Source organism: Orcinus orca, chromosome X, assembly GCF_937001465.1.
Source record: "Orcinus orca chromosome X, mOrcOrc1.1, whole genome shotgun sequence".
NCBI classification, from domain to species: domain Eukaryota; kingdom Metazoa; phylum Chordata; class Mammalia; order Artiodactyla; family Delphinidae; genus Orcinus; species Orcinus orca.
In genome coordinates, this window is record NC_064580.1 from 55,047,153 (window position 1) to 55,119,241 (window position 72,089).

Here is a 72,089-nt window from a genome sequence, read left to right on the forward strand (position 1 = left end):
TTTACTGTTCCATCGTCAGCAACAAGCACAGAGTTTGGCACAAAGTAGTTACTTGACAATGTCTGTTGATTGACAGACTGAACTGTAATAAAATTGTGGGAGTGTTTATCTAACTACTCTTAGCACAGTGTCTGACACTTAGTAGGTGCCCATGTAATATTTATTGAATGGATGAGAGACTGAATGAATGAACTTGCCCAAGGATGATCAGCTACTAAGAGGAAGAGTTAGAATTCTTTGGAGTCTTATAAACCTTGGACTCTTTCCATTCTATCTCCTCCTCTCCAACTCCTCAACCTCTAGTACCATCTTTGCCTATAGAATTGAAGTAAACTGTCCTTCTGCCAGCTGTGGAGACCCAAACTTACTTCTCAGTCCTCTGTTTTCTTATTAATCATTATGTGATTAGTATCACTAATCAGCAGTTACAATTATCTGTGTTGATCATTGAAGATAGCAAAGACCACTCTCCACCCTAGGAGACAGATTGTAATGCATTCCCCATCACCTTCTCTCTCAACACACAAAAGTGGGAAAGCAGGTTATGATCTCAAAACTGGGGGCTATGTTGATAAAGAGGCCAGACCCAGAGAGCCACCTCTTTTGTTTTCTAATTTGTAAGATCTCCACTAACACAGGGAGACTTCAAAAAACGCCACACCCTCATTCAGTGTTACCAAGACTCTGGCTGTTTCTTTGGGAAGTTGAAAAACAACTGGTTAATGGGCTCTTGTTCACTTTCATCCAGTTGTTTGGTCTTAATCAGTGAGCACTCAGAATGGACAATATTAATAACAACCTTTCAAATCCACCTGCAGCCTCTTCCAGAGATCTGACAAATGTTTAAGTGATGACACTCCTATTATGTCAATTAAAAACCTCTGAATGTTGTCTATTTCCCTACCCAACTGCAACTACTGCTGGGGAAAGGATTAACTTCTTTGATGGAGAAATCCTACCTGTGGTTACCAATATGCTGACAAAAGTCTTACTGGCATGTATTTTGATACTTGCAAAATTTTAATCTACCAATCTAAATACCTCCTTTCCCCTACCTGGAAATAATTTTGATTGTGGTGGATACGTTCAGGAAGATGATGCATTTTTACCCCTGCCTCCACTCCACTCTCCAACTTGCCAACAGCTACAGCTATTTTGCTCACCACGAGGATGCCCAGCCTCTGAGGATTTCCCGGCCACTCAGATAGAGACCAACTTTTATTCCTTCTCAAGAGTTTTCAAAAACAGTTTTTCCACTCAAATGCAATCAAGTGGAACCAAAAACAATGATTAAAAAACAGAATTACTTGGCTGAAATGATTGACAGCCTTGGGTACAACCCTCTTAGCCATCACCTTGATTGCTGTACTTGAGGACACTCAATGGAACCATTTGGGGATTCTCAGAGCAGTTTACAAACCACCACCTGATGTTGAATGTTCACCTGCTAACAGGACTGAGTCAATTCATCTTATTGCTGCAGAATGTGTAACAGATCACTGAGACTATTTATTGAGCACTTAGCATGTGCCAGACCCTGTGTTGAGTGTTCTAGATATCTTTTCATTCAATCCTTACCACAACCATATAAGGTAGGTAGCACTACTATTCGCAGTGCACAGATGAGAAAACTGAGGCTTGCCATGTCTCCATCAAGCTCATATGGCAATCCTTTGCATTGCTATTACCCCTAGTAAGACAGTGTTTTTTCAAACAGCAGGTTACAGTCTCTTAGAGGATCATGCAATCAATTTAGTGGAACTTAACCAGGTTTCTTGAATAGAATAGAAAATATACGAGTGCATTAAACTGTTGTGTTTTTTTTTGGTAAAACATTGCTTTCAAGTCATAAATATGCGTGCATGTGTGTGGGGTGGGTGGGTGGGTGCGTGTAGGAGGATATGTAGCTGGTTGTCAGGTAAAAGTTTTTTCTTACTGTGGGACATTCAGCTTCTGTCTTTATTTTAAAGTCTATTTTGCCTGATATAAGAATTGCAACTCTGGCTTTATTTTGATTTCCATTTGCCTTTTTCCAACCCTTCACTTTCAGTCTGTATGTGTCTCTAGATCTGAATTGAGTCTCTTGTAGGCAGCATATATACAGGTCTTGTTTTTGTATCCATTCAGCCAGTCCATGTCTTTTGGTCGGAGCATTTAATCCACTTACATTTAAGGTGATTATCAATATGTATGTTTCTATTGCCATTTTGTTAATGTTTTGGATTTGTTTTTGTAGGCCTTTTTTGTTTCTTTCTCCTTTTGTTCTCTTCTCTGTGATTTGATGACCATCTTTAGTGTTATGTTTGAATTCCTTTTTATTTTTTTGTATATATCTATTATAGATTTTTGTTTTGCAGTTACCATGAGGTTTTCGTATGAGTCTATATTTATACGTGCTTGTTTTAAGTTGCTGATCTCTTAATTTCAAAAGCATTTTAGATATCCTGCAACTGTACTCTCTTCCCTCACGATTACTATGTTTGATTTTATATTTTCCATCTAACTGTTTTGTGTATCCATTAACTGCTTATTGTGAATACAAATGATTTTACTATTTTGTTTTTTAACCTCCCTACTAGCTTTGCACATAGATGATTTCCTACCTTTGTTGTAGGTTTGCCTTTACCAGTGAGCATTTCCATTTTGTAATTTTCTTGTTTCTAGTTGTGGCCGTTTCTTTTCCACCTAGAGAAGTTCCTTCAGCATTTGTTGTAAAGCTGGTTTGGTGATGCTGAATTTTTTTAGCTTTTGCTTGTCTGTAAACTTTTGATTTATCAATAAAATCTTTTTTTAAAAATTGGAGTATAGTTGATATACAATGTTGTATTAGTTTCATGTGTACAGCGAAGTGAATCAGTTATACATATACATATATCAACTCTTTTTTGATTCTTTTCCCATATAGGTCATTACAGATTATTGAGTAGAGCTCCCTGTGGATACAGTAGGTCCTTATTAGTTATTTTATATATAGTACTGTGTACATGTCAATACCAATCTCTCAATTTATCCCTCCCCCTCTTCCTCCTGGTAACCATAACTTTGTTTTCTACATGTGTGAGTCTATTTATGTTTTGTAAAGAAGTTCATTTGTACCATTTTTCAAGATTCCACATATAAGCAATATCATATGATATTTGTCCTTCTCTGTCAGACTTACTTCACTCAGTATGACAATCTCTAGGTCCATCCATGTTGTTGCAAATGGTATTATTTCATTCTTTTTTATGGCTGAGTAATATTCCGTTGTGTATATTTACCACATCTTCTTTATTCATTCCTCTGTCGATGGACATTAGGTCCACGTCCTGGCTAATGTATTTTGTTTGTTTGTTTGTTTTTACTTAGAGCAATCAATCTTTTTAATTTTTTGAAATTTTTGTATTTCTTTTTTTTTGGTTTTGTTTTAACTTTTTATTTTATATTGGAGTATAGTTGATTAACAATGTTGTGTTAGTTTCAGTTGTACAACAAAATGATTCAGTTATACAAATACATGTACCTTTCTTTTTCAAATTCTTTTCCCAATTAGGTGGTTACGAAATATTGATCAGAGTTCCCTGTACTGTACAGTAGTTCCTTGTTGGTTATCCATTTAAATATAGCAGTGTGTACATGACAATCCCCAAATTCCTAACTATCCTTTCCCCCCACATTCCCCCCGGTAACCATAAGTTCATTCTCTAAATCTGGTTCTGTTTTGTAAATATGTTCATTTGTATCATTTTTTAAAATAGATTTCTCATGTAATCTATATCATACAATATTTCTCTGTCACTGTCTGACTTACTTCACTCAGTATGACAATCTCTAGGTCCATCCATGCTGTTGCATATGGCATTATTTCATTCTTTTTTTGTGGCTGAGTATTATTCCTTTGTATGTATGTACCACATCTTTTTTATCCATTCTTCTGTCAATGGACATTTAGCCTGCTTCCATGTCCTGGCTATTGTAAACAGAACTGAAATGAACATTAGAGTGCATGTATCCTTTCAGATATTTTTCTCCAGGTATATGCCTAGGAGTGGGATTGCAGGATCATATGGTAGGTGTATTTTTAGTTTCTTAAGGAATGTTCATATTGCTTTCCATAGAGGCTGCACCAATATACATTCACACCAACAGTGTAGGAGGATTCCCTTCTCTCCACACCCCCTCCAGCATTTATTATTTGTGGATTTTTTGATGATAGCCATTATGACTGATGTGAGGTGATATCTCATTGCAGTTTTGATTTGCATTTCTCTAATAATTAGCAATGTTGAGTATCTTTTCACGTGCCTCTTGGATATTTATATATCTTCTTTGGGGAAATGTCTATTTAGGTCTTCTGCCCATTTTTTGATTGGGTTTTTTGTTTTGATGATATTAAGGTGCATGATCTGTTCATAAATTTTGGAAACTAATACTTTGTTAGTCACATCATTTGCAAATATTGATATTTTCTCCCATTCTGTGGGTTGTCTTTTAATTTTGTTTATGGTATCCTTTGCTGTGCAAAAGCTTTTGAGCTTCATTAGGTCCCATCTGTTTATTTTTGTTTTTATTTCCATTACTCTGGGAGATGGATCAAAAAAGTTATTGCTGTGATTTATGTCAGAGAGTGTTCTGCCTAAGTTTTCCTCTAAGAGTTTTATAGTGTCCAGTATCACATTGAGGTCTTTAGTCCATTTTGAGTTTATTTCTGTGCATAGTGTTAAAGAATGTCCTAATTTTATTTTTTTACATTTAGCTCTCCAGTTTTCCTAGCACCATTTGTTGAAGAGACTGTCTTTCCACCATTGTATAGTCTTGCCTCTTTGTCATAGATTAATTGACCATAAGTGTATGGGTTTATTTCTGGACTTTCTATTTGTTCCATTGAGCAATATTTATATTTTTGTGCCAGTACCAGGCTCTCTTGGTGACTATAGTTTTGTAGTATAGTCTGAAGTCAAGGAGCCTGATTCCTCTAGCTCCGTTTTTGTTTCTCAATATTGTTTTGGCTATTTGGGGTCTTTTTTGTCTCCATACCAATTTAAAGATTTTTTGCTCTAGTTCTGTGCCGCTGGTAATTTATAGGGATTGCATTGAATCTGTAGATTGCTTTGGGTAGTATAGTCATTTTCACAATATTGATTCTTCCAATCCAAGAAAATTGTATATCTTTCCATCTGGTTGTGCCATCTTTGATTTCTTTCATCAGTATCTTATAGATTTCTGCATAGAGGTCTTTTGCCTCCTTAGGTAGGCTTATTCCTAGGTATTTTATTCTTTCTGATGCAAGGTTAAATGGGCTTGTTTCCTCAATTTCCCTTTCTGATCTCTCATTGTTAGTGTACAGGAATGTAAATGGTTTTCTGTGTATTAATTTTGTATCTGTAACTTTACCAAATTCATTGGCTCCAGTAGTTTCTGGTAGCAACTTTAGGATTTTCTATGTAGAGTATCATGTCATCTGCATACAGTGACTGTTTTACTTCTTTTCCAGTTTTGATGTATTTTATTTCTTTTTCTTCTGTGATTGTTTTGGCTAGGACTTCCAAATCTATATTGAATATTAATGGTGAAAGCAGACATCCTTGTCTTGTTCCTGATTTTAGAGGAAGTGCTTTTAGCTTTTCACCATTGAATATGATGTTAGCAGTATGTTTGTTGTATATGGCCTTTATGATGTTGAGGTAGGTTCCCTCTATGCCCACCTTCTGGAGAGTTTTTTTTAATCATAAATGGCTGTTAAATTTTGTCAAAAGCTTTCTCTGCATCTATTGAGATGATCATATGGTTTTTATTCTTCAATTTGTTGATGTGGTATACTGCACTGATTGATTTGCAGATACTGAAAAATCCTTGCATCCCTGGGATAGATCCTTGATCATGGTGTATGATCCTTTTAATGTATTGTTGAATTCAGATTGATAGTATTTTGTTGAGGATTTTTGGTCTATGTTCATCAGTAATATTGGCCTGTAATTTTCTTTTTTTGTGGTATCACTGTCTGGTTTTGGTATCAGGGTGATGGTGGCCTCATAGAATGAGTTTGGGAGTTTTCCTTCCCCTTCAATTTTTTCTGGAAGAGTTTCAGAAGGGTAGGTGTTAACTCTTCTTTAAATGTTTGGTAGAATTTACCTGTGAAGCCATCTGGTCCCGGACTTTTGCTTGTTTTTGTTTTTTTTTTTAATTTAAATATATATATATTTTTTGACTCTGTCAGCTCTTAGTTGTGGCACATGGGATCTTTCATTGTGGCATGCAGGCTTCTCTCTAGTTGTGGTGAACAGGCTTTTTCTAGTTCTTGCACGCGGGCTCCAGAGCACGTGGGCTCAGTAGGTGTGGCACACAGGCTCTCTACTTGTGGTATGTGGGCTCCAGAGTGAGCGGGCTAAGTACTTGCAGTTTGCAGGCTCTCTAGTTGTGGCGCATGTGTTCCAGAGCATGTGGGTTAAGTAGTTACAGCACGTGGCAATCAGCTTTAGTTTCTTTGCTACTGTTTTCTTCATCTCTATTTCATTTATTTCTGCTCTGATCTTTATGGGTTCTTTCCTTCTACTAACTAGGTTTTGTTCATTCTTCTTTCTCTAGTTGCTTTAGATGTAATGTTAGGTTGTTTATTTGAGATTTTACTTGTTTCCTCAGGTAAGATTGTATTGCTATAAGCTTCCCTGTTAGACTGCTTTTGCTGCATCCCATAGGTTTCAGATCATGATGCTTTCATTGCCATTTGTCTCTAGGTATTTTTTGATTTATTCTTTTATTTCTTTAGTGATCCATTGGCTTCTTAGTAACATATCATTTAGTCTCCACGTGTTTCTGTTTTTTAAATTTTTTCCTGTAATTTATTTCTAATCTCATGGTGTTGTGGTTGAAAAAGAAGCTTGATATGATTTCAATATTCTTAAATTTACTGAGGTTTGAATTGTGGCCATATAGGTGATCTGTCCTGGAGAATGTACCATGTGCACTAGAGAAGAAAATGTATTCTGCTGTTTTTGGCTGGAACACCTATAAATATCAATTAAGTCCATCTGGTCTAATGTGCCATTTAAGGCCTGGGTTTCCTTATTGATTTTCTTTTTTTAAAATTTTTATTCAATGTTGATTTAGTTTCAGACATAGAGCAAAGTTATTCAGTTATACATATACATATATTCACTCCTATTTAGATTCTTTTCCCATATAGGTCATTACAGAGTATTGAGTAGAATTCCCTGTGCAATGTGGTAGCTCTTGATTACTTATCTTTTTCATATATAGTAGTGTGTATATGTCAATTCCAATCTCCCAATTTATCCCTTCCCTGCTTTCCCCATTTTTAAGCAAAATATTGTTTTTTTTCACACATGTAAGTCTACTTCTGTTTGGTAAATAAGTACATTTACACCATTTGTCAAAATTTCACATGTAAGCAATATCATATTTTTGTCCTTCTCTGTCTGACTTACTTCACCCAATATGACAATCTGTAGGTCCATCTGTGTTGATGCAAAGGCATTATTTCATTCTTTTCTTAAGGCAGAGTAGTTTTCCTTTGTGTACATGTACCATATCATCATTATCCATTCCTCTGTCGATGGACATTTAGGTTGCTTCCATATGCTGCAATGAACTCCTTATTGATTTTCTGTCTGGCTGATCTGTCCACTGGTGTAAATGGGGTGTTAAAGTCCCACACTATCATTGTGTTACTGTCAGTTTCCCCTTTTATGGCTGTTAGCATTTGGCTTATATATTGAGCTGCTCCTATGTTGGGTGCATGTATATTTACAATTGTTATATCTTCTTCTTGGATTGATCCCTTGATCATTATATAGTGTCCTTCCTTGTCTCTTGCAACAGTCTTTATTTTAATGTCTATTTCCTCTGATATGAGTATTGTTACTCCAGCTTTCTTTTGATTTCCATTTGCATGGAATACTTCTTTCCATCCCCTCATTTTCAGTCTGTACATGCCCCTAGATCTGAGGTGAGTCTCTTGTAGACAGCATACACACGGGTCTCGTTTTCGTATCCATTCAGCCAGTCTATGTCTTTTGGTTGGAGCATTTAATCCATTTACCTTAAAGTACTTATCATTATGCATGCTCCTATTGACATTTTCTTAATTGTTTTGGATTTTTTTGGTGGGTCTTTTTTCTTCCCTTCCTCTTTTGTTCTCTTCTCTTGTGATTTGATGACTATCTCTGGTGTTGTGTTTGGGTTGCTTTTTCTTTTGTGTGTGTGTGTCTATTGTAGTTTTGGGGTTTGCTGTTCCCATGAGGTTTCGATATAGCAGTGTGTATAGGTACGATGTTGTTTTAAGTTGCTGGTCTCTTTCCCGCCTAGAGAAGTTCCTTTAGCATTTGTTGTAAAGATGGTTAGGTGGTGCTGAATTCTCTTAGATTTTGCTTGTCTGTGAAGCTTTTGATTTCTCTGTTGAATCTGAATGAGAGCCTAGCTGGATAGAGTATTCTTGGTTGTAGGTTCCTCCCTTTCATCACTTTAAATACATCATGCCACTCTTCCCTTCTGACTGGCAGAGTTTTGCTAAAAAAATCAGCTGAAAACCTTATGGGGATTTCCTTGTATGTTATTTGTTGCTTTTCCTTGGTTGCTTTTAATATTTTTTCTTTGTCTTTAATTTTTGTCGGTTTGATTAATATGTGTCTCGGCGTGTTCCTCCTTGGGTTCGTCCCGTATGGGACTCTGTGCTTCCTGCACTCGAGTGAGTGTTTCCTTTCTCATGTTAGGGATGTTTTTGGCTATAATATCTTCAAATATTTTCTCAGGCCCTTTCTCTTTCTCTTCTCCTTCTGGGACCCTATAATGTGAATGCTGGTGTGTTTAATGTTGTCCCAGAGGTCTCTGAGACTGTCCTCATTTATTTTCATTCTTTTTTCTTTATTCTATTCTGTGGCAATGATTTCCACCTCTCTGTCTTCCACCTCACTTTTTCGTTTTTCTATCTCAGTTATTCTGCTCTTGATTCCTTCTAGTGTATTTTTCATGCCAGTTATTGTATTGCTCATTTCTGTTTGTTTGTTCTTTAAATCTTCTAGCTCCTTGTTAAACATTTCCTGTATCTTCTCAATCTGTGTCTCCGTTCTTTTCCCGAGATTTTGGATCATCTTTACTATCATTACACTGAATTCATTTTCAGGTAGATTGCCTATCTCCTCTTCATTTAGTTGTTCTTGAGGGTTTTTATCTTGTTCCTTCGTTTGTGACATATTTCTCTGTCATCTCATTTTGTCTAACTTTCTGTGTTTGTGGTCTCCTTTCCACAAGCTGCAGGATCATAGTTCCTCTTGCTTCTTGTGTCCACCCCTGGTGCATGAAGTTGTTGCAAGGGCTTGTGCAGGCTTCCTGGTGGCAGGGACTGGTGCCTGCCCTCTGGTGGGTGGAGCTGGGTCTTGTCCCTCTGATGGGTAGGGCCGTGTCAAGGGGTGTGTTTTGAGGTAGCTGTGAGCTCAGTACAACTTTAGGCAGCCTGTCTGCTGATGGGTGGGGCTGCATTCCTGTCTTGCTGGTTGTTTGGTCTGAGGCATTCCAGCTCTGGAGCCTGTAGGCTGTTGGGTGGGATCGGGTCTTGGTGCCAAGATGGGGACCTCTGGGAGAGCTCACGCTGATCAATATTCTCTGGAGCCTCTGCCACCAGTGTCCTTGCCCCCAGAGAACCTATCCCAGAACAACGATTTAAAAGATGGCTGCTGCCTTTTCAGCAGACTCCATGGAGGACCAGAGAAAATGGAGAATCTTTCCAAAGCTCCCCAGGAACGACAGTTTAAAAGATGGCTGCCTTCTCAACAGAATCCATAGACAACTGGGGATAATGGAACAGAATCTTTCTGATATAGATCATCAGTGTGTTATAAAAGGATATAACTCAGGAACAGCCATATAGATGAGATGCATAAGACAAGGTATGTGGGAATGGCGTGGATCTTCCATGCTCTCTCCAGGCCTGCCTCTCTCCCCTCTCTCCATCAAATCTGAATGAGAGCCTTGCTGGGTAGAGTATTCTTGGTTGTAGGATTTTCTCTTTCATCATTTAAAATATATTGTGCCACTCCTTTCTGGCCTGCAGAGTTTCTGGGGAAAAATCAGCTGATAGCCTTATGGGAGTTCCCTTTTATGTTATTTGTTGCTTTTCCCTCATTGCTTTTAATACTCTCTCTTTGTCTTTATTTTTTGTCATTTTGATTACAATGTGTTGCGGTTTATTCCTCTGTGGGTTAATCCTGTATGGGACTGTCTGTGCTTCCTGGACTTGGGTGACCGTTTCTTTCCCCAGGTTAAAACGGTTTTCAGCTATTATCCCTTCAAATACTTTCTCCGGGCCTTTCTCTCTCTCTTCTCCTGCTGGGACCCCTATAATGAGAATATTAGTGCCCTTGGTGTCGTCCCTGTGGTCTCTTAAACTGTTCTCATTCTTTTCATTCTTTTTTCTTGTTTCTGTTTGGCAGCAGTGATTTCCACTACTCTGTCTTCCAGCTCACTGATCCGTCCTTCTGCCTCACTTAGTCTACGATTGATTTCTTCTAGTGTATTTTTCATTTCAGTTATTGCATTCTTTAATTCTGTTTGATTTTTCTTTGTATTTCCTAATTATTTGTTAAAAACGTCAAGTTTCTCACTCTGTGCATTCATTCTCCTCCCAAGTTCTTTGATCGTCTTTACAATCAGTACTCTGAACCCTTTCCCGAGTAGATTGCCTGTCTCCACCTCACCTAGTTCTTCTTCTGGGGTTTTATCTTGTTCCTTCGTCTGAAACATTTTCCTCTGTCACCTCATTTTGCCTAAATTGATACTTGTATTTTTATGTATGTGGTAGTTTGGTTACATTTCTCGATCTTGGAGAAGTGGCCCTCTGTAGGAGACATCCTATCTGTCCCTGCAGTGCACTCCCCTCCCATCCCCCCAAGGGCCAGGGGCCAGCTGGTCCCAGGGTAGTATCTGGCCTGTGTTTGCAGACTTGATCTGCAGGCTGTGAGACAGTAGTTTTCTTGCTGCTTGTGTCTGCCTCCTGCTGGGTGAGGCTGGTCTAGAGGTTTGTGTAGGCTTCCTGGTGGGAGGGGCTGGTCCCTGCCCCTGGTGGGTGGAGCTGGGTCTTGGTCCTCTGGTGGGCAGGGGCTGTGTCTAGGGGTATGTCTAGAGGCGGCTGTGGGATCAGGAAGTCTTTAGGCAGCCTGTCTGCTGATGGGTGGGGCTGTGTCCCCACCCGGTTGGCTGCTTGGCCTGAGGCATCCCAGCACTGGAGCCTTCAGGCTGTTGGATGGAGCCAGGTCTTGGTGCCAAAATGTCAGCCTCTAGGAGAGTTCACACACATGAATGCTCTCCGATATACCTGCCACCAGTGTCTGTGTCCCCAGGGTGGGCCACAGCCACCCCCTGCCTCCCCAGGAGGCCCTCCAAAACCAGCAGTTAGGTCTGGTTTGGGGTCCTATCAAAGTACTGCTTTTGCTCTTGGTCCCAGTGCACATGAGAATTTGTGTGTGCCCTTTAAGAGTGAAGTCTCTATTTCCCCCAGTCCTGTGGAGCTCCTGCAATCAAGCCCTGGTGGCCTTCAAAGCCAAATGCTCCGGGGGCTCCTCTTCCTGGTGCCGGACACCTGGGATGGGGGGGCCTGACACGGGGCTCAGAACTCTCACTCCTGTGGGAGAACCTCTGTAATGTAATTATTCTCTAGTTTGTGGGTCACCCACCCTTGAGGGTATGGGATTTGCTTATATCATGAGTCTTCCCCTCCTACTAGTCTCGTTGTGGTTCCGTCTTTATGTCTTTAGTTGTGGACGATCTTTCCTGGTAGGTTTCAGTCTTTTCCAACGATGGCTGTTCTGCAGATTGTTGTGATTTTGGTGTGCTCATGATAGGAGGTGAGCTTAGGGTCTTTCTACTCTGCCATCTTGGCTGCTCTCCCCTGCTCAGGGTGCATGGGGTGGCCTCATCCAGGGGCACCTGCGGCCGGGCAGGAGTCTGCCTGCCCATCGGTCCCATTCTGTTTCCTCCTACTGCCCGAGCAAGCATAGTCTCGCTTCCTCCGGACGGCACTAATATTGTGACTTTAGGCAAATTACTTAACCTCTGAGCTTTAGTTCCTTCATCAGTAATGTGGATCTATTAATGCCTAGTTAGAATGATGGTTTGGAGTATAACAGACATTCCAACTATGTTCACTTCAGAAGTCAGATAGAACTGAAATGCCAATAGGATGGCCCCTTCAACTCCACAGGAGTATGTTTGCATATGAAACCAAGGAGCCTTCTGGGGAAACAGTTACCCTAAAGGGTGGGAGAGTCAAGAATAATGGCTCAGTGTTCAGTGGAAAGATTCTGAGTACAGTATAGGGTCTGCCACTAACATTTGCCCGGTCTCTGAGAACCCATTCCTAAGTCTCATGAAAGTAGGACTTAGAGATTTCACTGGCAACTTTGCCTGTGTTACATGGAACTAGTTAAAGTAGAGTCTGCTTTTCCTCATAAAACAGACCAAGTGGCTCAGGAATCAAGCAGAGAAAGGGGGCATCACACCAGGGAGCAAAAGGAAAATGAAGTGAAATGACTGACACCAGGTAGTAATCAGAAGGAATATATTAGCAGAATACATGAGAACCTCCTGAGGATTCCCAGGTTTCCTTAGGAGGCGTTTCAATGTCCTTGACTTCCCACTGAGGGAGTCTGGGTAGAGCTAGAAAAAAAAATGTTACTATTAATTTGTGGCCCATTTTTTCCCCAGATTATTTTATAATGAAAAATTTCAAGCGTATACACAAACAGAGCATAGTGTGATCAAACCTCAAGCACCCACCTCCCAGTTTTAACATTTGTCTGCACATGGCCACTCTATATCCCTCTTTACTCTCTCACCTCCTTATTGGAGTAGTCTGTAGCAAATCCCAAACATCATTTCATTTCATCCTAAAATACATCAGTATGTATTTCTAAAAGATAAGGACCCATTTTTTCCTCCCAATATTACTGCTGTATCATTATCACAGCTTAAAGACTTCACAATTCCTAATGTCATCAAATAGTCCATCAGTGCTCAAATTTCCCTGACTTTTCTTATACTTTACAGTTAGTTTGTTTGAATTGGGATCCAATCCAAGATCTAGAAATTGTATTCTGTTGATTCATATCTTAATTCTCTTTTAACTTACAAATTATCAGTGATAGGCAGATTAATGCCCCCCCAACATGTCCACATCCTAAATGCTGAAAGTAATGAATGCATTAGGTTACATGGCAAAGGGAAATTAAGGTTGCAGGTAGAATTAAGTTTGCTAATTAGCTGATCTTACAATAAGGCGATTATCCCGTATTATCTGGGTGGTTCCAGTGTAATCACAAGGGCCCTGAAAAGTGGAAGAGGTAGACAGGAGAGAAGAATCAGAGGGAGATGCGAGTACAGAAGAATGTCAGAGAGATTCAACATTGCTGGCTTTGATGATGGAGGAAGGCGGCCATGAGCCGAGAAATGTGGGCAGTCTCTAGAAGCTGGAAAGCACAAGGAAATGGATTATACCCTAGAGCCTCCAGAAAGGAAAAGAGCTCTGTGAACACTTTGGTTTTGTCCCAGTGATACCCGTGTTGGACCTTTGACTTACAGAACTGTAAGATAATAAGTTTGTGTTGTTTTAACCCACCAAGTTTGTGGTAATTTGTTAAAACATCACATTGAAAACTAATTCATTCTCTTACCCTCTTTTCTCTCTCTCCATTTATTTCTTGGTGAAACCACATTTGTCCTACAGAATCTCCTACATTCTGAATTTAGTTGATTGCATTCCCGTGGTGTCATTCAACATGTTCCTCTGTCCCTTGTATATCCTGTAATATGGTAATTACATCTAGAGACTTGATCAGATTCATGTCAACTCATCAACATAGCTACTTCATAGGCATTGAGTGGTCTTCCTTTCCCAGGTGATTCTGAGGCATCCAGTCCATGGATCAGCATTCGGAAACCACCGATCTTGTCTGACTCCTAGGAATATTGAAGCCCAGAGAGAAGATGGGACACACACAAGATCACACAGGAAGTTAGTGGCAGGGATGAGACTATAATTCTGATTTGAAATTCATAATACCACCAGATCCTGGGGCTAGATGGATCCTCAAAAGGTCATTGAGGCAGAGCTCACATAATCAGTTTTTTAGATGATTCAACATTTAGCTCATAGGGTAGCCTCAATCTTAGAAAAAGATTTCAAGTCTTTCACCCTAAACTGCTGCCAGAATGGAAAAAAGAAGAGTCAAGTTAACTGGACCCTGGCTAACCTTGCGGTTTGTTCTTCTGGGGAAGCTCTTCCTCAGAGTGACACCCTAGGGTGGCCACCCCAATGTTGCTTCTTGCCACCTTCTGAGTCAGGGTTCAAGAACATAGATAGCCCTTGTGAGAGAATACGCTCACAAACACGCACGCGCGTGTGCACACACACACACACGCATGCGTGTGTGCAACTAACATGAGGAGAGTTTGTTTGTTATAATTCGTAAAATCACTTTATCATCCATTATGCCATTTGATCCTCCCCAAAGTCCTGGGAGGTGTTCTGAGCAATAACTATTACCCCCATTTTACACATGAGCAAACTGAGGCTCAGAAAGGTAAAGTGACTTACTCCAGGTCACAAAGATTTCAGATCTGTCTGACCCCAGCCTCTACATCCTTGGGTCCCCCACCCATGTCTTCTTCCCAAACTAAGCCCCTCATGTGTCCACCTGCAGGCTCAGGCCCATCACAGACCCTGATCCAGTCCCCATCAGAGTAACAACTTGGTCAGCACCTTCTTTGTACTAAGCAATAAGACTTGGAATTAAGATGTATTGCTACCCAGGTCACTAGGGAATAACAGCCACCATTTATTGAGTACCTACCACCTGCTAAGTATTCTTCTAAGCCCTTAGATGGATTCCCCACCACACTATTTTCCACACTTTATGGGAGAGGAAAATGAGGCTTAAGAGAGATTATTGACTTGCCCAAGATCACACAGCCAATAAGTGGAAGATACAAGATTCAAATTCGAACCAGTCTAACTGTAGACTGCCCTTCTCCCCTACCCATGCTGCCGTAACACATGCAATTCTGAGCACCCATGTGGCCTCTGGGTGGCAGCCCTCACTCCTCTTCACTGAAGGAACAGGAAAGGATCGTGATCAGGGTCTAACTGCACGGTGCTAAAGGCTCAGATGAGGTTAGGGACCATGAATGCTAAGCAGGGCCAAGCTACCCAGGACTGGGAGGTGTTCCCAGCAGCACTTGGCTGCCCGGGAGAACATCAGCAATGATCTTTGATTTGAGGTTCTCCGGGTAAGATGGAGGAAGGATGGGGACAAGGAGAGCTGAAGGTATTGGCAAATGAAACGCTGAAGCAATGGACCAGGTGGTCCAGGCTGGAGGAGAAAGGCAGGTTGGATCCCAGGCCTGAGGTCTCTGTGGGGTCCAAGATTAGGTAGGCATAAGGAACTGACAGAAAGGGGAAGGAGACTGGGAAACATGGTAGGGGTGTGAGGGGCAGAAAGGGGACATGGTGTCATAACATTTTAGAGGTTATGAGGTTATCCCTTTTGGATGTGGACAGATCTTGGAATTGGGAGTTGAGAAGGAGCAGAGATGAAGGTCCAACAAGCTTTGATCTGTAACTGGAGGGAACAAATGCCTTCTCTTGAGATGAGCCTCAGGCAGTAAAGACCATCCTGTCCCTGGAAGGGGTTCAGCCTCAGTCTTCCTAGATGGTATATGGAGCTGGATTTTTCCCCAAACACAGTTGGCTTGTCCCATTGGACTGAGCTCCTTTATGCCCCTTCCCCTCCATCACAGCTCACTGCCATGCAGCAACAATGGCCAGAGGCTACCTTTGGTCACGTTGAAGACAACGTCACTTAGGGATGCCTCAGAGAAGAGGGTATCCAGTAGAAGGACATCTAGCTACTTTGATGAATCAGGGCAAAGGTGGCATCAGGAACCTAGAATAGGCTGGAACTCAGAAGGAGACCTCGGTTCTAGCTCTTCCTCCGCAGTAGACTGATTTGTGACCTTGTGCCAGTCCCTTCCTTTCTCTGGGCTTAATGTACCCGTTAGCATGAGGACGAGTTGGACTAAATGACTCTACGTACCTTTCCAGCTCTAAATTCCTAGGCTCAAATCTAACAAGGGATCAGCTGTGTAAGGAATGGGAACTAATGTATGGCAAGTTATTGAAGGGATTTTAATGGGATCACACAGGGATTATTGAATTTATTTTTGAAGCTTTAAGGTGTGCTGCCGTTTACTCCTCTGCTTGTCTAGGGACAATTGCTGAGTTTCTTCATACCGAAGTTGATCAAGCTGGTTGCATAACAGAGTAGAGGCTGCTAAGAGCCATAGGCTGGTTGAATACCTATCATATTATTGGGCTCTGAGGCAAAACTGAAACTGGGTTTTCTCCTTCCTTCCCTCCTCCAATCCTGAACTTAAGGAAGAGAAGGAGTGTGTCTAAATTAACATTTAGAAGATGGACTAAATAGACACATCAGGAAACCTCATTAATCTTCCAGTAGTCACCCATCAGCTGGCATTGCAGCATAGCCTTAGGTCATCCCATCTCACTCAACACCTTCTCCATGCTGTGGTTGATCATGACCCATCCTGCAGAATGCTTTGGGGGAAACTAAAAAGGGAGTTTAGAAGGCTTCTAGAGTTGCCTACAGGAAACAATATGGATGTCTACCAGCATCTATCCCCCTGTCACTAATTGCCACGAAAGAGAGAGTCAGAGAGGGGAAGGGAAGCATTGAGAGACACTGGGCAATTCCAGCCAGAGCTGTACCACTGTTTGGCTTGGGCAGTGCTTAGCATGATGGGAGGCAGGACAGGGGAAGGGGAATGGAGCAAGTGTCTGATTACCATTTTCCTCATAAGACAGGGCCAGGACTGGGCCAGCTAGTCTAAAAAGTTTACCGACTGAGGTCAAAGTTGTATGCAGAGAGGCCACAACCAGAGCATAAGCCCCAAGACAGCATGCCAGTGGATGAGCTGAGGTTCCAGCACTGCTCAATCAACCCCAAACGCCAAGACCCAAGGAGGACCAATGGTATAATCAAGGTCAAGAGCCAAGAGTGTGCATTGCAAAAGGATGAAATTGGAGCAAATGCAGGCCAGGAACATGCAAGGGGGTGCCTCAGAGGCTTGTCATAAACAGCCTTGTGGCATTTATGAGGCATGGGGTACCTAGTTTGTGCATTTCTCCAGTTGGCTTAAATGGCCAGAGCAAAGATGGAGCACCCCTATCTCCAACACATACATGCTATTCCCTGGTAAGGGTTGGCCCTGGACTTCACTTTATTGGTGAAGGAATCTAATGGGTTCATGGGCGTTCCTGAGATGGAAGGTGGCTTTTCACAAGCTTTCGCCTGGCCCCAAACCCTTTACTGCACCAGAAACTGGGGCTGACTGTGGTGCTAGTGGAAGTTCAGACTTCCTCCATTCTGCTCTCCAGTTCCCCATCTCAACTAGCTGGGGCTGGACACAGGGCTAGAAGATGGGGAATGTGCTCCAGGCAGGGCAGGTGGAGCAGCGGCAGTAGCTGATAAGTGAATCTTCATAGACGTTGACAGCTGGAAACAGAACGCCATGGGGTTTGTTTCCTTAGTAACTGTTTCCAGATCTTTTCAGGGGTAAGGGTGATAAAGATGGCCTCTGTATGGAGATTGTCTTCTCTGGTGCTCAGGGATGAGTGTTGGCTTCACATTATTCCTCTGTAAACTCCAGTGGGTCCTATAGAAATTTTTGAAGCTATGCTGCTCATGCAAGTGGCTGAGGGCTGCTGGTGGTGCGCTGAGGGGTGGAGTAGTAGCAGAAGTAAATGCCACCATTGGGGTAGAATGGAGAACAGCAGCCAGTTATACCCATAGATTCAGCAGCAGTGAATCTAAGCTTAGTGTCAGTAAGAAGTGTAACAGCTGAGGTACTCTCTTGCTAGGCTCTGATTATTCCTGGGTTGCGGATGATAGGCTAGAAAGACAGAGGTGGAGAGGGCACTGAACAATACTTTCCAATGTATCATCGCCCAGTCCTGCTGTGGCTTTAGGAGGACACTCACGTCAGTTATGAAGTTCATGGTGATTGTGTCCAGGAGCACTTCCATTGAAAATCAGATTGCGGATCTCTTTGGGAGACTGGTTATGCACTTGAGTTTTGGTGCCTGATTTCTTAGGTTTGAGTCCCAGCTCTGCGACTCACTGCACGACCTTGGGCAAGAAACCTAACACACTTGGTGCCTCCGATTTTTGTAAAATGGGGATAAATAATCGCACGTATCTTTTAGGACTTCTGTGAAGGTTAAATGTGAGCATTATGTGAAGCACACAGTTCAATGCCTAGACCATAGTAAATGCTCACTCAATAAAGAGAAGCTATTATACTGTGTCTCTTTCAGGTCTGTCTTCACTCCAATGCATGTGTCACAGAGGGACATATATTAGAAGGCATCGGACCAAAAGCAGAGCCATCAAGGGTCCTGGCAATCCATGTTTTTTAAGGGATATGGTGCCCTGCCAGAGTAGCATTAGGCAGAAGGAGTGCACTTCTCTGCACTTTTCTCTTGGGAACCCATAAACAGCCATTTGTATTCTTGGGGACCCCCTATGCTGACTCTTCACTTTTTCCTGGTGCTGCCATGTATGGACATCTGTTCCTTGCTCCTTTTGGATGAATATAACCACCTTCCTGCTGTGGAGGCATCCCCTCTGCTTTCTGGATGGAACCCAGAGGTCTCCTGGTGGGCAATGTGGTTACTTGGTCAGGATGTGGAAGAATGTCTGGAGTCAGGGTTGGCAGTAGGACCCAGAGATCACGGACAGTGTCTCAGGCCCTTGGAGTTGTCAGGGTTATGGAATTTCAAGCTCAGACGGCTAGGACTAAGGTGATGTGTGGAGGAGAACGGCGGAGGCATTGACTGCCTCTGCACTGGGTGTGCACAGCAATGTGGTGGGAGGTTCCGTAACAGGTTCACCCCATCACCAGCAGGGGGCAGCATCTGCCCAGATGGCAGGGTAAGTGGGTCAGGGCCAGATCTGAAACTGTCTGCCCAGAGCCCCTGAGCATGCTATGACGTGGATTAGAAACAACAGGTGACAGCTGCCCTTAACACTACCAGAAAGAAAGAAGGCTCACAGTACAGCTGGGCCTAGGACTGAGGGATTTCCCAGGATGTAGGACTTTCAGTTTTAAAACCAGAGCAGTCCTGGGCAAACTGGGACAAGTTGGTCACCCTAAGTAGGAACGCAGAGCTGTCTCTCCCTCTCTCTCCATTATCATCTGTTCTACCCGGTGCTCGGTGCTCTGCCAATTCCACATGGTGGGGGCGGGGGTGGGTGGTCAGTGAGAGCTATGCTGATTATACAAGAGGTCAAATTAGAAAGTGGGAGTGCTGGGGAACAAACCAAGGCTTCTAGGCAGAGAAATAACATTATCAGGTAGATGTATTATGGCCCCGATATTTTATTATGAAAAAAAATTACATATACAGCAAATTTTACAGGTAGCACCCATATGCCCGCACCTAGATCCTACAATTAGCATTTTACTGGACTTCTTTTATCACATGTCTATTCTTCTATCCATCCACCAATCCACCTAAGTTTTGATGCATTTCAAAATAAATTGTAGACATCACTACACTCTTCCAAGCATTTTTGAGGTTTAGTGGAGTCAGATAGACCCAAATTTGAAGGCAGTTGACTTCTACCAGCTTAAATTTTCTCATCTCTAAGTTGATGACACTGAGTGTTGGTAGGAAGATTTGATTTGCTTACTTTATGAAACACTCAGATAATGCTTTCTATGTGCAACTCATAAATCTTATCTCATTTAATCCTAGTAACAATCCAATGAGGTAAATTCTGTTATTACCCCCATTGTACAGATGAGGTTTCAAGAAGTTAATGAGCTCCCTGAAGGTCACACGGTCAGCAAATGGCATTGCTGAGAGTTGAATCCAGACTCTCTGGCTTTGGTATCCACGCTCTTAGCCACTACACTATGCTGCCTCCCACAGCGCCCACTAAATTCTGGACATCCAGTGAATGGTCACCCTCACCTTCTTTGTTTTTAAATCTTTCACTGCAACCCCACACAGTAGGTATTATCTCCAGTTTACAGATGAGGAAACTGGAGGTTGGAAAAGTTTGATAACTTCCTCAAGAATGCACTGCTAATAAATAAAGGATTGGGGATTTGAACCCAGGAACGACTCATTCCTGGGTCAGTGTCATTTCCCTGTACTGCACAGTACAGAAACCACTGAAGTGCACATGAGCCTAGACCACTTATGGGGGATTCTTGTTTAGGGATGGTCTTTCCTCAGCCATAGCAGAAAAGAATGTGGTGAAAAGAGGGGCTTCTGCCTAGTTACCATGAGGGGCCCGTGTCTTTTTATAGCTATGAAACAGACTCAGTGGCAAGTGGCAGCAGAGCCTCGGAATCTCATCAAGCTCCAGGAAAGGAACCATGACTCTTAGCTTTCAACTCTCCCTCTGAGGGAGGCCTTACATGGGGGCAATCCCTTCCCTATTGTACCCTGCCTCCTCTTCCCTTTTCTCCCCCACCCTTCTCCTCCCCTTCCCTTCCCTTTCTCTTCTTCCTCCTCCTCCTCCTCCTCCCCCTCCTCCTCCTCCTCATCATCATCTTTGGCCTCTCAGGAAGCCAGTCATAATCATTATCATTTTATTCCTCATAGCTATCATTTACAGAATGCTTCTCAAGTGTTGTTCTAGGCACTTTACATATATTATTAGCTCATTTAATCTTCACAACAATGCCATGAGGAGAGGACTACTACTATTCCTACCTCACATATGACATATTGGAGCCCCAGAGAGGTTAAGTACCTAACCTAAGGGCACCTGGCCCTGAGTTAACAGCCTTCCCAGAGTTCACCTTGGGAGATGTTGATCATTGCAAAGATGCTGATAATCGCTATGGGAAAGCTGGGGGCATAATAGTAACAGGGAACTGGACTTAAGAGCAGAATTGCTAAAATTGCCTGGCCTTCCCCTGTGGAGTGAGCACCTATCCTCAGTGTAAAAGCGACCCATCTGTCACAAAGCAGGTATACAATCATCCCCACTGTGTCAAACGTGTAAAGAGAGCCCCAAACCGGGTTATTCCCAGATTGGAAGGCCTGGGTTCTAGTTGTGGCTTTGCTCTTAACCTGCTAAATGACCTTGGGTAAGTCAGTTCCCCTCTCTGGGTCTCATTTATAAAATGTAATACTACTAACAGTACAGGGCTATTAATGTGAGCATTAAATGAGAATGTTGAAGAAGGTGCTTTACAGCATCTTACCAATATAACAAATAACTTCCCTTACTCTCCTCCTCCTCCTTCATCTCTCTCTCCTTCACCTGCCTCGCCTTCGTCTTTTACTCTATTTTGTTCCTTCTCTTCCTTTCTTTAGTCTCCTCTAACCAGGTCTCAGACTTATCTGAAGAACTGCTCTTAGGCAGAAGAAACACAGGCTTTAAAGGCAGACAGACCTAGCTTTGCCTCCTGGCTCTGCCCCTTCCTAGTGCTTTGTTAGGCAACTATTTTACCCTTTTTGAACCTCAGTTTTATCATCTGTAAAAATGGACACGCATAATGCCTTCCTTGTAAGGTTTCTGTTGGATGATGTGGTAGGTTGTCTGCAAATACGACCAAGAATTGTCCCCATCTCTGGCATACATGCAGCTCCTCCCATCAAGAGGCGGAGTCTCTTTTCCCCACTCCTTAAATCTGGGCTGGCTCTGTGACTTGCTTTGACCAATAGAGTACAGCAGCAGTTTTGCTGTATGACATCTGGTCTTATGCCACAAAAGGCCTTGCAGCTTTTGTTTTCACCCTCTGGGAAGACTGCTGCCACATAAAAAAAAATGTCTCACTATTCTACTTGGAGAGAGAGGCCCAATGGAGAAAGAAAGGCCCTGGAGAGTAAAATACTACAAAGGGAGGTGGGAGGCCCAGCCAGCCCACAGCTGTTTCAGCCACCACAGCTGAGGTATCAGATATGAGAGAGCACACATCTTGGGTCCTTCAGCCCCAGCCAAGCTGTCTGAGGCAACACCACATGGAATAGAAATAAGCCATTCCCAGCAAGTCCTGCTCAAATTGCAGAATCACGAGCAAACAAATGGTGGCTGTTTTAAGCCACTAAGTTTTTGGGTGGTTTGTTTCACAACAGATAGCTGAACCAGAAAAATTAAATGAGATGGTAGCACCCCACCCAGTGGCTGGCAGGTATAGGTACTCAACATTTGATTGTTCCCTTCCCATTCAGAGGTGTTCCCTGGGAAACAGCTGACCTGGCTAGTTGTGCTGCAACTGAATTGACAGATCTGACCTCCAGTGTGCCAAAGATGCAAAGCAATGACCACTTCTCCTATACTTTACGGGGACCTGCTGAGAGCTATACAGGTTAAGGTGTACTCCAAGTTACACAGCTGAGTGTCCTCCCTTTGCCCAGAGTGAGTCTAGGCCACCTTAAAAGCAGACTTGTAGCTGAACAAAATCTGGGGTGGTAGAGTAATGTCAGCTAAGACAAATAGTGTTTCTTTTGACCGCTCATCCAATCTACCTGGTGCCAGAGGCACAAGGGGTAGAAGTACTTACTACATGCCTGGCATTGAGTGCTTACTATATGCCTGGCATTGCTCACAACAGTGCCAGAAGTAGGTACTGTTATTTTCCCAGATGAGGACACTGAAGCACAGAGAAGTTTCTGTCAACTGTTGTGTTTCTGGAAAGCATTGGGACAGTTTAATGTTCAGGATATTAATTAGGGTGCCCTTGGGATCAACACTTGTAGAAGAAAAGGGAAGAGAAGGAGGCAGGATTGGACAGAGGGAGCTATTGAACTGCAACTCAGTCTTAACGGAAACCACAGTCCACCCATGGGGAGCTCTGAAGCTGGGATGACCCTTTGGAGTTGTTCCCTATTGTATCCTCATAGGGGAACAGGCCTTTACATTCCTGCATCAGTCACTGAATTCCTAGTCCCTGATTTCTAGTTCAGAGTTATTTCACCTACTCCTGTGATCAAGCCATCCCAAATGGGAGAAAAGCTTAAAAAAGTGATCATGGAGAAAAAGTAGGAAAAAAAATGGACTCTGGTACCAGACAAATCTGTGTTCAAATCCTGATACTTCTCTTACTATCTGTCTGTTTAACTCTGCACAAGTTATTTAACTTCTCTGAGCTTCAGTTTACATTTTTGGAAAATGGCAATAAGAATACTTAGCTTGAAAGGTTGTTTTGAAAACCAAATACAATCATCTATATAAAGCATCTTACATAGAGACTTGACACAGAGTAGGCACTGAGTACATGGAAATTATTATAAAAATAGGGTAAATTATTATGCGGTGGTGTGCCTGGTTTTCTCTCTTGTAGGGTGGAGTGAATAAGAGTAAAGAAGAGCTACCCAGAAGGGGAAAGGGCATTACATCTTTTCTGTTACCTGGTACTTGTAGGCACTGAGTCAGCATTTACTCCAATGAACAAATGTTTATTTAAAAGGATTTGTACAGACATAACGCTCTTACTTTCAAAGAGAAGAGGAACCTTTTATATATTATGAACACACAGACGCTGTGGCAACTTAAAACTACAGCTAAGAAAGGAAGGAAAAATATCCCCCCTCCCCAGCCAGGAGCTAACACTTTTTCAGTCAGCCAGCCCCAATCCCTGTCCCTTAAGTTTGAGAGTGACTTGACTAGAGATGTGGCTTTGGAGGAGGGAAGAGCTGTAGGGCTTGGGGAGCCTGGTGCCTTTTCTTTTGAGAGGGAAATCCACCTACACAATCCACAGAAAAAGGGGTGGCCAAAAGCTGACCTGAGCTGAGGCTGCCTTAGAGAAGAGAGACTGGAGTAGAAATCCCACCTACCTGCATGTGTAAAGTGATTGGCATTCACTTGAATCTCAACCCACTACTCTGACCTCTAAGATATACCATTTGAGTAAGTGCCAGAGTAATGGTTTTGAACAAAAGTCGACACAAATGTCAGCCTGGGGCCTCTCCAGCCTAAGGCAGCCCCGATAGCAGAACCCTCAGACCAATGACTTAGGCAACGAGTTAGGCAGGACTTGTGGAGTGGGTCTGGCTCCCTGATTTCACTGTGGGGAACATCTGCTACTGATTTTCAAAAGCTAGGGTTTATTATGGGAGAAAAGCCCACAGATTTTAGGATCCCCAGACACATAGCCTGGTACCTGAGAACTTTAATATATCTGGGAAACTGCCAGGTGGTGGGGTGGTGAGCTCAATAATAACAGCCAGGCCTCCCAAATGAATATGAAAAAGGAGAGCTTGTCCAAGCTACCTCCGGGCCTTGAGGATGAGATGAGGTTGCGGGTGGGGCAGATAAATGCACCAAGCCTATTGAAAAGTCCAGCAAGAAGACTGTTGTCCCTTCAGAGCCTAAGGCAAAGGTACAGGGAGGGGGCACACTGGAGCCTTCACCTGAAACAAGATATGGGTCTCCCCAGGCCCTCAGGCCTTAGGCCCCAGGCCTCAGGCACAAGAGACAGAGAATCACATCTGGGACTTCCGCCCTTCCCTTAGCTCCAAACAAGGGCAGGGGTTGAAATGTGGGTGAGAGAGAAGGGATCTTTAGACACAACTGTCATTAGCACCTGAACCACATCTCTTCCTAAACCAGAAACTCCAAGAGCAAAAAGAAATAAGAGCAAAGTGAGAGAGGGGTTGTGCTTCCATCACATTAAATAGGAGACTTTGTAGAGGTGGGGAAGGGTTGTTTCACATGGAGACATCAATCACTCTGGCCAAGGGGAGGGGTTATGAGCAGCAGAGCTCTAAGTGTTCTCCCTCTTTTCATTCATCCTGCTTCCGTTTTGGCTTTTTGGGGTTCCTGGACCGACTCTTGGCTTTGCACAGAGGGCATATAGGTGCATTCCGGTGAATTTGTTGGTGACATGACAAGCAGGCCTGGTGGGGGGCACAAGACAAAGCAAGTTAGTGGTCAGATTCTTCTAGGCCATGGCTCATCTTTCCCAGGGGCCCCCACAAGCAATTGCGATTTCCCAACAGGAAGGAGCAAGACCCAAGCAGTGAGTCCCAAGTAGCAAGATCTGTGCTGGATGTAAGGGATGCAAAGGATATAAGGGAGTGAGAGTCAAAGAGGGGTACTGAGGAAAATATCCAAAATTTGGCAATAAGGCAAAATGTGAATTGCATATTCATTAAGCATTATACTGGAGCATGGTCTAACAGGCTCACTCAAGGATTATTTAATTCTCTAGGACAGGTATCAATAAACTTTTTCTGTAAAGGCCAAGATAGTAAATATTTTGGACTTTCTTTTCAGGTCATATGATTTTAGTTGCAACTACTCAGCTCTAACTGCCTTACATAAAAGAAGCTATAGACAATACATAAACAAGCAGGCATGTGTGGGGGCCAATAAAACTTTATTTACAAAAACAGGGAGCAGGTCACACTTGGCCTATGGGTTCTGGTTTGCTGACCTTTGCCCTAGGAGAATGTCTCTTTGTTTGACTATTTACTACTTATTTAAAAAATTGAAGTATAGTTGATTTAAAATGTTGTGTTAGCTTCTGGTATACAGCAAAATGATATAGAAGATAGATAGATAGATAGATAGATAGATAGATAGATATTCTTTTCTGTTATGGTTTATTACAGGATATTGAATATAGTTCCCTGTGCTATACAGTAGGACCCTGTTGTTTATCTATTTTATACATAGTAGTCTGTATCTGCTAATCCCAAAAGCCTAATTTACCCCTGTCCCACCCCCTTTCCCCTTTGGTAACCATAAGTTTGTTTTCTATGTCTGTGAGTCTGTTTCTGTTTTGTAAATAAGTTCATTTGTATCATATTTTATATTTCACATATAGATGATATCATATGGTATTTGTCTTTCTCGGTCTGACTTACTTCACTTAGTATGATAATCTCTAGGTCCATGCATGTTGCTGCAAATGGCATTATTTCATTCTTTTTAATGGCTGAGTAGTATTCCATTGTATATATGTACCACATCATCTTTATCCGTTCATCTGTCGATGGACATTTAGGTTGCTTCCATGTCTTGGCTATTGTAAATAGTACTGCTATGAACATTGGGGTGCATGTACCTTTTTGAATTAGAGTTTTCCCTTGGATATGTGCCTAGGAGTGGGATTGCAGGATCATATGGTAACTTCCATACTGTTCTCCGTAGTGGCTGCACCAATTTACATTCCTGCCAACAGTGTAGGAGGGTTCCCTTTTCTCCACACCCTCTCCAGCATTTGTTATTTGTAGAATTTTTAATGATGGCCATTCTGACCGGTGTGAGGTGATACCTCATTGTAGTTTTGATTTGCATTTCTCCAACAATTAGTGATGCTGAGCATCTGTTCATGTGCCTATTGGCCATCTGTATGTCTTCTTTGGAGAAATGTCTATTGAGGTCCTCTGCCCATTCTTTGATGGGATTGTTTGTTTTTGTGTTATTGAGTTGTATGAGCTGTGTTTATATTTTGGGAACTAAGTCCCTGTTGGTCGCATCATTTGCAAATATTTCCTCCCATTCCTTAGGCTGGCTTTTCATTTTTGTTTATGGTTTCCTTTGCTGTGCAAAAGCTTATAAATTTGAATAGGTCCCATTTGTTTACTTTTGCTTTTATTTCTATTGCCTTGGGAGACTGACCTAAGAAAACACTGGTACAATTTATGTCAGAGAATGTTTTGCCTGTGTTCTCTTCTAGGAGTTGTATGGTATCATGTCTTACATTTAAGTCTTTAAGCTGTTTTGAGCTTACTTTTGAGTATGGTGTGAGGGAGTGTTCTAACTTCATTGATTTACATGCAGCTGTCCAGCTTTCCCAATACCACTTGCTGAAGAGACTTTCTTGTCTCCACTGTATATTCTTGCCTCCTTTGTCGAAGATTAATTGAACGTAGGTGAGTGGGTTTATTTCTGGGCTCTCTATTCTGTTCCACTGGCTATAAATACTTTTCCATTAAATAGTATACTATTTGACTATTTACTATTGATCAGGGCCCAGATGCTGTGACTTAATGTTGATAAGGCACAAATGGCTTTTGCCCAGTAGAGATGCAAATTATTTTTGTTACAAAGAAAAAGGTAATCCTAAAGATTACAGTTTTATTTTCCTGTAGGACATTAACCTGTAGGACATTATTTTCCTGTAGGACATTAACCAGTTCTGGATTTAACATTGCAAACTTATTTTGGCATTCCTTTCTTTTCTTGACTATATAATTATCCGTTCCTCTAATGCTTCTGGAACCAGCTTTGTGATGCTGCTGGCTCCCTTGTTAATGACACACATTCACTATATATTTGTCCGAGTCACGTTTCTAACTTTCTGAAAATTATACTTTAGCAGAGCCTGCCAATCTCCCTGCATTCTAACCTCTCTGGGAATATGAGGCAACAAGACCAGTGGCTCTACTATAGCACACATACACACCACCCCTTCCTCTGTGTCCCAAGCGAAGGCTGTTTTAGGAAGACCCCAAATAAGTAAGGCCAAAGCCCCAGACCCAACCTTCCATGGGGCGGCTTGAGGATACCTTGCTTCCTCCACAGTCCATACCCAGCTCACTCACCTTCATAGGTGGGGGCTGCTGCCTGAAGGTGGCTGTCTGCCGAGTGTCCTGCTTCCTAGCCACTTGGAGTTGTTGGGCGGCAGCGGCTGCAGCGGCCAAGGATTCAGGGATTGGGGGCTCCTGAGGCTCCGTCTGCCACTCTGCTTTCTGCTTCTCAAAGTAACTTTGGAGATGAGAGACATTAGCTGGATCATTCTGAAAGCAAGGAGAACCTTGCCCCTCTTAAGGACTCCATGCTACAGAACGAAGGGGGTTAGGCTGTGGCTCACTGTAGGAAGTTCCTGCACCCTCTCCAGCCCAAGGCTCTTTTCCCTGGGTACCAGGCCCACTGTGTGTTGGGAAGGGTACTCCTCCTGCTCCTTGGCTCTGACAGGCCCAGAAAAATTTAAAAAATCCCAAAGCTAGCCAAGTCCTCAAAGGGCATTTGTCTGCCCTCCATCCCATGTTCCTTTGCAGTATTCCTATTAAGTGTTCTCAGGCCTCTGCTGGCATACCTCTAGGAATAAGAAGCTCACCACTTCCACAGGCAGCCTGCTCTACCTTAAGGAAGTATGTTCCCTTGTATTCCTTCTACTGAAATGAGCTCTGTGTCTCTGTAAAGTAAGCCTAGTTCTTAACTCTGGGTCTTAAGATAAAGTTCCAGGCTAGCCCCTGGAGGCCATGAAAGCTCACCCTTCTGTGTGTTCAAGGTTTCTGGACACCCCTTCTAGACCTTGACTTGGAAAGTGACCTCTTAAGAGTCACAGACACATACACACACAAAGAGTCATAGACATAGTCTTGTATTGTCAAAATTGCACAAGGAACTTTAAAAGCCATCTAGTAATTCTAGTCTAATCATCTAACAGCCCAACACAGAGACTTACCCAAGGTCATGCAATGAGTCGGCCACTGACAGGCCTGGGGCTAGGACTGGGTACCCTGACTTTCAGACCAGGCTTTATGTGTGTATATATACGTGTGTGTATATATACGTGTGTGTGTGTGTGTGTGTGTGTGTGTGTGTGTCTGTGGTGTATGTTGCAGGGACAGGAGGCAGGCAGCTTACTCCAAGGAGAGCTTCTCCTCCTCTTCACATAGGTCAGGGAGCCTCTGCAGGCCCAGAGTCATGCGCAGGGCATCCACATGTTCCTTCAGCGGCTTATACTCATCATGTAGCCGCCGGGTAGACTCTAGCAGCTTGTTTAGGTCATTCTCAGACTGTTTGATGGTGTTTTCCATCTGGAACACAGAGTGAGGCAAGCACAGAGAAAAGACTCCAAGATTCTCAGCGAGGCTGTACAGCTGAGTGGATAATAGCACAGGCTCCAGAGCCAAACCAATCTGTGATCAAGTCCTCAACCCACTATGTATTCTATGTGACTCTTGTCAAGCCTCAGTTTTTTCATCTGTATAATGGTGGTAACATTCATACCTACCTCATATAATCTTGGTGAAGATTCAACGATTGAATTCATATAAGCGCTCAGTACAGGGGCTAACACAGAGTAAAGGCTCAATTAGTGGTAGTTATTATTCAAATATAGCATCTTAGAGCTGGAATGGCCCTTAGAGTTCATGTAGTGCACCCCACCACCATTTTACAGATCAGAGAATTGAGACTCAGAGAGAAGTAACTTCCTCAGAGAAATGCTTCCTAGGAGCAAAGACTACATAAAGACTCAGGGCTTCTGCCTCCCAGACCAGTGGCTTTTCTCCTAGATCAGTGGTTCCCAAAATGCAGTTACCAGATCAGCAGCATCAGCGTCAACTGGGAACTCATTAGGAATGTAAATTCTCAGGCACCACCCCAGATATAAGCAATCAGAAATTCTGCGGTGAAGTCCAACAATCTGTGTTTTAACAGGCCCTCTAGGTGACTCATGAGGCATGTTCAAGTTGGAGATCCACTGGCCCAGATTTTCAGCCCCTCTGTGACTAATACCTTGTTTATTTCTCTATCCTTAGTTAGCTGGCAGCAGAACTGCCAACTCCTCATGAGACCCTGATATCCTGTGATCTTGTGACACAGACAATCCCAGGTAACTACTGTCCAAATTGCATTCATATTTCCTTTAAGACCCTAGGCCTGGCAATATCAGGAAGTAGATATTGCCACAGAAATGAGTCTCCCAAGAATAGAAACTTAGCTCCTTCAAACGTGATTTAAAAAAAAATTCTCATTATCATAGGCTCTAAGGGTTGGAAAGGGCCTTACAGGTCAGCACCTCCAACCTCCCTCCTGGTGAAGGAATCACCAATACTGCAGCCCAGACAGGTGATCATTCAGACTCTGCTTTAATAACTCTATAAAGTGGGGGGCTTATCACCATAGCAGGCAGTTCATTCCCCACATTCCAAGGGTCTCCAAAAGAGAGACTGTAATGAGGGAGCCCCAGTTGGGTAGGCTGGCAGAGATGGTTTGTTTGGCTTAGTTGGAAGCTTTGGAGCCCTAAATTTAAGTTAGATCCCCAAGGCACCTGCCTGCTCTGCTTTTCCCCAAGGCTAGCTCTCAACTTCTAGACTCCCAGAATGAGAGCACATCAGTGCTGAGTGAGACCTCAGAGGTGACTGAATTCCTCTCATGGTACAGAAAAGGAAAATGAGGCCCCGAGAGAAGAAGGAACTTGTCCAGTGATATACAGTCGATCAGTGACAGAGCCAGGGCTGGATCTCAGAACTCCTGGATTCTTCCATTTCACCATAGCCTGATGCCTACTCCCCCAAATCGGCCACAGCCATATCTCAAGGAGAGTCCACAGCACTCACCACTGCCTATTCCTCCTCAAAGGGCCCAGAAATAGGCTTCAGGCAGCCAGCCACATACCACATTGATATCAGCGTGGATCAGTCGGAGTTCCTCCACATGGGCCATTTTCTCCTGTAGCAGGAGGTCCATCTCCTGCTTGTATTCCTTCAGGTGCCTCTCCTCTGATTCAAGGGCCTCAAACTCAGCCTTCAAACGGGTCTTGATCTTTTCCATCTGCAGGGTCTTGTTCCTGCCATTCCCCCAAAGGAGGAAACAGACCAGCAGGAGAAGGCAGGAAAAGGGAAATGGAGTACAGAGTTAGGGAAATGGAGTACAGAGTTAGAGAAATGGAGTACAGAGTTAGGCTCTGAGCCAGGGCTATCTTGTTAAGCCATCTTTCTAAGCTTCCCTCTCTTCAGGCAGAGGCAGCCTGAAGCCGTCCCCACAAAGGCAGGAGATTCTTTCTTCTAAGCTAAAAGCTCAGTGGGTCTTGAATGGGGATGATTTTGTTCCTTGATGGAGCATTTGAAAACATGGGGCAGGTTTTAGCTGTTAGATTTATTCAAGGGAGAGCACTACTGGCATTTAGTGGATATGGGCCAGAAATGCTAAACAGCCTCTCAATGCACAGGAAAGTCCCACATCACAAATAACTCCCACCCAAGATGCCAACCATGACCTCTTGAGAAACTCTAGAGCAGCACTATCCAATAAATTTTCTACAATGATGGAAATTTTCTGTATCTATGCTTTCTAATACAGTAGCCACTAGGCACATGAAGCTACTGAGCATTCAAAATATGGCTAGTGCAACCGAGGAACTGAATTTTGAATTTTATTTAATTTTACTCAGTTGATTAAAATTAAGTTTAAACAGCCACATGGGGATAATGGCTCTCATATTGGACCACACAGCTCTATAGGGTCCCCTCATCAGTTCCAGAAGAGGCAGGAGATGGGAAGAACTGCAGCTCATTTCTTTTCCTAGAAAGCATAAAACCTATTTCTGGTTGTTAAATCCCAATTGCATACCCTCTGGCTCAGTAATCCCACACCTAGCAATTTATTCTAAGGAAATAAGTCAAGGAAGCAAAAAGTTAATACACAGGGATATGCTTTCTGGTCTATGGGCAAAATTGGAATATTTGGCAGCCACTAAAAGGCATCATTATGAAGACTTGTGACATGGAAAATGTTGAAGATACTCCATGAAAAGGTATATACACTAGGATTGCAATTTCAAAATACACGTGCATGTGACTAAACAAAAGGAATTGGCAAGAGTACAGTTTCAAGGATCTTTGAGACCACTGAAGCCTGCCTAAGTGAAAGAGCCACAAAACTTTGGAAGGAAGCCCCTCTAGGGCACACTGATGCCCTCCCACTCACTCTCTACTCTCTGGTTCTCAGGTTCTGTCTAGCCATCATCCATTACTCAGATTAGGCATCTCCTTTATTCTGCCTCAGTAGCTGGCTTTCTCCTCTGCCCCAGCCCATCCCATGGTTACTCTTGCTCCACACCCTGGCCTCTGGCCTCTGACCTCAGCCTGCTTCTGTGTTCATTCTCTCTCCTTTCTTCAGCATTGCCTGTGGCTCCTGCCTCAAGAGGTGGCCCTCAATGGCACAGAACCACAGAAAGAATTATGTAAGGTGGGTAGGATGACAGGCGAAATTTTTCTTTCAATATTCAAAATTTTCTTTTCAAGTTATTATATTGCTTTTACCTTAGAAAAGGTTAAAGGGATGGGTGTTATTATCCCATCTGTAAAGAAGGAAATTGGGAGTTCAGGACGGTAAGTTGCAGTAAATGGGATGTTGTGATTTGAACCCAGGGCTCTCTAACACCACCCACTACTCCACACTGCCTGACTGGGGTTACCCAGACTAAGGGGCGTAAACATATTGAGGGTTCTCGGTATACCTGTTCACCTGCCTTGCAGAGGGATGATAGTGATTTGTACTGGTCAGTTAATCCACTACTTAGAGCCCCCTCCCATCTAGACTTCTATTCTCTTCCTCTAGATTGCATACAGTGCAGTCTAAACTTCACCTAGCCCTACCCCAATTTACAGATGGGAAAACTGAGATTCAGAGTGATATAGTGTCTCACCCTGACTCATACAGCCAGTTTGTGGCACTGCTAGGCCTAGAACCCATTTCTGCAGGCAGAGCCATAATTTGAAAGGAACATGGGCTTTAGATTCAGACGTGGGTATGATTCCTGGTTCTGCCCCTGACTAGCTATTTGCCCTTGGACAATAAGAATAACAACTATATTTATAGTTTAATTATATTCATTGAGCACCGATTATGCACCAATTATAGAAGGCTTGAAGATACATTCATTCAACAAATACTTATGGAACATTTATCATGTGCCAGCCACTGTACTAGGTGCTAGAGATAGAGCAGAGAACAGGACAGCCTGTGGACAGGAATCTTCATCTAATGAGGAAAATAGACCCTGAACACATGTAAAACTAAGTGATAAGTAATATGGTTGAAATGCAGAATGCAATGGAAGGACACACCAAAGGGTTCTAACATAGTCTGAGGGACACTGTAGTCAAGGGGGCTGTCACAGGAAGCTCCCCTGAGAAACTGAGAATGTGACATCTAAGCTAAGACCTGGAGAATGGGTCGGAGGTAGATGGTGGGTAGCAGGTAGACATAGAGGAGAGCAGTCCAGGCAGAGAGAATACTATTTGCAATGGCCCTAGAACAGAAAAGAATGTGGCACATTAGAGGAACTGAAAAAAGGTCAGTGTGGCTGGAACACCTACTGCAAGTGGGGTGTGTGTGTGTGCGTGTGCGCGCGCGTGCGCGTGCGCGTGTGCGTGTGCGTGTGTGTGTGTGTGTGTGGTGGGAGTTGTCTGAGATGAAACTAGGGAAGTTGCCAGAACACAACCTGGAGAGTGAGATGAGGAGCGAGTACTTTTATCTTCAGGAGAAGGGGGAATCATTGTAGAACTTTAAGCAGCAGGAGTGACATAATCGGATTATCTCTTTTCACTTCTCTCAGCCCTGGTCTCTTCATCAGTAACACAGGAATGATAATAGCACTTACCTTACAGGTTCTTTGCTGAGGGCTAAATGAGCTAAGACAAGTAAAGTCCCCAAGCAGAGTATGTGGCACGTGGTGAGCAGTCAACAAATGATAGTACCTATCCCTCCCCACACTGCCCAACTCTTCTGCTATGGTTATCTCCTTTACCACAGTGGTTTAAATTTTGTTATAAAGAGCCTACAATGGGTAGGATGTGTGTATAATGTGTGTGTGTGTGTGTGTGTGCATATGCATGTGTGCACATGTACTAGCATGAGTAGCAAGGTATATTACCACTTATTAAGACTATAATAATAATCATTAACATAAGTCACCTCGTAATGTCAGTATGAATAATGGCATTTTATAGGGCTGGCCCAAGACTTCCTAATTTGTGATCAATTCAGTTAAGATGCTAGCGACTACTACTAAATGAAATCAGGGGTGAGAGGTCTCTCTCACTGACACTTCATAGAAATCAACATAGTACATCTTTCCCTGCTTGGATGAGTGCCTTTTATCTAATCCTCCCTCCTCCATCCATGTCCAATTCTGCTTATAGACAACCCCATGTTGTCGGGCAGGGGACACTGCAATCCCAGATTAAGTCAAAATAAACCAAAGGTTTTCACCTGGTGGGGTCACAGTTAAAGTGCTGCCTGGAACTGGAAAATCAAAGGCACAAAGGCTTCCTCAAAAGCACCGTGGTATTTCCTCTTCTTCAGGAGTAAGGCTGTCACCAGCAAAATGGCAGCTTTATCCTTTGGGTATGAGGGCCAGGGAGGCCACAATCCAAGGTGTTTTGGAGCCTTTTCCTATTGTCCACTGTGGCAAGAAATGGCAAGGACTAGGGACCCTGACTAAGGGGCAGAAGGGCTAAGACTCCTCGTTATGAGAAAGAAGCAGGGTCATGAAGATGGAGTTCAGAAATAGCCTCTATTTACTGCTATTTCTAAAGTCAGTTTCTCAGGGGCTGGCGGGGAGCCCGGCCCATGCTTTAGTGGAGGGACAGCGGTGTCACTGCAGCCTTTGACGGTACCACTGTTACCTCTCAGCAGTGGTTTACCAAGGGCCGGGCAGTGAGAGCAGTCCACCTCAGGTGCGGAAAATAAAGAGGTGCATTGTGTGCAGAGAAATAAAAAAAAAAAAGAACCAATTAAAGTTGGTCTGCTCTTTATTATCACCATGCACTGACAAGTCTAAACAATGTCCACTGAAGGACATCTGGACTGATTCCAGTTTTTGGCGATTATGAATAAAGCTGCTATGAATATGCAACTACGAGTTTTAGTGTGACCGTAAGTTTTCATTTCTCTAGGATAAATGACCAAGACTGCAATTGCTGGTTTGTGTGGTAATTGCATGCTTAGTGTTTTTTTTTTGTTTGTTTTGTTTTTTTTCGGTACGCGGGCCTCTCACTGCTGTGGCCTCTCCCGCCGCGGAGCACAGGCTCCGGACGCGCAGGCCCAGTGGCCATGACTCACGGGCCCAGCCGCCCCGCGGCATGCGGGATCCTCCCGGACCGGGGCACGAACCCGCGTCCGCTGCATCGGCAGGCGGACTCCCAACTACTGCGCCACCAGGGAAGCCCCATGCTTAGTTTTTTGAGAAACTGCCAAACTGTTTCCCAGAGCGGCTGTACCGTTTCACATGCCCGCCAACAATATATGAGTGATCTAGTTCCTCTATGCAGCCAGCCATTTTGCTTGAACTGTTTTAAAAGGTATATGGTGATACCTCAAAGTGATCTTAATTTGCATTTCCCTAGTGGCTAGTGATACTGAACATCTTCTCATGTACTTATTTGCCATCTGTATGTCCTTTTCCAAAAAATGTCTGTGCATGTCTTTGGCCCATTGGACTGTTTGTTTACTCAGGGCTGAGTATTGAGAACTCTTTATGTGTCCTAGATATGAGTGCTTTGTCAGATATGAGGTTTGCAAATATTTTCTCCCATTTATTAGCTTGCCTTTTCATCCTCTTAACCAGGTCCTTAGCAGAACACTTAAAACTGTTTTTTTGATGAAGTCCTATATATATATATATATATATATATATATATATATATATATATAGGACTTCATAATATATATATATATATATTATGGATAATGCTCTGGTGTCATGTCTAAGAGTCTTCACTAAGCTCTAGGGTCTGCAAATTTTCTCCTATGTTATCTTCAGAAAGTTTTATAGTTACATTTATGTCTACAATCCACTCTGAGTTAACTTTGGTACAGAGTTTGAGGTTTAGGTTGAGATTCTTTTTTTTTTTTTGCTTATGGATATGCAATTGCTTCAGTACCGTTTGCTATAAAGACTGTCCTTCCTTTGTCGGATTACTTTTGCACCTCTGTCAAAAATCAGTTGGCCATACTGTGTGGGTCAATTTCTGGATTCTCAATTTTGTTCCAATTACCTATGTGTCTGTCCCTTTGTCAGTATCACACAATCTTTTTTTTTTTTTTTTTTTTTTTTTTGTGGTACGCGGGCCTCTCACTGTTGTGGCCTCTCCCGTTGCGGGATGCGCAGGCTCAGCGGCCATGGCTCACGGGCCTAGTCGCTCCGCGGCATGTGGGATCTTCCCGGACCGAGGCACGAACCCGTGTCTCCTGCATCGGCAGGCGGACTCTCAACCACTGCGCCACCAGGGAAGCCCAGTATCACACAATCTTAATCGCTGTAGCTATATAATAAGCTTTGAAATCAGGAAGAGTGATTTCTCCCATTTATTTTTATATCTCAAAATACTTTTGGCCATTCTAGTTCTTTTGCCTTGCCATATAAATTTTAGAATAATTTTGTCTATATCTACCAAAAATCTTTCTGGCATTTTGATGGGAATTTTATTAAATTTGTACGTCAGTTTGGGAGGATTGGCATCTTTACTATATTGACTCATCTTCCAAACCCTGGATACAGTGTCTCTCTCTATTTAGATCTCCTTTGATTTGTTTTATTAGCATTTTGTAGTTTTCAGCATAAAAGTCCTATGCATCTTTTGTTAAATCTTTGTTTCACTTAGGTATTTCATGTTTCTGAGTGCTTGTAAGTGGTTTCATGTTTTGTAATTATAGTTTCCACATGCATATTTGCTATTTGTTTTTAATGCTGATCTTACATTCTGCAATCTTGCTGACTCACGTATTAGATGTAGGAGTTTTTTGGTTTTTTGTTTTGTTTTTGACTTATCAGGATTCCCTACATAGACAAATCATGTTATCTGCAAACGAAAACAGTTTTATTTCTTCCTTTCCATCTTGTACGCCTTTTATTTACTTTCCTGCCTAATTGTCCTGCCTAAAACCTCTAGTGCTATATGGACTAGCGGTGCTGAGAGTGGACATCCTTGCCTTGCTCGTGATCTACGTAGGACAGCATTCATTCTTTGACAAGTAAGTGTATTGTTAGCTAGCTGAAGGGTATTTGTAGATGTACTTTATCAAGTTGAGAAAGTCCCCCCACCCCCATTCCTAGTTTTTAAAAGAGATTTTATCATAAATATGTGCTGACTTTTGTCAAGTGCTTTATCTGTATCAATTGACATAGTCATGCGATTTCTCTTCTTTAGCCTTTTGATATGATAAATAATATTGATTGATTTTTGAATAACAAACTAACCTTGCATCTCTGGAATAAACCCCTCTTGGTCATGGTGTCAATTCTTTTTTAATATATTGCCGAATTCTATTTGCTAATACTTTGATAACGATTTTTACATCTACAATCATGAAGGATATTAATTTATAATTTTCTTGTATTGTCTTTGCCTGAAATTGTTTCAGGGTATTAAGGGCTTCATAAAATAAATGGAGATGTGTTCTTTCCACTTCTGCTTTTTGGAGAGACTGTTAAGAAATAGGGTTAATTCTCTTTAACCATTTGTTAGAATTCTCCAGTGAAACCAAATGGGCATGGAGGTTCTGGTTTTGGGGGTTGTTACTTTACAAATTTAATTTTCTAAATAGTTTCAGGGTTATTCAAATTATCTATTTTATATCAGGTGAGTTGTGGTAGTGTTTTTTGAGAATCGGTCCATTTCATGTAACTTGTTTAATTTACACGAGTAGAATTGTTCATAGTATTCCTTTGCTATTCTTTTGAAGTCTGTGGGGTTGGTAGTGACATTTTCTGTTTCATTCCTGATGTCTGTAATTTGTGTCTTCTCTCTTTTTTCTTGGTTAGGGTTGCTAGAGGTTTTTCAATTTTATGTATTTTTTCAAACATTAAGCTTTCTGTTTCATTGATTTCCCTACTTTTCTTTCTGTTTTTAATCATCAGTATCTGCTCTTATCTGTATTATTTCCTGTTTTCTGCTTGCCTCGGTGTTATTTTGCTCTTCTTTTCTAGTTTCTTGAGGTAGGAGCTTAGATTATTAATTAGAGGCATTTCCTCTGTTCTAAAGTAAACATTGGTGCTAAAAATTTCCCTTTCACCACTGCTTCTGCATCATCCCATTTTGATATGTTCATTTTTCATTTTGATATGTTTCATTTTCACTCAGTTCAATGTATTTTTATTTCACTTGAGACTTCATCTTTGAAACATGCGTTATTTTAGATTTTTTTTATTATTATCTTTTTCCTGGTATTTTTTCTGACTTCTTGATTTCTAGTTTGACTTTATTAATGCCAGAGAACACACTGTATTTCCTGTCTTTTAAATTTGTTAAGAATTTTTTTTTGTATCCCAGAATATGGCCTATCTATATTGGTATATGTTCCATGGACACTTGAAAAGTATGTGTATCCTGTTGTTGGGTGGAATGTTCTATAAATGTTAATTAGATCCTGTCATTGATGGTGTTGTGGAGCTCTATACCCTTGCTGATTTTCTGTCTAGTTCCATCAAATGATAGACGTATGTTAAAGACCCCAGCTATAATTGTGGCTTTGTCTATTTCTTCCTTTGGTTCTGTCAGATTTGCCTCTCATATTTTACAGTTCTGTTGTTGGTGTATACCCATTTAGGACTGCTAGGTCTTCTTGGCAGACTGACACTTTTGTCATTATCTAATGTACCTCTCTGTACCTAGTAATTTTCTTTGCTCTGAAGTCTACTTTATCTGATATTAATATATCCATTCCTGCTTTCCTTGGATTAATGTTTCCATGGTATATCTTCTTTCATTATTTCAACATACCTATATCTTTATATTTGAAGTGAGATTCTTGTAGACAGCACATAGACGGGTCATATTTTTTAATCATCTTGGCTGACCAGTATTTGGATTGCAATATTTAGGCCATTTATATCCGGTGTACTTATTGATAAGTTAGAACTTAAGTGTATCATTTAATTTTTGTTTACTATTTGATCTCTCTCTTATTCGATTCTCTGTTTCCTTTTTGCTGCCTTCCTATCTTTAATTGAATGTGTTTTGGAATTACATTTTACCTATACTGTTTTTAAGTGTATCTCTTTCTATAGTTTTTTCAGTGGTTGCTCTAGGTATTATATTTCATAATTTATCATAGTCTTCTGTGTCATCTTTTTATTAGGGTGAGTGAAGAGTAGAAACATTACCTCCCTTTTTGCCCCCTTTACCCTCCACCATTTATAATATAACTATCTGAAATATTTCTCCTACATAAGAGTTATGTTTGTAGAGAACCATATTACTGCTTCCACCATCAGAAATGATTTAGAAAACTAAACAGGAGAAGGAAAATGTAATGTATTTTAATTATATTTTTACTCTTTCTCTTGGTTTTTCTTCCTTCCTGATATTCCATGTTGTCTTCTTTTAGGAAAGATTCCTTTAGCTATTATTATTTTAGGGTAGATCTGCTGGTGACAGATTCCCTTAGTTTTCTTCATCTGAGAATGTCTTAATTTATTCCTCATTCTTGATGGATATTTTTGCTACATGTAGTATTTGCGGTTGATAGTTCTCTTCTTTCAGGACTTGAAAAATCTTGTGCCACTTCCTTCTGGCCTCTATATTTTCTGATGAGAAATTCACTGTCATTCAAACTATTTTCACCTATAGGTAAGGTGTAATTTCTCTTTGACTTGTTTAAGGCATTCTTTGTCCCTAGTTTTCAGACATTAACCATGATGTGTCTTGGTGTGGATTTCTATGAGTCTATCCTCTCTGAATCACTTGGCGTATATCTCTTGACGAATCTGGAGAGTCTTCAGCCATTATTTCAAATATTTTTAAATTTCACCCTCTTTTTTCTCTGTAGATAAGGCCTCTCTGTTGTGTAATTCCTCTTCCTTCCTTCCTTATGCCTTCCTTCCCTTTTATCCCCATTTCCTACACCATTTACGCCCCACATAGGCAACCATTCAAAACTACTTAATGCCTATTTATTGTGTTGCATGTGCTCTTCTAAATGGTAAATTATTGATGTATATTAAGGAGAGAAAAGGAGAGGAAGGAGGAGAGGGAGAGGGAAAGAGAGTGTGTGTGTGTGTGTGTGTGTGTGTGTGAGAGAGAGAGAGAGAGAGAGATCTAGAGAGTGTGAGCATTATGGACTGAATCATGTCCCTCCAAAATTCATATGTTGAAGCCCTAATCCCCAATGTGAGTGTGTTTAGAGGGGGGCCTTTAGAGAGGTAATTAAGGTTAAATGAGGTCATAAATGTGGGACCCTAATCCAATTGGACTGGTGCCCTTTGAAGAAGAAGAAGACACACCAGAGGTTGCCTCCTCTCTGTCTCTACATGCACAGAGGAAAGGCCATGTGAAGACATAGCAAGAAGGCAGCTGACTATAAGCCAGGAAGAGAGCTCTCACAAGAAAGCAAATTTTCTTGCACTTTGACCATGGACTTCTAGCCTCCAGAACTGTGAGAAAAGAAATGTCTGTTGTTTAAGCCACCCAGTCTGTGGTATTTTGTTGTGGAAGACTGAGCAGATTAACACAGATTTTGGTACCATGAAGTGGGGTACTACTTTAATAAAAACCTAAAAATGTGGAAGTGTATTTGGAACTAGATGAGGAGTAGAGGCTGGGAGAGGTTTCAGGCGCATGCTAGAAAAAGCCTATATTGCATTGAAGTGACTGTTGGTAGAAACATGGACATTAACGATGCTCCTGGTGAGGTCTCAAAGAGAAAAGAGGAACGTGTCATTAGAAACTGGAGAAAAGGTGATCCTTATTATAAAGTGGCAAAGAATTTGGCTGAATTTTGTTCTAGTCTTCTGTGGAAGGTAGAGCCTGTGAGCAATGAAATTAGATATCTAGCTGAGGAGATTTTTACGCAAAGTGGTGAATGTGAAGCTCAGCTGCTTATAGTAAAATGCAAGAGGAGAGAGAGAAATCAGCAGAATCATTAAGCAAGATGAACCAGAACTTGAAGATTTGAAAAATTCTCGTTCTATCCATATTGCAAAAAATATAAAGCATCTTCTGGAGAGAACACCAAGGATGTGGCTAGAAAACCACTCCTTGAGGAGATTACTCATTATTTTAATTAGGTATCTCAGCAGAAGTCAGGAACAGAGATGGGATTATACAAGCACAGGCACTGTCAGCATGGACCAAGGGGAGCAGAGGGAGGATGAAATAAAGGAAAGTTTTTGGAATCTACAAGGCAGGACAATAGAGTTACTTAGCTGCAAACATGCTTCATCCTTCAAGTAAAGGAAAGAATGACACCAAAGGTGATTAAGAGATCATCAGGGCTGCCATTCCCACCATTGGGTCTAGACCTAACAGGCCCTGGGGGCAAGGCTGTTGCCTCCTCAGTTTCAGTAGGACAGGCTTCCCCTGACTAGTGCCTCAGGAGAAAGGCAACAGCAAAGGGCTGTGAGGGTGGGGGTGATACTGCCCAAAGCATCCAGCCAAAGATTATTCTCCAGTCTGAAAAATCTAATGAAATTTGCCTTGCTAAGTTTTGCACTTTCTTGGGATCTATCATCCCTCTCTTCTTTCTGGTTTCTCCCTTTTCAAAAGGGAATGCCTATCCTATGCTTGTCCTATTACTATACTTGGGAAGCAGATCATTTGTCTGGTTTCACAGCTGGAGGGGAATTTCGCCCTTTGGATGAATCATAACTCACGTCTCATCCAAACCTAAATTAGGTGATATTTAGATGAGACTTTTGACTGGACATAGGTTCTGGAGCACATTAAGACATTTGGGGCTGTTGGGAAGGGATGAATGAATTTTGCATGTGAGAAAGACATGCATTTGGTGGGAGGCATAGGGAGGAATGTTATGGAATGCATTGAGTCCCCTAATATACATATGTTCAAGCCCTAACCCGCAAAGTACTTTGAGAGAACTTTCAGGGAGGTATAAGGTTAATCTCCAAAATATTTGGAGAGAGAATTTTAGGGAGGTGTAAGGTTAAATGAGGTCATCACAGTAGAGCCTTAATCTGGTTGTATTGACGTCCTTATAAGTAGAGGAAGGGACGCATGAGCTCTTTCTGTCTCCACACAAGACCAGAGGAATGGCCAAATGAGGACACGGGGAGGAAGCAGCCATCTACAAGACAGGAAGAGAGCCCTTACCAGAAATCAAAATTTCTGGTATCTATATCGTGAATCTCTAGCCTCCAGAATTGTGAGAAAATAAATGTCTGCTATTTAAGCCACCCAGAATGTGTTATTGCTTTGTGGCAGAATAAGCTGACTAATACACGTGTGCCTGGGCACACGCGTGCGTGCGCACACACACACACACACACACACACGCACACACACGGTATAGACTAATGATAACATATAGTTTTCACATGGCACTCTGATGTTAAGATACAGGATTCCTTGCTTCTAAGTGTGGTCATCCACCACATATTACCTGTCCACCCTTCCAAGGATAAACTCTCACTTTGTTTCTATATCCCCCCTCCACAAACAATACTTTGATGAATTTTCTTGTACCTGTCTGAGTAAATTTAGGGGGCTATATCCCAGGAGTGGGAAATCTGGCGCACAGGTAACGTGTATTCTTATTTCATGTAAGCAGTGCCAATTTGCTGTGCAAGATGGCTACACCATTTCACACTCCCACCAGTAGTGCATGAGGGCACCTGTTATCTGTGCTTGTACTCAGAAAGGAGGAACAATGGGGAAGCTTAGGGGATGCCCCAACTGGAGACCTGTAACAGAATGCACCCTGAGCTGGTCTCATTTCTCTCTTAAACAACCTCTGCCTGACTCACCCAGCAGCTCTATCTTACCACCATCAAGATCTGATTAAGAGCTTTGACTAGTTATTGCTGCTCTGCCCACCCCCATGCCCCATCCCTGATCTCTGGGGGTTAAATAGAATTTTATCTGGAGCTCTCTGTATGTATTTGGGCATTTTCAGTGAAGCCAAGCCCTTGGCACAGACGGCAGACAAGTGATTCACATACAGCCAGTGGGACTCACAGACCAATGTGGGTAGGACCTGAGCACATGTGACTCTCCAGGCTGGGAGGGACCTTCAAAGGCATCTATCGTCCCTTTGCCAACCACTGCTTAAGTGCTTTCTATAACATCACTTCCAAGTGTTCAATTAGGCCTTCCTTGAACAACGTAGTCACAGAGCTCTCACTATTTCTCTAGACAATCCATTCCTTCTATAGGCAGCTCCAACAATTTGAAAACCCTAGGGTCACACAGAACACAGATCAGATGCTCCTTGTCCCCCCCACCTTATTCATTTTCCCCCCGTCCATAATAATAGAACCTCTGATTTTCATCTGGGCATGTGACACCTTGACTAAGGGCTGTATTTCCCTCTCTCCTTTGCAGCTGTTTGTGGCCATGTGACAATGTTCTGGCCAGTGGGATGAAAACACATGTGATATGTGCAACATCTAGGCTGTGACCCTAAAGGGAAGGAGTGTGCCATTCACTTCTCCTTTGCCCTCTTCCCACTGCCTAACATGTATACACAACATCAAGTCATCTTCAACCCTGTAGATGAAGGCTACACCCTGCACATGGTGAAGCAACAATATAAAAAGAGCCTGAGTCCCCAACATGGAATAACCACACAAACCACAGGTCACTTGTTCCCAGACTGATAATGTGAGAGGGAAATGAACTTCTGTCTTGTTTTAACCACTGTTAATTTGGAAGCAAGTTGGATTAGCTTTACCAATGAACATCCCAGTTAATTGGCTACTGTATTTAATTGAATCTAAAATGCCATTGGACATAGGGTACACATTATCTTATGGACTACTGAGAGAAAAATGCTACCTATTATATTATGACAAAATGTTTTCTTTTAATTTAAATGTTCATTTAATAGTTTTTGAAAGAGCTCTGGTAGACTGATTTAAGACACTATTTTAATCAGACTTTTCTAGTCTGAGTCATTTCTCATACACAATAACTTTTTATTTCAAGGGAAAACCATGATGAACTCGTTTTGAAGATACTTTAAATGTCAATTAAACTCAACACATACAGTGATAATCATGCACATAATTCAATTGAAGGGATGATAATATGAACAGCCATGGCCAAGTTCACATGTGCTCATGCGTGAACAGTAACACAATTCCCTCTTGGCCAATGGCAGTTGTAAGGTAGAATTGTATTTAACACACATCCTGACTTTAGATTTTTAAAATATAAAATATGTGTGTATTAAATGGTGAAATCTGGTCCTTTAAAACCAAATTTTGGGAATAACTTTCACTTCCACTCTAGTCAAGATAGAGTAACAGGGACCAGATTTACCCACCTGTGCAAAATAACTAAAAGCAAAACAAACAAAAACAGCAAGACAAAATATATGAAAAAAACTCAAGTCATTGGACATCAGGCAAGTAAGGTCAGTGATCTCTGAGAGGTGGAAAAGCTTAGATGAGCCTGAAGATTGCCCCATCCTACTGCCTAGAGAAATATTCTAGACTGCAAGACAGGGACGGGGAACTCAGACAGAGCCTGGACATCTCCCTCAATTGAGGAAATGGAGATATGAGTCTGGAGAAGCCAAGAAACCTGGAGTTCACAGGAAAGAGTTTTGGAGAGGGGAGACCTGTGTAGAGAGAGAATGTTTACAATTTTCAGAGGCTCCCCCTCAAGTACTCACTGAATTATTGATCAGCACATGTGTGTAAGGAAAGTAACTACCTGAAGCCAAGGAAAGAAAGACCTCAAAGGATTAGAGGAAACAGTGATCAGAGTCCACAAAGGGCTGAGTATAGTGACTGTTCCAAACAACAAAGGTAGAAAATATTCACAATTTGTATAGCATTAGAGTACAAAGACAAGTTCTGCCTCAGTAATGAGGAAAATGAGCTCTACACTAAATGCTGATATGGTCCCACTTAACTAAGCTGAAAAGCAAGGCCCAGAAGGATAAAACAGATTCCAAGTGTCTTAATGGCATGCCATAAGGAAGCTCAAGAATATTTATAGGAATGCAAAAATATGCAGTCAACAAGGTAAATTTGAAAATGTCTGGCATCCAACCAAACCTTGCCAGGTGTGCAATTTGAAGCAGGAAAAATGCAATCCACAATGTTGAGAATAAAAATCAAAACTAACCAAGAAATGACATGGTTGATAGAACTAGTAGCCAAGGATACAAGTAGTTATTATAAATGCATTTCATATGTTCAGAAAGCTTGAGGAAATACTGGCCACATTAAGTAAAGTTGTGGGAGAGATGAAAAATACCCAAATAAAATATCTAGAGATGAAAACTACAATGTCTGAGGTGAAAACTACATTAGTCAATTTAGACAATAAAGGAGAAAAGATTAATGAACATGAAGACATACCAATAGAAAGTTTCCCAAATGAAATATATAGATAAAAATGGTCAAAAAAATAAACAGCATCAGCAAACTGTGGGACAACTTCAAGTGGCTAAAAGTACATGTAACTGGAGATGAAGAAGGAGGAAGAAAAGAAAAATATTTGAAAAATTAATAACTGAAAATGTTTCAAATTTGATGAAAACTATACATGCACTGATCCAAAATGTTCAACAAGTCTCAAGCATGGGAAGCAGGAAGAAAACTACACCAAGTCATATCACAATGAAATTGCTCAAAACCAAAGATAAAGAGAAAATCTTAACAGCAGCCCAAGGAAAAAAGGCATGCTACCCAAGAGGAAAGAAGTAGGATCGAAGCAAGATGACAGTGGCATATTATTTTTAAAGTACTGGGAAAAAAAAAAGAAAAAACCTCTGCCAATATAGAATTCTTTACACATTGAAAATAACTTTTAAAAACAAAGGTGAAATAAAGACTTTCTGAGACATAGAAAAGTTGGGATGCTACATCACCAGCAAACCTGCTCTATGATAAATGTTACAGTATGCTCTTCAAGCAGAAGGAAAATAGTAGCAGAGGAATACAGAGCATCAAACACGGAAAAATATAATGACTCATTTTCTTATTATTTAAATTCATTAAAAAGATAACCAACAGTTTAAACCAAGAAGTGCATCAATGTCATAGCACAGAGGGCAGAAAGGGAGAAATAAAACTACAGTGCTGTAAGTTTCTTATACTATATCTGCAGTAGTATGAGATCACTTGAAGATAAACTGTGACAAGTAAAGATGTATATTATAGACTCTAAAGCAACTACTAAAATAATAAAAACCAGAATAATATCTAATAAGTCAGAAAAACAGATCAAATGGGACCATAAAATATACTTAATCCAAAAGAAGGCATAAAGGGAGGGGAATGGGAACAAAAAACAGATGAGATAAATGGAAAACAAAAAGGTGGTAGATCTCAACCTAACCATATCAACAAGCATATTAAATATAAATAGTCTAAACACCCTCAATTAAAAAGCAGATTGCCAGATTGGAAAAAACAAGCAAACAAACAAACAAACCAAACTGCGGACTGCCTATAAGAATCCCACTTTAAATATAAGGGAACAAGTAAAGGTGAAAAGATACACTATGCTAACACTATTCAAAAGAAAGCTGTCTAAATGCAGTGTGGTACCTTGGAAATCCTATCAAAATCTCAGCAGGCATTTTTGTAGAAATTGATAAGTGAAACCTAAAATTCACATAGAAATGCAAAGGGCCTAGAGTAGCCAAAACAACTCTCAAGAAGAATAGCAAAGTTGGAGAACTTACAATCCCTGTTTAAATAATTATTTTAAAGCTGTAGTAATCAAAACAGTGAAGTATAGGCATAAAGATACACAAATAGACCTATGGAGCAGAACAGAGAGTCCTGTAATAAACCCACAAATATGGAAAGCTGATTTTTTTTACAGTGATACAAAGGCAATGCTGTGGAGAAAGAATGGCTTTTTCACCAAATGGTCCTGAAACAACTGGATATCTACATGCAAAAACAAGCAAAAGCCTTCAACCTATACTTTGCATCATATACAGAAATTAAGTGAAAATGGATTATAGGCCTACATGTAAAACTTAAAATTTCTGGAAGAAAATCTTTGTGACTTTGGCTTAGGCAAGGTTTTTCTTTATGTGATATAAAAATCACAATCCATAAAAAAAGAATACTGATGAGTAAGACTTCTTTATCAACATTAAAAACTTCTGCAATTCAAAAGACACTCTTAAGAAAATGAAAAGACAAGTTGCAAACTGGGAGAACATCTTTGCAAAGCATGTATCTGTTGAAGGCCTTGTATCCTGAATATATAAGGAACACTCAAAATTCACAATAAGTAAATATATAACCCAACTGAAAAATGAGCAAAAGGTTTGAATAAACACTTCACCAAAGAAGACAGATGGATGGCAACTAAATGCATGAAGATGTTCAACAGGATTAGAAATTGGAACCTTCATACTCTGCTTCTGGGGATGGAAATTGGCACAACCAACTTGGAGAACAGTTTTGCATTATTTTAAAAAGTTATACACATGCTTGTCATATGACCCAGAAATTTCACTCTAGGAATCTAACCAGGAGAAATGAAAACGTATTTCCACACAACGACTTATATGTAAAGGTTCAGAGCAGCATTCATAAGAGCCAAAAGGTGGAAACAACCCCAATGTTCATGTGGTGAGTGAATAAACAAAATGCAGTATATCCATACAATGGAATACTGTTTGCCAATAAAAAGGAAAGAAATACTGATATATGGTACAATGTGTATGAGTCTAAAAGACAATATGCTAAATTATGTGCAATGTCCTGAAAAGGCAAATCTATAGAGACAGAATATATATTACTGGTTGCCTAGGCCAGTGTGTGGGAAGAGAGATGGACTGATACTGGGCATAAGGGCTCTTTTGGGGATGCTGGGGATGTTCTAAAATTGTATTGTGGTGATAGTTGCACAACTCTGTACATTTACTAAGAGTCATTGAATTGTACAGTAAGTCCCCTACATATGAACAAGTTCCGTTTCAAGAGCACGTTTGTAAGTTCAATCTGTTCGTAAGTCCAACAAAGTTAGCCTAGGTACCCAACTAACACAATTGGCTATATAGAAAAGTACTGTAATAGGTTTATAATACTGTTCACACAAATAATACATAGAAAACAAACACAAAAAATAAACATTTTTAATCTTACAGTACAGTACCTTGAAAAGTACAGTAGTACAGTACAACGTTTGGTGCTTCTTAGCAGTATCAGCTGCATCACTGCTGCTTTTACGCTTCTGGACATCCTGGGCTTGAAATAAAGATACTTACTACTGTGCTCTATACAGTACTGTACAGTAAAGTACACAAAAGTACAACCATTTGTAGAAGATGCGCCCACATAACAATGCACGTCAGACACGTGAACTAATTTACATGATTGGACATGTGAACACAGGTTTGCATCTTTGAAAGTTCACAACGTGTAGGGAACTTACTGTATACCAAAAATGGATGGTTTCTATGGTATGTAAATCACAACTCAATAAAGCTGTTAAAAATATATCCTCCAATGTCTTCTTACTGTACCCAGAATTAAATCTAAACACACAAATTCTAAGCTCTTTGTACCCCTCTGCTCCTGTTTTCCCAGGAAAATGAGTGATTCGTCAAAAGTCTTGTGTAAATAAAACAGATTTTAAATGGATTTGGACAAATGAGGTACCCGGGAGGAATGGGAAGTGGGTTAGTGATGAAAAAAAGAAATGGGGACTTGTTACCCTTGTGGTTGATTGTCTACACCATGCTGTTCAGGCTTAGGATTTAATGCCCAGCCTTCCATGCTCTATCCAGCAACTGGGTAGTTTGGGCTAAGATTAAATGTAAGTAAAAGGTTGTTTCTTTCACAGATCTACAGAGTGGGCATTATGCCAGCCACTGCTTAAATGCATACACACATAACAGCTTCCTTCTCTTTTCATTTTCTATCAATCTTGCAGACAAAAAAAATGTATTAAGCAAGTGCCACTTACCCAACAGTGTGCTGGATCCTGGGGGTGACTGAAGAGAAGACCCCTTCCTTCAAGTAAAATTATTGATTGTGGTCCAATATAGAAAATAGATCAAATCATAACTATTATGGTTCAAGTGGAAGTGGGTCCCAGAGTCTTTATTCTCTCCTCAAATCCAACCCTGCCTGACTCTACCAGAGTGGCCCTTGATACACCTCCCTGCAACTCCCAGGGCTCCTCAGAACATTACTTCAAAGCCACCAATAAAATCTATCCTCTTCATTTCAGAAATGAAGAAACAAATGTCCAGAATGGGAAAGGAACTAGCCCAAGAGCATGCAGCTATGGTCCTCTGAGTCCTCTACATGTACAGACTTTCAAATGAAGCAATTTGAAATCTGGATAATTATATATATAAGAGCCTTCTAGAAACTGACACCATACCATATTTCTGTCTGTAAACTCCATGTCATCTAGCACACTGCTTTGGCTCAACAATTACATTTGGAGTGACAATAATGAATGCAAATAAGTGGTAAGTCCAGGGTACTGACTGTAATCTCAGTAGTCTCAGAGAAAGAAAGATATTACCATGGGTGGGGGGCTTTAATTCATTCAGTTAACATTTACTAAGACTGTATAAGTTCCAGAAACTGGGAAGGAATTGGGTGTTAAGAAAGGATTTATTTAATAAAAATATCTACCTATCTATCTATCTATCTATCTATCTATTTTTGGTGTCTACTATGTTCCAGCAACTGTGCTGGGCACTTGATACGCTATCTAATTTAATCTTCATCATGACCACATAATTAGGTGTGTTTAGCTTCATTTTTACAGATGAAGAATTTGAGGCTGCGAGAAGTAAAGTGACCTGCCCAACATCACAAAGCCAGGAAGTGCAGAATCCAGTGTGCTGAACCTGATGACCTTTTCACCATACCAAGGAACTTTCCTCATATGATTTATTTCAAGGCATGGAAAACAAGCCAATGGGGTGAATCTTGTCCTGGATCAGTCAGTCACCAATTTTAAGGGTGAAATAGGGCACATCATGGAACCTCTTGGAAGCTTGGAAATTCTATCTACCTGAGAAGTAGGACTCAGTGTAGCCCTGCAAAGAGTTGTTGGATGCCTCCACGAGATGGAATCTGTGGAATGTTTGGCCCTACAAGTGAGGAAAGCATCCAAGTCATTAAAGACCCAATTTTATATGGAAAATGTCCTAATGAAATCCTCCCAAGAGGCTAAGGCGCAGCTGGTATGGCCACGGAATCCCAGGAAATCCACAGAATACTTCCTTAGGGTTTTCCACAATCACTGGGGCTACAGTCTTACTTAAATCTTGAATGAAGATTCCTGACCTCCCTAGGCCACAGCCTCTCCAGACAGAGTCCTGGACCAAGACAAAAATATTCAGCTGGCTAACTTCTTTCCAATGGCTCTTTGCTGACTAATGTGGAGAAGGAAGGATAGAGAGCAGGAGAGGTTCTAGGGCAATGGATCATCTATTCCTGGGACAAACTTGGCGGGCTCAACTGTCACCCAGCTTAAGGAGTGACTTAGCCCCAACACTCACTCAACAAGCAGAGTAGGAAAGCTGGGACCTGTAGGACTTGAGGATGGGCAGACAAAGTGAAGACACTGGCTAGCAGAGTTGGATGGAAAACTGCCCAGATTTGTTGATGAGCTAAGGGAATGGTGGAAAGTGGACAGATCCAGAATATATTATATAGGCATAATCCGCCAGGTCTTACTAATGCAGTGGTTTTTCCAAGTGTGTTCCCTGGACCAGCAGCAACAGCATTGCCTGGGAACTTGTTAGAAATGCAAATTCTCAGGCCTTCCGAATAAGAGACTCTGAAGATGGGACCCAGCAATCTAGGTTTCAACCGCCCGCCAGGTGGAGCCTAATGCACGCCCAAGTTTGACAACCACTGTGCTAGTGTTTTGGATACATGGAGTAATAGAGGGAAGAATGAAGAATGATTCCAGATTTGGGGATGGGGGTGACATTTACTACTGATGGGGGAGACTAGGAAAGGAGAGTGGGGGTGGGGATGCGGGTAAAGTTGACAGTTCTGTTGGGGTCTGTTTAAGGTGCCAGTGATATATCCAGTGGGGTTGGTTAAGTGGGAAGTTGGATATGTCAGTACAGAACTCAGGGGAGAGATCAGAGCTATTCACCTTGATTCTAAGATCCTTGAGAAGAGGTCTAATTCATCTTAGACTCTGAGAATATCCCAGCCCTGTGTATGGCCTAGAACAGGTGCTTGGTAAATGTAACTGAATGAAAAAAAAGGAGCCAGCTTTTCCTGCCTACTCTAGTCTGATGAGAACATTGCCTAAGTACCAAGTGTTCTTCCATTTAATATCTATTTGTGCATCTGGAAAAGCAGCTACTGTTGGAAAAGAAGTTTTCTTTGAAAAGTTCACCTTGAAGACTTTCTTATAGCTTAGCACCAAATGTCAACTCCCTTGCATTCTCTCTCCTGTAGTCAGAATTGGCTTGACTTGCCCATCCCTAAGTCCCAGAGTTGCCAGCTGTTCTGTGACTTGTTGTTGAGTGAGCACTGGGGCCAAAGCTGACTTAGTTTTCAAGCGAGGTGATAGTGGAGCCTGCTGAAGCTGCCACAACAATGACAGAGGGAAGGAAGGAAGGAAGGAAGGAAGGAAGGAAGGAAGACAGACTCATGTCAATTCAGAACTTTACCATAGGGGGCTTCCCTGGTGGCGTAATGGTTGAGAGTCTGCCTGCCAATGCAGGGGACATGGGTTTGTGCCCCGGTCCGGGAAGATCCCACATGCCGCAGAGCGGCTGGGCCCGTGAGCCATGGCTGCTGAGCCTGCGTGTCCGGAGCCTGTGCTCCGCAACGGGAGAGGCCACAACAGTGAGAGGCTCGTGTACTGCAAAAAAAAAAAGAGAAAAACTTTACCATAAGGCAGAATAACTTGAGTGCTATAATAAATCTCCCTGTGAGAGCCCAAAGGGGTAAGTGATTCATTTGGACTAGAGAATTTGAGGTTTTGAAAAAGAGATGGTGTTTGCTCTGGATCTTCCTTGGAGAATAAGTAGGATTTACAGGCTTGGAATAAGGGAAGGGCATTAAGAAAGAGGGATCTGCCAGCTACATGTAAAAGAATGAAATTAGAACACTCCCTAACACCATACAGATAAATAAACTCAAAATGGATTAAAGACCTAAATATAAGAATTGACAGTATAAAATTCTTAGAGGAAAACATGGGAAGAACACTTTCTGACATAAATCACAGCAAGATCTTTTTTGTCCACCTCCTAGAGTAATGAAAATAAAAACAAAAATTTTAAAATGGGACCTAATGAAACTTAAAAGCCTTTGCACAGCAAAGGAAACCATAAACTTAACGAAAAGACAACCCTCAGAATGGGAGAAAATATTTGCAAATGAAGCAATGGACAAGGGATTAATCTCCCAAATATACAAACAGCTCATGGAGCTCAATACCAGAAAAACAAACAACCCAATCAAAAAATGGGTGGAAGACCTAAATAGGCATTTCTCCAAAGAATACATACAGATGGCCAAGAGGCACATGAAAAGATGCTCAACATCACTAATTATTAAAGAAATGCAAATCAAAACTACAATGAGGTATCACCTCATGCTGGTCAGAATGGCCATCATTTAAAGTCTACAAACAATAAATGCTGGAGAGGGTGTGGAGAAAAGGGAACCCTGTTGCACTGTTGGTGGGAACGTAAATTGATACAGCCACTATGGAGAACAGTATGGACGTTCCTTAAAAAACTAAAAATAGAATTACCATATGACACAGCAATCCCACTACTGGGCTTATACCCTGAGAAAATCATAATTCAAAAAGACACATGCACCCCAATGTTCAATGCAGCACTATTTACAATAGCCAGGTCATGAAAGCAACCTAAATGGCCATTGATAGATGAATGGATAAAGAAGATGTGGTACATATATACAATGGAATATTATGCAGACATAACAAGGAATGAAATGGGATCATTTGTAGAGATGTGGATGGACCTAGAGACTGCCATACAGAGTGAAGTATTGTTTTGGCCAAAAAGTTCGTTCGGATTTTTCCATAACATCTTACAGAAAAACCTGAATGAACTTTTTGGCCAACCCAATAAGTCAAAAAGAGAAAAACAAATATCGTATACTAATGTATATATGTGGAATCTACAAAAATGGTACCGATGAACCTGTCTGCAAGGCAGCAATAGAGACACAGACGTGGAGAACAAATGTATGAACACCAAGGGGGGAAAGAGGATGTGGGATGAATTGGGAGATAGGGATTGACATATACACTAATATGTATAAAATAGATAACTAATGAGAACCTATTGTATAGCACAAGGAACTCTACTCAATGCTCTGTGGTGACCTAAATGGGAAGGAAACCAAAAAAAGAGGGGATATATGTATATTTATAGCTGATTCACTTTGCTGTACAGCAGAAACTGACACAACAGTGTAAAGCAACAATACCCCAATTAAAAAAAAAAAGAATGAAGGACCGACATTAGCAAAGGCATGGAAAAATGGAAATATATAAAACAGTGAGGAACTTCTGTGTGGATAAAGAATAAGGTGAATGAAAATGAGAGGTAGTAGATAAGATTGGAAAGGTAGGTCTGGGACAGACTTGTGGGGGAGAGGGACATGAATGCCATGGCAACAATTATAGGCAAATGTTTATGGACATACAGTAGGAAATGACTTACAATGATAAATGAATCTTATATTGTGACCCAATACACACAAACACAGATAGAAAACTGAAACAAAAGTTCCCACAGAGAATACCTACCATTTCTTATGCAATGTATGCTGATATTTTCTCTTATTTTGTTTAATTTTTTTTTTTTACAAATCCTACTAGCAGCTACTTCATTTCATGACCTACTAATGGCTCATGATCTGTGTTTTGAAAAATACTGCTACAGGCAATGGGAAATCGGTGAATGTGTTTGAGGAATAACATAGTAACCCCAGTGCTTTAGGAAGGTAGTTCTCATAGCAGTGTAGACGGAATTAAAAATAGGGGGCAGACTGAAGACAAGAAAGCAATTCTATAGGTAGAAAGCGATACAATATTATAATTATCCAGGTTGGTCATGATGAAGGCCTAAAACAGGACAGTGAATGTGGAGGTTGAGAGTGGGGCATGAATATGAGCCAGATGTTGAAGGTGGGACTTGCTAACTGATCAAATGTGAGTTATAACAAAGCAAGGGTAATCAGCATCAATATCCAGGTTTCAATCTGAGGTAACTGTGCAGAGAATGATGGCATTAAACAAGTGGTTTAGTGGGAGGAGCTGGACTGGGGCAGGAAGAGACAAAGTCTTAAGAGTTGATTGACTTCAGCTGTGTCTGTGGAACAACCAGGTGGACAAGCCCAGTAGACTGTGGGATATATCAGATTGAAGCTTGGAAGGAAGTTAGAGGGTAGAGACTGGAGATATGAAGATAATATTTGAAGCTGTAGGAGTATAAGAGGTAACTCAGGAGAATGTGTAGAGAGAGAAAAAGAGAAGACTTAAGGAAAAGACTTAAGAGGACCTACTTAATGCTACAATATTTACTTCCAAAATGAGTTTTTCCTTTCTTAAGTGAGGAAAGTTTATTGTGTATGGATATGTGTGCACTAGGGCATGGATGTGTGCAATGTGTGTGTATGAATGGCATGTGCATGTTAAGGAAATATTAGTATGTATTTGGGGAGCTGGTGAAGGCCTCTGGTTGCTCTAGCAGTGGCTACACTCACTTTCTTTACCTCATGGCTTCTTCTCCTTTCCTTCTCTCTTTTCCATCTCTCCTCTTTTGTTCCATTCTTTCCTTCTCCTTTCCACATATCCACATGCTCCTTCATCACCACTTGGAAGCCCAAGAAATTGATGGGCAAAATAGACCAGTGTGGGACTTGGGGCCCAAGGTCTGCAGCATAGTGTTGGAGTGTGGTTGGGGTTAGGAGGAAAGACAGGGCTGTGAGCATGTGGTCAGAGTCAGAAGTGGGGAATGATTTGTGGTGGAAGAATCCATTCCTGAGACATTTTCCACTTCAAATTCTGCCATCAGTGTGTATGTACATGAATGTGTGTCACTATGAATGTGTATATTTCTGTGCTTGTGCCTGAGGGTGTGTCTGACTCTTAGCTTGACTTAATCAGGTTTTTGGGTGATATTATCCTCATCACTGCTACTTCAGTACAGAAGTAAAATTATTTTTTTAACAGAAATAGGCTGCTTTGTTTATAACTTTGAGGGATTTAGGATTAGAGCAGTTGAAGAACTGTGAATAATGCTTAATTAGATTATCAGCATTTGTTGAAATGCATATGCCATGTGAATAAGAGGATACATTCTCTCTTCCTTTCCTAGCTGTGTGACCATAGATAGGTTACCTAACCTCCCTGAGCCTTAGTATCCTTATCTGTAAAATGGGGATAATAATTCCTACCACAGATTTCCATTAGCAAGAGTTGAACACTAAATGAGCTAAGAGCTTTTAAATCAGTAGGTGTTCAACTAATGTTAGTTCCTTTCTCCAGTTCCTTCTACCCCTTCCTTCTCTCCACCTCTCATACATGTTTTACTGGTCCACGTGTGAAAATCGAGTTGTGTTTGTAATACTTTTCCTATTTTCAGTTCTTAAACCAAGTGATATAACGTTTGCATATTACTGTAAAATTATCAAAAGAAGGCTAATTTAAATCACTTTTGGTGCATACACATCTAGAATTATGTCTTCTTCATGGATTGACCCTTTCTCATATAGTTCAGTCATGTTTTTAAATCGACTGTCATTTCATTGGTGTATTTAGACCATTTATATTCAACATAATTATTGATATGTTAAGGCTAAGTCTGTCATTTTATTTTCTGTTACCTGTTTTTTCTCTCTGATTTAGTTTTTTCTCTTTTCTTTGCCCTGCCTTCCTGTGGGTGACTTGAACATTTTCTTCAAATTTCATTTTGATATATCTATAATTTTTTTAACTAAAGCATGGTTGACATGCAATATTATATTAGGTTCAAATGTATAGCATAGTGATTCAATATTTTTATAGATTATACTCCATTTGAAATTATACAATATTGGCACTATTTCCCTGTGTTTTACAATACTTGTATCTTATTTATTTTATATATAGTATTTTGTTTCTCTTAATCCCCTACCCCTTATCTTGCCCCTCACCCACTTTCCTCTCCCTGCTGGTAACCACTAGTTTGTTCTCTATATCTGTGAGTCTGTTTCTGTATTTTGCTATGTTCATTCGTTTTATTTTTTAGATTCCACATATAAATGACAACATACAGAATTTATCTCCTCAAAAAACTAAAAATAGAACTACCATATGATCCAGTAATACTACTCCTGTGTATATAATCCAAAGAAAATGAAAACACTAATTCGAAAAGTTACATGCACCCCAGTGTTCATAGCAGCATAATTTACAATAGCCAAGATATGGAAGAATTCTTAGTGTCCTTCAACAGATAAATGGATAAGTAAGATGGAAATTTACCTCCCTTTTACATTCTTTTATACTCCCTGCTTATAACATAAATGTCTTAACTATTTCCTCTACATACATTCAGAACCACATGAGACAGTGTAATAAATTTTGATCCAATCATCAAACAGGATTCATACAACTCAAGAGGAAAAGAAATTCTGTTGTATGTACCCATGTTTTTGCCAACTGTACTCTTTCTTCCAAGGTTCCTACTTTTATTGTTTCTTTTCTGTTTTAAGACTTACTTTTTTCATTCTTATAGGGTAGACCTCCTACTGATAAATTCCCTGTTTCCTTTCATCTGAGAATGTCTTGATTATCCCTTTATTCCTGAAGGATATTACCACTGCACATAGGATTCTGGGTTGACGGTTCTTTTCCTTCAGCACTTGAAAAATGTTGTGCTACTTCCTGCTAGGGCCTCATCAGTTTCTGATGAGGAATCTGCTGACTTTCTATTTTTTTTCCCTGAAGGTACAGGTAAGATGTTTTTCCTCTTTGGCTGTTTCCTACATCTTTTCTCTGCTTCTGATTTCAGAAGGTTGACTATGATGTGTCTTGGTATGAATTTCTTTGGGCCTTTTTGATGGTGTTTGCTTAGCTACTTGGATCTAGAAATTTATGCCCTTTGCTCAGTTTGGAAAGTTTTAAGCCACTACTTCTTCAGGTACTTCTGGTCTTGCCTTATTTCTCCTCTCTTTCTGAGATTCTGTTGACATGACTGTTAGATCTTTTGTTATAGTCTCACAAGTCTGGAGGATCTGGCTCTGCTCAATTCCTTCTTTTCTTTTCTTTTCTTTTCTTTCTTTCTTTCTTTCTTTCTTTCTTTCTTCTTTTTTCATTTAATTTCCCTCTGTGTTTTTACACTGCGTTATTTCTATTGTTTTATGTTTAAGTTGTCTGATTCTTTCCTCTGTCTTCTCCATCTTGCTGTTGATCCCATCCATTGAGTTTTTAGAGATTTTTTCCAGTTTTCAAACTTCCACTTGGTTCTTCCTTGTGTTTTATATTTCTTTTTGAGACTTTCTATTTAAATGCTCAGATTTTATATTGTATCATTTGTTGCAAGTGTGTTGTGATTGCTCCCTGAAGCATTTTTATGATGGCTGCTTTAAAATCCTTGTCAGATAATTCCAACCTCTGTGTCCTCTCAACCCTGGCATCTGTTTACTTCCTCTTGCCACTGAAACTGATAATCTTGGTATGGCAAGTAATTTTTTTTCAATTAAATTTGGACACTCTGGATCTCTCTTAACACTTTTGTCTTTGCAGGCCTCCTCTGATGTGCTACTTTTGCAGGGAAGAGGGGCAGTACAAGTCCAGGTTCTCCACTGGGTCTCTGATTGACATCCAGGTTGGGGAGAGGATCTTTGTTATTGCTGGTTGAGGGTGAGAGTTCTGGCCTCTCTTAGGCCTCTTAGGATCCCATCCCAGCTAGTAGTGGTAGGAATGCCAGGTTTAACACTGGTGAGGGTCGAAGCCATGGCCCCCCATTTGGTCTATACTAGAAGGGGTCACTTTTCCTTGTTCCCAACTGTTCCTTCCCTTGGGGTTGGGTAGGGATTCCTTTAAAATCTGGTAAAAATAAGTCTAGGCTCTTCACTTGCAGGCATAAGTTTCTTATTAGCTGCACTGTTATTATGACAGCTGACTTTTTCCTGCACCAAGGTGTCTCACTCCCTATATCCTGATTCTTTTGCAGAAAAAAAATTGCAATATAAACCCTGTCTACCTTTTCCTAGGCCCTGAAGGGATAGAGTGGGAAGAACAGAGCCTCTGCACACAAATTGACTGGGTTCTTGTCAAAATCTGGCATTTTCAAACTGTTTGGCTCTGGAGAAATTATTTAAATTTTCTGAGCCTCCATTTTCCCAGTTGTAAAGGAAGTGTAGGAAGTTCTCAGGATAGCCGAATGCGCAATAGTAGGTCAAGCGGCTTGGCACACCAGGGGCTCAATAAATAATAGTCCCTTCCTTTTATTCTCCAGCAGAAGTAGAAATATAACCCCTGCAAAGGACAAAAAAGCCAAGGTGCTTCCCCACCACCACCATCTTGTGTGAGTCTCACCCAAGGCATTCACTCCAAGAGTTAAATCTCTTGGTCAAACTCTTATTTCTTAAAGGGACACACTTGATATCCTCCCTCATTTTTCTTCAGGTTCCTGGAAAACACTAAAGGGAACGGCCCAACCCAGGGCACCCTCAGAAGGAGGGTGGAAGCCGAGGCAGAGTCGGGTCGGTGGCGGGGAGGGGGTTCTGGCAGAGAAGAATGGGTGAAGGAAGGCCTGGTATTGGCCCAGGCAGTCCACTCAACTGGCGTTATTGTGCTCTGAGCAAGGACAGCATCATTGCCTAGCCAATGCCACTCCTGGAGAAAAGGGGTAGGGGACGCAGGCAACACGCACTTTGCATCCCGCCCATTCGCCCATCACCTCTGGGGCCTGAGAGCAACTGTTGCAGGCGGCAACTGCCTCCCCAGTCTCCATCACTCCCATCCCCCTTCCCAAGCACCGGGTAGGAGAGGTAGAAAGTGGTAAGTGAAAGCAAAAAATACATAAGAGCGAGTGCTCTCTGTCCTCCCTGTCCTGGCCTGCAAGGGATTCCTCCGCATCCCCAGTCTGCAGCCCCCAGCAGCCGCCACCAGCCCCAATGTGTTAGACTCTGCTCTCAAAAGGCTCACCGGAGCTCGAGGTCCTGAAGTTGAACAGAAGACTGAAAGAAACAAATCTAGACACCTAAAGAGCAAGGAGCCAAATACACCTTGGATCTTACAAACACTTTAAAAAATAATGTGTCCAAGAATGCCATTCCCCCAACTCCCACCCAAGAAGCAAAAAGCTGTCTTTGGACCAACACCCACCCACCCCCGTCCCCCCCCCCCCCAACACAAACACACTTACACCGTGTGTCTGCATCTGGCTTTCTCAGACACATCTGGCAAGAGATTCCTCTCGGTAGGTCTGTTTCTCTGTCTGCCTCTCTCTCTCTCTCTGATAGTCTCAGTTCCGATTCTCCCCTGCCTCATTCCCATCCTTGAATTCCGTGGTGAATGGGATCCTTTTCAGTCCCCCTCCGCAAGTAGCCCAACAATAGACACTTTCCGTAGCTAGCAGCCCTCTCCCGCAGTCAGGGATTTAGGTAGCTTCGGAGGGGACTGGGAGGGCGCTGCAAAGTTCCACTTACCTGATCTCTTTAATGCTTTCCAATTTGCACATGATTTCTTGTTCATCTGCCATGCTTTTCACTCTCACTTTCACGTCCTGAGAAATGTACAAACACACAAGCCCAGGGATACAATAGACACAATGTAACCACCTCCTCCCGGCATGGGGCTCTGAGCCTGTGCGGTAGGGACATGGAGAAGGCCTGGGAGCTGTAGTCCGCAGCTCCAGGACCAGCCAGGCAGCCCGGGGGTCTGCAGGACTACAACTCCCAGAAGGCCAAGCGAGACATTCCTGTTTCTCTTCCTGCAGCTGCACTTTAAGTCAATTTGTCACAGATAATTGTGTCAAAGGTCGTGAGGAGTACAAGGGAATAGTGATATTCGTTTGGCCCGTGCGAGCGAGAGGTTGAGTGTTCTGGCAGCTGTCTGGGAACTCGTGGCTTTGGCATTCAGATGGAGGTGGAGAAGAGGTGGAAGGGAGGAGGGAGCAGCTGCAAAGGCTGAAGGATGGGGAGAGGTTGACCACGTTCCTTCCAGCTCTCCATCCATTCTAGTTACTGAGTTCAAATTTTGTCAGTCAACGAAGGAAGTACTGGGGGAGGCATTGGGTGCAGCAAAGATAAATAAAAGCAAGTCCTTGCCTTTGAGGAGCAGGAGAGAAAGAAAAGTAACCCATTAATTACAGTGCATTGTGCTGTCATAATACAGAAATGGATAAAGTGTAATCTGAGCAGAGAAGATGTAAATAGGTTTCAAAATATAACTGAGAATCTTCCAGTCCACTGGGGAGGACTGACTTTCCAGGACAGGGCACAACACATATAGAAAGGAAAGAACAAGTGAGCCAAGGTGTCTGGAACATAAGGTTCATATATGGAGTGGGGAGGTGGGAAAGAGAAATGGGAGATGTACCTAGAAAAGCTAGGTTGGAACCAGAATGTGAAAGACCTTTAACTTAATCCAAAATAGAGTTTGGATTTAATCCTATAGGCACACATTCATCCAATATACATTTATTAAGTGTGCTAAATAATGCCAAGTTATTTTATGTTTCAAAGCACGGGAGTGATAAGGTTGGAAGGATGTCTTAGGGAGGTAACTCTAGAGGCAAAGCGGAGAATGACTGGGAGGAGATGAGAGCATGTAAGAAGAGGTAATTGCTCAGAGCGAATGGAGAGGCCCAGAGAGCTGGGTTTTGGACACATAGAGGACTTTGACTCACTCAACTAAAAGTAAGCTGGAGCTCTCTCTGATTGATCTTGTCCTTTCTTTTTCTAGGCCTCAGTTTCCTAATCTGAAAAATAGACCTACTTAGCCCCACCTCAAAGGCCCATTGTAAGTAGTCAGTGAGATCTTTCCAAGATAGTGCTAAATACAGGGCTTGATATTTTGGGGAGTGGGACAATAGTAGAACATGAGTCTCATGACATTCTGGATATCCACACTGATTTTAAGAGTTTTCTAGGGAAGGAGCTGAAGCCCTTCTCTTCTTTGGATCCCAGACATAATAACTTTCACAACCAGGAAAGTCTCCATGGTGTCCAGCCTAACAGTTTCCTTGTGATCTTGAAGATCCTTGTTTTGTAGTGTCACTAGCAGGCGTTTGAAGACTATTGAGTTGGTTGGTCAGAAAGACTGTGGGTCTGAGCTACTCTACCTTAGAGTCCAGAGCCAAGAATTTGCTGCAGCCCTGTTCTATAAGAGGAGGGGGAAGGGAAGAGATCCATGTAAGTACCTGGTATGTATCAGCTACTGTGCTGAGAGCTGTATGTACAGTCCCTCATTTCATTCTCTCAATCTCTGTGAAGGGGATAAGTAGATTTATCTGTTTTTACAAGGAAGAAAACTGACTCTGGAAAACTGGCTTGGCCAAGGCCACAAAGTAAGTTACAAAGCTAGAGCCTGGGCTCAGGTTGGACCAAGGGACTTGTGAATATCTATGAAAAAATATGAAGAACAAAAGTAAAATGGCATCTTAAATGTGTACATTTATGTCAAAATATCACTTTATAAGTTAACTCTTGTTTGAAGAGAAATGGAAGGTGTGCATGGGGATGTGGAGGGAAAAATTTAGGAATGGCCTCTGAGGTTTTAAAACTAATTTCTCTTCTTCTGCCATCCACTTCCTCTTAGAATCTTTACCTCATGCTGTGTTCACATGTCTGGTAAGGGTCTAGAGATAGCTTTGTATCTGTTTCAGTTAAATGTGTTAATAGGTTTACAATACGATTTTTCAAAGTAATTTGGCAAATGTCTAACAAGCCTCACCAAAACCCTATTTCACAGATGAGGAACAAGGCCAAGAGAGGCAATGGACTTATCCAAGGTAAACCCAGACTGTCTGATGCAGAAACAGAGCCCTGTACTCAGGGACTTGTGCTCTTCCCATAGCCCCACATTACACATATCAAGCTGCTGCTACCCCAATGGAATACAAACTCCTCTGTTACTTGGGCCAGAAATTACACCCAATAAAGGGAGCCTGTAGAGGGCCAAGTGTGTTCCATGCTCCCAATCCAAGGACATTAAAGGTAGATGACAGTTAATCTAGGTGAAGGGGCCCTGGAAGCATCTGGAGCTTGGAGTAAGTTTTGTGCTATTTGTAACAGTTAAAGTATCCAATTAAGAAAATGGTCCATTCCTTGTAGCTTTCATGGATTTGTCTTGGCTTCTTGACATCTTTAATAACAGGTGTCTCACCTGCACCTTGCTGAGTTGTAAGAAATCAGGCTAGCAGTGAGAGGAAGGTAAATGTTACAGGTAAAGAGAGGGGAATAGAAAGAAACCATACCTTCTGCTCTTGCTCCTGAAACAGTACTTCAAACAGTATCTTCAAGCCAAGCTGGTAGTCATATAGTAAGAGGTGTTCAGTGACTCTCGATTGATCAGAAGGCTGTAACAGATGAGAGAATATTTTGGAGTTGTGCTAGCACTGAGTTATAATGTGTTATTTTATTAGAAAAAGTTCATTGATTTGAGGTGGTGGGAATAAAATAGCTTAGTCCTATCAGGATCAATATTCTCCGTATTACTAAGAAACAGGTAAGGAGGCAGGATATATTGGGATGAATACCATTAAAATGTAAGGAGTTAGCAAAGGGGAAGTGAGCCAGTTTCTTCTTGATACTTTCAGGGAACAGATCAAAATTTAAAGAGTGGAGGCCAGAATGTTTGAATTCATACATCTTTCCCTCTGTTTCAATAATGAACTGAATTAAGACAGGAGGCAGAGATGCAACAATAGCTTTCAATCTGAATTGCCTTTCAAAACGTGATGAAAAAAAAAATACAGAGGGAGGAACACTCCCAAGCTCATTTTATAAGGCCACCATCACCCTGACACCAAAACCAGACAAAGATGTCACAGAAAAAAAAAATTACAGGCCAATATCAATGATAAACATAGACACAAAAATCTCCAACAAAATACTAGCAAACAGAATCCAACAACACATTAAAAGAATAATACACCATGATCAAGTGGGATTTATCTCACAGATGCAAGGATTCTTCAACGTACGCAAATCAATCAATGTGATACACCATATTAAGAAACTGAAGGATAAAAACCATATGAAAATCTCGATAGATGCAGAAAAATCTTTCAAAAAAAATTCACACACGTTTATGAAAAAACTCTCCAGAGAGTGGGCATAGAGGAAACCTACCTCAACATAATAAAGGCTATATATGACAAACCCATAGAAAATGTCATTCTCAATGGTGAAAAACTGAAACCATTTCCTCTAAGATCAGGAACAAGACAAGGATGGCAACTCTTGCCACTATTATTCAACATAGTTTTGGAAGACCTAGCCATGGCAATAAGAGAAGAAAAAGAAATAAAAGGAATCTAAATTGGAATAGAAGATGTAAAACTGTCACTGTTTGCAGATGATATGATACTATATATAGAAAATCCTAAAGATGCCTCCAGGAAACTACTAGAGCTAATCAATGAACTTAGTAAATTTGCAGGACACAAAATTAATACACAGAAATCTCTTGCATTCCTATACAATAACAATGAAAGATATAAAAAAAATTAAAGAAACAATCCCATTTACCATCACAGCAAAAAGAATAAAATACCTAGGAATAAACCTACCTAAGGAGACAAAAGACCTGTATGCAGAAAATTATAAGACACTGATGAAAGAAATTAAAGATGATACCAACAGGTAGAGAGATATACCATGTTCTTGGATTGGAAGAATCAATGTTGTGAAAATGACTATACTACCCAAAGCAATCTACAGATTCAATGCAATCCCTATCAAATTACCAATGGCATTTTTCACAGAATTAGAACAAGAAAATTTACAATTTGTATGGAAACATAAAAGACCCTGAATAGCCAAAGCAACCTTGAGAAAGAAAAACAGAGCAGGAAGAATCAGGCTCCCTGACTTCAGACTATACTACAAAGCTACAGTAATCAAGACAGTATGGTACTAGCAAAAAACTGAAGTATAGCTCAGTGGAACAGGATAGAAAGCCCAGAGATAAACCCACGCATCTATGGTCACCTAACCTATGACGAAGGAGTCAAGAATATACAATGGAGAAAGAACCGTCTCTTCAATAAGTGGTGCTGGGAAAACTTGACAGCTACATGTAAATGAATGAAATCAGAATACACCCTAACAGCATACACAAAAATAAACTCAAAATGGATTAAAGAACTAAATGTAAGGCTGGATACTATACAACTCTTACAGGAAAACATAGGCAGACCACTCTATGACATAAATCATGGCAAGATCCTTTTTGACCCACTTCCTAGAGTAATGAAAATAAAAATAAACAAATGGGACCTGATTAAACTTAAAAGCTTTTGCACAGCAAAGGAAACCATAAACAAAAGGAAAAGACAACAGTCAGAATGGGAGAAAATATTTGCAAACAAAGCAACTGACAAGGGATTAATCTCCAAAATATACAAAGAGTTTATTCAGCTCAATATCAAAAAAACAAACAACACAATCCAAAAATGGGCAGAAGACCTAAATAAACATTTTTCCAAGGAAGACATACTGATAGCCAACAAATACATGAAAAGATGCTCAACATCACTAATTATTGGAGAAATGCAAATCAAAACTACAATGAGGTGTCACCTCACACCGGTCAGAATGGCCATCAACAAACAATCTATAAACAATAAATGCTGGAGAGGGTGTGGAGAAAAAGGAACATGCTTGCACTGTTGGTGGGAATGTAAATTGATACAGCCACTATGGAGAAGAGTATGGAAGTTCTTCAAAAAACTAAAAATATTTTTTCTTAAATTCCATATATATGTGTTAACATACGGTATTTGTCTTTCTCTTTCTGACTTACTTCACTCTGTATGACAGACTCTAGGTCTATCCACCTCATTACAAATAGCTCAAAAAAATGTCATGAAGAACCTAGGGGTAAGACAGGAATAAAGACACAGACCTACTAGAGAATGGACTTGAGGATATGGGGAGGGGGAAGGGTAAGCTGTGACAAAGCAAAAGAGAGACATGGACATATATACACTACCAAATGTAAGGTAGATAGCTAGTGGGAAGCAGCCGCATAGCACAGAGAGATCAGCTCAGTGCTTTGTGACCATCTGGAGGGGTGGGATAGGGAGGGTGGGAGGGAGGAGATGCAAGAGGGAAGAGATATGGGAACAAATGTTTATGTATAACTGACTCACTTTGTTATAAAGCAGAAACTAACACATCATTTGTAAAGCAATTATACTCTAATAAAATGTAAAAAAAAAAAAAACTAAAAATATAACTACCATATGACCCAGCAATCCCACTCCTTGGCACATACCCAGAGGAAACCATAATTCAAAAAGACACATGCACCCCAATATTCATTGCAGTACTATTTACAATAGCCAGGACATGGAAGCAACCTAAATGTCCATCAACAGAGAAATGGATAAAGAAGATGTGGTACATATATACAATGGAATCTTACTCAGCCATAAAAAAGGAATGAAATAGTCCCATTTGCAGAGACATGGAGGGACCTAGAGACTGTCACACAAAGTGAAGTAAGTCAGAAAGAGAAAAATAAATATCATATAATATCACTTATATGTAGAATCTAGAAAAATGGTACAGATGAACTCATTTGCAAAGCAGAAATAGAAACACAGTTGTAGAGAACAAACTTATGGTTACCAAGCGGTAAGGGGAGAGGTGGGATGAATTTGGAGATCGGGATTGACATATATACATTATTATATATAAAATAGGTAAGCAATGAGAACCTAATGTACAGCACAGGAACTCTACTCAATGTTCTGTCGTGACCTAAATAGGAAGGAAATCTAAAAAAGAGGGAATATATATATACATATAACTGATTCACTTTGCAGAACAGCAGAAAGTAAGACAACATTGTAAAACAACTATACTCCAATAAAAATTAATTTTAAAAGTGCTGCAAAATACTGAATTTCTCAAGTCATGTTTCTTAATCAGCATTTCTAAGAGAAAAATGAGCCAAAGTTTTTGAGTCATTCAGCCAAGAAATATTTATTGTGTACATTTTGTGTCAGGCACTATGCTAGGCAGCAGAGATCCCATAGTAGATATGACAGACATGGGCTCCTCCTTAACCAAGCTTGTAGTTAAAGAGACCAGTTATTAAAAAGATCGCACACACATAAATATACAACTATATGCAGCAATTAAGGATTGCAAGAAGTCTGGGTTATGTGAGCACACAAAATAGGAGAACCAACTTAGTCCTAGAAAGTAGAGAACGGTCAGGGAAAGCTTCCTGAAGGAAGAGTCGTGAGGGGAAACTAGACAGGAAAGGAGGGAAGGAGCAGGAGGCATCAGGATTCATTCATTCAGTCAGCCATTAAATACTTCTTAGGCACCTGCTACATGCCAGACACTCTTCTAGGCACTAGGGATATAGTGCTTTGCATGTATTAATTCAGTTTAACCCTTGCAACGACCCTATGAAGTATTACTATTACTGTCCCCATGTTACAGAAGAGGAAGCTGAGACATAGAGAATTTAAGTAACTTTCCCAGGGTCACTCAGCTAATAAGTGGCAGAACTGGGATTTGAATTTAGACAGTCCGACTCCAGAAGCCATGTTCTTAACCACTATGTTCTATTGCTCCCCTCATGAAGTTTAGTTTCTAGTGGGAGGTGTGAGACAATAATCATGGAAAAGAAAACAAACAAATAAATATGATAATTTTAGGTAGAGATAAGGCCAATAAAAAAACTAGAAGAAGATAATGGAGACAAGGGCACCCTCCTACACTGTTGGTGGGAATGCAAACTGGTACAGCCACTATGGAGAACAGTATGGAGGTTCCTTAAAAAACTGAAAATAGAGCTACCATATGATCCTGCAATCGCACTCGTGGCCATATATCTAGAGGGAACCGTAATTTTAAAAGATACGTGCACCCCAATGTTCATTGCAGCACTATTTACAATAGCCAAGACATGGAAACAAACCACATGACCATCAACAGAGGAATGGATAAAGAAGATGTGGTACATATATACAGTGGAATATTACTCCAGCAGCAACATGAATGGACCTAGAGATTCTCATACTAAGTGAAGTAAGTCAGACACAGAAAGACAAATATATGGTATCACTTATATATGGACTCTAAAAGAAGGCTACAAATGAACTCATCTACAAAGCCGAAATAGAGTTGCAGATGTATAAAATAAACTTATGGTTACCAGGGGGCAAGGGAAGGGGGAGGGATAAATTGGAAGATTGGAATTGACACATACACACTGCTATATATAAAATAGATAACTAGTAAGGATCTACTGTATAGCACAGGGAACTCTATTCAATACTCTGTAATGGCCTATATTGGAAAAGAATTTTAAAAAGAGTGGATATATGTATTTGTATAACAGATTCATTTTGCTGTACACCTGAAACTAACAAAACACTGTAAATGAATTACACCCCAAAATAATTTTTAAAAATAAATAAAATTTTAAAAAGGAAGATAATCGAATAGAGTGGTGGCAGAAGAAGAAATGTTTAAGTTAGGATGTCAGAGAAGGATTTTCTTCAGGGATGACATTGGATTAGAGACCTGAGAAGGAGTCAGCCATGCAATGATCTGGAGAAAGAGTATTCCAGACAGAGGGATTAGCCAGTGCAATGGTCCTAAAGCAGAAACATGCTTGGCCTGTGAAAGAAAGTAGGCAGGGTTCAGAAGCAGCAGATTAAAGCTCCACAATCAACCTGATGTACCCTGCATCTGTGGAATACATGAATAGACAACGAATCATCCCAAATTGAGGAGGTGGACTTTGACAGCAAGATTTATAATTTTTTTCCCTTTTCCTCTTTTTCTGTGTGGATGAAAGGCTCTTGGTGCTGCAGGCAGGAGTCAGTGCTGTGCCTCTGAGGTGGGAGAGCCAACTTCAGCACACTGGTCAACAAGAGACCTCCCAGCTCAACATAATATCAAACAGCGAAAATCTCCCAGAGATCTCCATCTCAACGCCAGCACTCAACTTCACTCAATGACCAGCAAGGTACAGTGCTGGACACCCTATGCCAAACAACTAGCAAAACAGGAACACAACACCACCCATTAGCAGAGAGGCTGTCTAAAATCATAATAAGTCCACAGACACCCCAAAACACATCACCAGACATGGACCTGCCCACCAGAGAGACAAGATCCAGCCTCATCCACCAGAACACAGGCACTAGTCCCCTCCACCAGGAATCCTACACAACACACTGAACCAACCTTAGCCACTGGGGAAGACAGCAAAAACAAAGGGAACTACGAACCTGCAGCATGTAAAAAGGTGACCCCAAACACAGTAAGATAAGCAAAATGAGAAGGCAGAAAAACACAGAGCAGATGAAGGAGCAAGATAAAATCCCACCAGACCTAACAAATGAAGAGGAAATAGGCAGTCTACCTGAAAAAGAATTCAGAATAATGATAGTAAAGATAATCCAAAATCTTGGAAATAGAATAGACAAAATGCAAGAAACATATAACAAGGACCTAGAAGAACCAAAGAAGAAACAAACAACAATGAAAAACACAATAAATGAATTGAAAAATACTCTAGATGCGATCAATAGCAGAATAACTGAGACAGAAGAACGGATAAGTGAGCTGGAAGATAAAATAGTGCAAATTACTGCAGAGCAGAATAAAGAAAAAAGAGTGAAAAGAACCAAGGACAGTCTCAGAGGCCTATGGGACAACATTAATCACCCCAACATACGAATGATAGGGTTTCCAGACGAAGAAGAGAAAAAGAAAGGGACTGAGAAAATATTTGAAGAGATTATAGTTGAAAACTTCCCTAATACAGGAAAGGAAATAGTTAATCAAGTCCAGGAAGCACAGAGAGTCCCATACAGGAAAAATCCAAGGAGAAATACACCAAAACACATATTAATCAAACTGTCAAAAATTAAATACAAAGAAAGCATATTAAAAGCAACAACGGAAAAACAACAAATAACACACAAGGGAATCCCCATAAGGTTAACAGCTGATCTTTCAGCAGAATCTCTGCAAACCAGAATGGACTGGCAGGACATATTTAAAGTGATGAAGGAGAAAAACCTGCAACCAAGATTACTCTACCCAGCAAGGATCACATTCAGGTTTGATGGAGAAATTAAAACCTTTAAAGACAAGCAAAAGTTGAGAGAGTTCAGCACCACCAAATCAGCCTTACAACAAATGCTAAAGGAAATTCTCTGGGCAAGAAACAAAAGAGAAGGGAAAGATCTACAATAACGAACCCAAAACAATTTAGAAAATGGGAATAGGAACATACATATCAATAATTACCTTAAATGTAAATGGACTAAATGCTCCCACCAAAAGACACAGATTGGCTGAATGGATACAAAAACAAGACCCATATATATGCTGTCTACAAGAGACCCACTTCAGACCTAGAGACACATACAGACTGAAAGTGAGGGGATGGAAGAAGATATTCCATGCAAATGGAAACCAAAAGAAAGCTGGAGTAGCAATTCTCATATCAGACAAAATAGACTTTAAAAAAAGACTAATACAAGAGACAAAGAAGGACACTACATAATGATCAAGGGATCGATCCAAGAAGAAGATATAAAAATTGTAAATATTTATTCACCCAACATAGGAGCACCTCAATACATAAGGCAAATACTAACAACCATAAAAGGGGAAATCAACAGTAACACATTCATAGTAGGGGACATTAACACCCCACTTTCACCAATGGACAGATCATCCAAAATGAAAATAAAGAAAGAAACACAAGCTTTAAATGATACATTAAACAAGATGGACTTAACTGATATTTATAGGACACTCCATCCAAAAACAACAGAATACACATTCTTCTAAAGTGCTTATGGAACTTTCTCCAGAATAGATCATATCTTGGGTCATAAATCAAGTCTTGGTAAATTTAAGAAAATTGAAATTGTATCAAGTATCTTTTCTGACCACAACGCTATGAGACTAGATATCGATAACAGGAAAAGATCTGTAAAAAATACAAACACATGGAGGCTAAACAATACACTACTTAATAATGAAGTGATCACTGAAGAAATCAAAGAGGAAATCAAAAAATACCTAGAAACAAATGACAATGGAGACACGACAACCCAAAACCTATGGGATGCAGCAAAAGCAGTTCTAAGAGGGAAGTTTATAGCAATACAAACCCACCTTAAGAAACAGGAAACATCTCGAATAAACAACCTAACCTTGCACCTAAAGCAATTAGAGAAAGAAGAACAAAAAAACCCCAAAGTTAGCTGAAGGAAAGAAATCATAAAGATCAGATCAGAAATAAATGAAAAAGAAATGAAGGAAATGACAGCAAAGATCAATAAAAGTAAAAGCTGGTTGTTTGAGAAGATAAACAAAATTGATAAACCATTAGCCAGACTCATCAAGAAAAAAAGGGAGAACACTCAAATCAATAGAATTAGAAATGAAAAGGAGAAATAAAAACTGACACTGCAGAAATACAAAAGATCATGAGAGATTACTACAAGCAACTCTATGCCAATAAAATGGACAACCTGGAAGAACTGGACAAATTCTTAGAAATGCACAACTGCCAAGACTGAATCAGGAAGAAATAGAAAATATAAGCAGACCAATCACAAGCACTGAAATAGAAACTGTGATTAAACATCTTCCAACAAACAAAAGCCCAGGACCAGATGGCTTCACAGGCGAATTCTGTCAAACATTTAGAGAAGACGTAACAGCTATCCTTCTCAAACTCTTCCAAAATATAGCAGAGGGAGGAACACTCCCAAATTCATTCTACAAGGCCACCATCACCTTGATACCGAAACCAGACAAGGATGTCACAAAGTAAGAAAACTACAGGCCAATATCAATGATGAACATAGATGCAACAATCCTCAACAAAATACTAGCAAACAGAATCCAACAGCACATTAAAAGGATCATATACCATGATCAAGTGGGGTTTATTCCAGGAATGCAAGGATTCTTCAATATATGCAAATCAATCAATGTGATAAACCATATTAACTAATTGAAGGAGAAAAACCATATGATCATTTCAATAGATGCAGAGAAAGCTTTAGACAAAATTCAACACCCATTTTTGATAAAAACCCTGGAGAAAGTAGGCATAGAGGGAACGTTCCTCAATATAATAAAGACCATATATGACAAACCCACAGTCAACATCATCCTCAATGGTGAAAAACTGAAAGCATTTCCACTAAGATGAGGAACAAGAAAAGGTTGCCCACTCTCTCCACTCTTAATCAACATAATTTTGGAAGTTTCAGCCACAGCAATCAGAGAAGAAAAGGAAATAAAAGGAATCCAAATCGGAAAAGAATAAGTTAAGCTGTCACTGTTTGCAGATGACATGATATTATACACAGAGAATCCTAAAGGTGCTAGCAGAAAACTACTAGAGCTAATCAGTGAATTTGGTAAAGTAGCAGGATACAAAATTAATGCACAGAAATCTCTGGCATTCCTATACACTAATGATGAAAAATCTGAAGGTGAAAGCAAGAAAACACTCCCATTTACCATTGCAACAAAAAGAATAAAATACCTAGGAATAAACCTACCTAAGGAGACAAAAGACCTGTATGCAGAAAATTATAAGACACTGATGAAAGAAATTAAAGATGATACAAATAGACGGAGAGATATACCATGTACTTGGATTGGAAGAATCAACATTGTGAAAATGACTCTACTGCCTAAAGCAATCTACAGATTCAATGCAATCCCTATCAATCTACCACTGGCATTTTTCACAGAACTAGAATAAAATATTTCACAATTTATATGGAAACACAAAAGACCCCGAATAGCCAAAGCAATCTTGAGAACGAAAAACGGAGCTGGAGGAATCAGGCTCCCTGACTTCAGAGTATACTACAAAGCTACAGTAATCAAGACAGTATGGTACTGGCACAAAAACAGAAAGATAGATCAATGGAACAGGATAGAAAGCCCAGAGATAGACCTACGCACATATGGTCACCTTATCTTTGATAAAGGAGGCAGGAATGTACAGTGGAGAAAGGACAGCCTCTTCAATAAGTGGTGCTGGGAAAACTGGACAGGTACATGTAAGAGTATGAGATTATATCACTTCCTAACACCATAGACAAAAATAAGCACAAAATGGATTAAAGACCTAAATGTAAGGACAGAAACTATCAAACTCGTAGAGGAAAACATAGGCAGAACACTCTATGACATAAATCACAGCAAGATCCTTTCTGACCCAC

At 40.9% G+C, this 72,089-nt stretch overlaps 1 protein-coding gene across 3 annotated transcripts; it reads right to left on the bottom strand.

Annotated features, from left to right (window-relative positions):
* Window positions 1–23,464: 23,464 nt before the first annotated feature.
* LOC125960263 (zinc finger C4H2 domain-containing protein) lies at window positions 23,465–59,520 on the bottom strand. 3 transcript variants are annotated; one of them, XM_049704657.1, is made up of 5 exons: window positions 59,329–59,520; window positions 30,387–30,558; window positions 28,629–28,801; window positions 27,581–27,743; window positions 23,465–24,925 (listed from the first exon to the last, which is right to left on the bottom strand). In XM_049704657.1, the coding sequence occupies exons 1-5, from the start codon at window positions 59,379–59,381 to the stop codon at window positions 24,812–24,814; spliced, it is 675 nt and encodes a 224-aa protein (XP_049560614.1). In that variant the 5' UTR covers window positions 59,382–59,520; the 3' UTR covers window positions 23,465–24,811. The 3 variants fall into 3 exon arrangements, with proteins under 3 accessions (XP_049560614.1, XP_049560613.1, XP_049560615.1); XM_049704656.1 differs by lacking the exon at window positions 59,329–59,520 and adding an exon at window positions 47,807–48,024; XM_049704658.1 differs by lacking the exon at window positions 27,581–27,743 and having other exon boundaries at window positions 23,474–24,925; window positions 59,329–59,502.
* Between the last annotated feature and the right edge of the window lie 12,569 nt (window positions 59,521–72,089).

Bases quoted from the DNA above. Each gene is read 5' to 3' on its own strand.
- LOC125960263 (XM_049704656.1), bottom strand. From the start codon at position 47,892: ATGTCCAGAAGCGTAAAAGCAGCAGTGATGCAGCTGATACTGCTAAGA. The intron at 30,559-47,806 runs GTACTGTACTGT...GGGGAATGGCAG, and splicing joins GTACTACTGTACTTTTCAAG to GAACAAGACCCTGCAGATGG. The intron at 28,802-30,386 runs GTATGTGGCTGG...TCTGTGTTCCAG, and splicing joins TCCACGCTGATATCAATGTG to ATGGAAAACACCATCAAACA.